General features: G+C 35.1%; 2 protein-coding genes and 4 non-coding genes across 6 annotated transcripts; 3 read left to right on the forward strand and 3 right to left on the reverse strand.

The window, feature by feature from the left end:
• The first annotated feature begins 510 nt into the window (after nucleotides 1-510).
• On the forward strand, nucleotides 511-618 carry LOC130959055 (small nucleolar RNA R71). Its single transcript, XR_009078151.1, has one exon. It is a non-coding gene; the product is annotated as a small nucleolar RNA R71 (small nucleolar RNA).
• Nucleotides 619-4809: 4191 nt separating this feature from the next.
• On the reverse strand, nucleotides 4810-4913 carry LOC130958788 (small nucleolar RNA R71). The gene has a single exon (XR_009077893.1). It is a non-coding gene; the product is annotated as a small nucleolar RNA R71 (small nucleolar RNA).
• An 11331-nt stretch (nucleotides 4914-16244) lies between these two features.
• Nucleotides 16245-16328, forward strand: TRNAM-CAU (transfer RNA methionine (anticodon CAU)). The gene is given in 2 exon segments: nucleotides 16245-16282; nucleotides 16293-16328. It is a non-coding gene; the product is annotated as a tRNA-Met (tRNA).
• Nucleotides 16329-17092: 764 nt separating this feature from the next.
• On the reverse strand, nucleotides 17093-21751 carry LOC130956539 (chaperone protein dnaJ A6, chloroplastic-like). The gene is made up of 8 exons (XM_057883585.1): nucleotides 21484-21751; nucleotides 20850-21077; nucleotides 19885-20023; nucleotides 19704-19761; nucleotides 18908-18950; nucleotides 18511-18559; nucleotides 18347-18427; nucleotides 17093-18261 (listed from the first exon to the last, which is right to left on the reverse strand). The coding sequence occupies exons 2-8, from the start codon at nucleotides 20954-20956 to the stop codon at nucleotides 17404-17406; spliced, it is 1335 nt and encodes a 444-aa protein (XP_057739568.1). The 5' UTR covers nucleotides 20957-21077; nucleotides 21484-21751; the 3' UTR covers nucleotides 17093-17403.
• Nucleotides 21752-35940: 14189 nt separating this feature from the next.
• On the forward strand, nucleotides 35941-36031 carry TRNAY-GUA (transfer RNA tyrosine (anticodon GUA)). The gene is given in 2 exon segments: nucleotides 35941-35977; nucleotides 35996-36031. It is a non-coding gene; the product is annotated as a tRNA-Tyr (tRNA).
• A 6780-nt stretch (nucleotides 36032-42811) lies between these two features.
• LOC130955920 (uncharacterized) lies at nucleotides 42812-46160 on the reverse strand. The gene is made up of 5 exons (XM_057882920.1): nucleotides 45603-46160; nucleotides 44656-44971; nucleotides 43687-43779; nucleotides 43501-43568; nucleotides 42812-43240 (listed from the first exon to the last, which is right to left on the reverse strand). The coding sequence occupies exons 1-5, from the start codon at nucleotides 45920-45922 to the stop codon at nucleotides 43075-43077; spliced, it is 963 nt and encodes a 320-aa protein (XP_057738903.1). The 5' UTR covers nucleotides 45923-46160; the 3' UTR covers nucleotides 42812-43074.
• Between the last annotated feature and the right edge of the window lie 25929 nt (nucleotides 46161-72089).

Below are 72089 nucleotides of genomic sequence, written 5' to 3' on the forward strand. Positions count from 1 at the left end.
GCTAAACCTGTTTCTTCCACCATTATTGTTGTTGAAACCTTGTTGAGGTCTCTGTTGATCCTTCCATGAGAAATTTGGATGATTTCTCCATGAAGGATTATAGGTGTTTCCATAGGGTTCTCCCATGTAATTCACCTCTTCCATTGAAGGGTTCTCAGGATCATAAGCTTCTTCTTTAGATGAAGCATCCTTAGTACTGCCTGGTGCAGCTTGCATTCCAGACAGACTTTGAGAGATCATATTGACTTGCTGAGTCAATATTTTGTTCTGAGCCAATATGGCATTCAGAGTATCAATCTCAAGAACTCCTTTCTTCTGATTCATCCCATTGTTCACAAGATTCCTTTCAGAAGTGTACATGAATTGGTTATTTGCAACCATTTCAATGAGTTCTTGAGCTTCTGCAGGCGTCTTCTTCAGATGAAGAGATCCTCTAGCAGAGCTATCCAATGACATCTTGGACAGTTCAGACAGACCATCATAGAAGATACCTATGACGCTCCATTCAGAAAGCATGTCTGAAGGACACTTTCTGATTAATTGTTTGTATCTTTCCCAAGCTTCATAGAGGGATTCACCTTCCTTCTGTCTGAAAGTTTGGACTTTCACTCTAAGCTTACTCAATTTTTGAGGTGGAAAGAACTTTGCCAAGAAGGCATTGACTAGCTTTTTCCAAGAGTTCAGGCTTTCTTTAGGTTGTGAGTCCAACCATATCCTAGCTCTGTCTCTTACAGCAAAAGGGAATAGCATAAGTCTGTAGACCTCAGGGTCAACCCCATTAGTCTTGATAGTGTCACAGATTTTCAAGAATTCAGCTAAAAACTGATGAGGATCTTCCAATGGACGTCCATGGAACTTACAATTCTGTTGCATTAGAGAAACTAATTGAGGCTTAAGCTCAAAGTTGTTTGCTCCAATGGCAGGGATAGAGATGCTTCTCCCATAGAAGTCGGGAGTAGGTGCAGTAAAGTCACCCAGCACCTTCCTTGCATTGTTGGCATTGTTGTTGTTTTTGGCTATCATGGTTTCTTCTTCTTTGAAGAGCTCTGTTAGGCCTTCTAGAGAGAGTTGTGCTTTAGCTTCTCTTAGCTTTCGCTTCAAGGTCCTTTCAGGTTCAGGGTCAGCCTCAACAAGAATGCTTTTGTCTTTGCTCCTGCTCATATGAAAGAGAAGAGAACAAGAAAATATGGAATCCTCTATGTCACAGTATAGAGATTCCTTGAGGTGTCAGAGGAATAGAAGGAAGAGGTAGAAGAATTCGAACTTATCAAGAGGGATAGAGTTCAAATTGTGCATTGAGTAGGAGTGTTAGTCCATAAATAGAAGGATGTGAGAAGAGGGGAAGAAATTTTCGAAAATAAATTAAAAACATTTTAAAAACATTTTGAAAAATACTAATTGATTTTCGAAAACTAAGAGTGGAAAAGAAATCAAGTGATTTTTGAAAAAGATTTTGAAATTAGAAATCAAAAAGATATGATTGAAAACTATTTTGAAAAAGATGTGATTAAAAGATATGATTGAGAATATATGATTTGAAAAACAATTTAAAAAGATTTGATTTTAAAAATTAATGACTTGGCTAACAAGAAAAGATATGATTCAAACATTAAACCTTTCTCAACAGAAAAGGCAACATACTTGAAATGTTGAATCAAATCATTAATTGTTAGCAAGTATCTTTGAAAAAAAAAGAAAGAAATTGATTTTGAAAATATATGATTGAAAAGATATGATTTGAAAAAGATTTGATTTTGAAAATTTTTGAAAACTTAAAAAAAATTGAATTAAAAACAAAATCTTCCCTCTTATGCCATCCTGGCGTTAAACTCCCAGAATGGTATACATTCTGGCGTTTAACGCCCAAAATGCTACCCTTTTGGGCGTTAAACGCCCAGCCAGGTACCCTGGCTGGCGTTTAAACGCCAGTTTTCCTTCTTCACTGGGTGTTTTGAACGCCCAGCTTTTTCTGTGTAATTCCTCTTCTGTATGTTCTGAATCTTCAATTCTCTGTATTATTGACTTGAAAAGACACAAATTAAAGTTTTTTTGGATTTTAAATAATGAGGAATAATCAAAATGCAACTAAAATCAAATAAACAATGCATGCAAGACACCAAACTTAGAAGTTTGTATACTATTGACACTAACAAAATGAGAATGCATATGAGAAATAACAAAACACTCAAGACAAGAGAGTTTAAAGATCAGAACAAGGAAATCATCAAGAACAACTTGAAGATCAATTAAGACACATGAATGAATTCGAAAAAAAATGCAAGAAGAACAGAAACATGCAATTAACACCAAACTTAAAATGAGACACTAGACTCAACAAGAAACATAAAATATTTTTGGTTTTTATGATTTTGTAATTTTTTTGGATTTTTTTTCAAAAATTGAATGAAAATAAGGATATCAAAATTCTTAATGAGAATTCCAAGAATCATGCAATGTTAGTCTAAAGCTTTAGTCTAAAGGAATTAGACATGGCTAGCCAAGCTTCAGCAGGACATTGCATTCAAGAGCTAAATTGATGAGAATCAATCAGCTTTGGTGATGATAAGAACATCACCTTGAAACACTAGAATTCATTCTTTAAGAACTCTGAAGAAAAATACCTAATCTAAGCAACAAGATGAACCATCAGTTGTCCAAACTTAAACAATCCTCGGCAACGGCGCCAAAAACGTGGTGTTGTTGCCGGATCAAAACTTGGCACTGTTATTGTAGGGAACAAATGTGAAACTATAGTTAGGACATTTAATTCCCCGGCAACGGCGCCAAAAACTTGGTGCACGAAATTGTGATCATCAATGGCGCCATCAACATGGTACGCTCAATTGCAATCTCAACTCTTTATCACAACTTCGCACAACTAACCAGCAAGTGCACTGGGTCGTCCAAGTAATAAACCTTACGCGAGTAAGGGTCGATCCCACGGAGATTGTTGGTATGAAGCAAGCTATGGTCATCTTGTAAATCTCAGTCAGGCATATTCAAATGGTTATGGATGATTTATGAATAAAGCATAAAATAAAGATAGAGATACTTATGTAATTCATTGGTGAGAATTTCAGATAAGCGTATGAAGATGCTTTGTCCCTTCCATCTCTTTGCTTTCCTACTGTCTTTATCCAATCCTTCTTACTCCTTTCTATGGAAAGCTGTATGTTGGGCATCACCGTTGTCAGTGGCTATAGTCCCGTCCTCTCAGTGAAAATGTTCAACGCGCTCTGTCACAGCACGGCTAATCATCTGTCGGTTCTCAATCAGGTTGGAATAGAATCCAGTGATTCTTTTGCGTCTGTCACTAACGCCCAGCCTTCAGGAGTTTGAAGCTCGTCACAGTCATTCAATCATTGAATCCTACTCAGAATACCACAGACAAGGTTTAGACCTTCCGGATTCTCTTGAATGCTGCCATCAATTCTAGCTTATACCACGAAGATTCTGATTAAGGAATCAAAGAGATAAACATTCAAGCCTTGTTTGCTTGTAGAACGGAAGTGGTTGTCAGGAACGCGTTCATAAGTGAGAATGATGATGAGTGTCACATAATCATCACATTCATCATGTTCTTTGCATGCAAATGAATATCTTGGAACAAGAATAAGCTGAATTGAATAGAAGAACAGTAGTAATTGCATTAATACTCGAGATATAGTAGAGCTCCACACCTTAATCTATGGTGTGTAGAAACTCCACCGTTGAAAATACATAAGAACAAGGTCTAGGCATGGCCGTGAGGCCAGCCCCCAAAACGTGATCTAAGATAGCATAAAACTCTCCAAGATAGCTACCAAGATGAAAATACAATAGCAAAAGGTCCTATTTGTAGAGAACTAGTAGCCTAGGGTTTACAGAAATGAGTAAATGACATAAAAATCCACTTCCGGGCCCACTTGGTGTGTGCTTGGGCTGAGCATTGAAGCTTTCATGTGTAGAGACTTTTCTTGGAGTTAAACGCCAGCTTTTGTGCCAGTTTGGGCGTTTAACTCCCATTCTTGTGCCAGTTCTGGCGTTTAACGCCGGGCAGTTTTGAGCTGATTTGGAACGCCGGTTTGGGCCATCAAATCTCGGGCAAAGTATGGACTATTATGCATTGCTGGAAAGCCCAAGATGTCTACTTTCCAACGCAATTAAAAGCGCGCCAATTGGACTTTTGTAGCTCCAGAAAATCCACTTCGAGTGCAGGGAGGTCAGAATCCAACATCATCTGCAGTCCTTTTCAGCCTCTGAATCAGATTTTTGCTCAGGTCCCTCAATTTCAGCCAGAAAATACCTGAAATCACAGAAAAACACACAAACTTATAGTAAAGTCCAGAAAAGTGAATTTTAACTAAAAACTAATAAAAACATAATAAAAACTAACTAAAACATACTAAAAACATACTAAAAACAATGCCAAAAAGCGTATAAATTATCCGCTAATCAGCAAGGAAGATGCTTGGTAACTATGCTGCACCAACTTCCAACTTCTATGGAAGAAGCATCTCAATTCCTGCCATTGGAGAAAACAACTTTGAGCTTAAGCCTCAATTAGTTTCTCTAATGCAGCAGAACTGCAACTTTCATGGACTTCCATTAGAAGATCCTCATCAGTTCTTATCTGAATTCTTGCAGATCTGTGATACTGTTAAGACCAATGGGGTTGATCCCGAGGTCTACAGACTTATGCTTTTCTCCTTTGCTATGAGAGACAGAGTTAGAACATGGTTGGACTCACAACCTAGAGAAAGTCTGAACTCTTGGGACAAGCTGGTCAATGCTTTCTTGACTAAATTCTTTCCACCTCAAAAGATGAGTAAGCTCAGAGTGAATGTCCAAACCTTCAGACAAAAGAAAGGTGAATCCCTCTATGAAGCTTGGGAAAGATACAAGCAATTAACTAAAAGGTGTCCTTCTGACATGTTTCCAGAATGGAGCATCATATGTATATTCTATGATGGTCTGTCTGAGTTATTCAAAATGCCATTGAACCACTCTGCTGGTGGATCTCTTCTTATGAAAATGCCTGCAGAAGCCTAGGAACTCATTGAAATAGTTGCAAATAACCAGTTTATATATACTTCTGAGAGAAATCCTGTGAATAATGGGGTGACTCAGAGGAAAAGAGTTCTTGAGATTGACACTCTGAATGCCATATTGGCTCAGAACAAAATATTGACTCAGCAAGTCAATATGATTTCTCAGAGTCTGACTGGATTGCAAGCTAAAGATGCCTCCTCTAAAGGAGAAGCTTATGACTCTGAGAATCCTACAATGGAAGAGGTGAATTATATGGGAGAATCCTATGAAAACACCTATAATTCTTCATGGAGGAATTACCCGAATTTCTCATAGAATGATCAACAGAAGCCTCAACAAGGCTTCAATAAAAATAATGATGGGAGAAACAGGTTTGGCAATAGCAAACCTTTTCCATCATCTTCTCAGCAACAGACAGAGAATTCTGAGCAGAGCCTCTCTAGCTTAGTAAACATAGTCTCTGATCTATCTAAGACTACCCTCAATTTCATGATTGAGGCACGGTCCTCCATAAGAAATTTGGAGGCACAAGTGGGTCAACTGAGTAAAAGATTACTGAAACTCCTCCTAGTACTCTCCTAAGCAATACAAAGAGAATCTAAAAAGAGAGTGCAAGGCCATTAATACAACCAAAATGGCCGAACCTATAGAAGAGTAGGAGGACGTGATTCACAGTAAGGAAGACCTCATGGGACATCCACTAGACTACAAGGAGTCCCCTATTGATGAATCACAGGAATCTGAGACTCATCTAGAGACCATAGAGATTTCATTGAACCTACTATTACCATTCATGAGCTCTGACGAATATTCTTCCTCTGAAGAGGACGAAAATGTTACTAAAGAGCAAGTTGCTCAATATCTAGGAGCAATCATGAAGCTGATGCCAAATTATTTGGTAATGAGACTAGGGAGGATGAACCTCCATTGCTCATCAATGAACTAAGTGCATTAGTTCAGCTAAAGTTACCTCAAAAGAAAGAGGATCCCGGAAGGTTCTTGATACCTTGCACCATAAGCACCATGACCTTTGAAAAGGCTCTGTGTGACCTAGGATCAAGTATCAACCTCATGCCACTCTTTGTAATGGAGAAACTAGAGATCTTTAAGGTACAAGCTGTAAGAATCTCACTAGAGATGGCAGACAAATCAAAGAAACAGGCTTATGGACTTGTAGAGGATGTATTGGTAAAAATTGAAGACCTTTACATCTCTGCTGATTTTATAATCCTAGACACTGGGAAGGATGAGGATGAATCCATCATCCTTGGAAGACCCTTCCTAGCCACAGCAAAAGCTGTGATTGATGTAGATAGAGGAGAGCTAGTCCTTCAGTTGAATGAGGACTACCTTGTGTTTAAAGCACAAGGATCTTCTTCTGTAAACATGGGTAAGAAGCATGAAAAGATTCATTCAATTCTCTCCATGCAAAGTCAAGCAAGGCCCCCACATTCAAACTCTAAGTTTGGTGTTGGGAGGCCACAATCATGCTCTAAACACCTGTGAAGCTCTGTAAGAGCTTCCTGTCAAGCTATTGACATTATAGAAACACTTATTGGGAGGCAACCCAATTTTATCTATCTATATTATTACTCTTTCATTTTATTTTCCATTGTTATTTTATGTTTTCTTTAGGATGATGATCATGTGGAGTCACAAAAACAACTGCAAAAATTAAAGCAAAATAAAAAACAGCATAAAAAATAGCACACCCTGGAGGAAGAGCTTACTGGCGTTTAAACGCCAGTAAGGATACCAAAATGGGCGTTTAACGCCCAGTCTGGGCATTAAACGCCAGAACTGGCAGGCAAACTAGCGTTTAAACGCCAGTAAAGGTAGAAAAATGGGCGTTTAAACGCCCATCCTAGCACCATTCTGGGCGTTTAAACGCCAGAACTGGCAGGCAGACTGGCGTTTAAACGCCAAAAAAAGGCATCAGTCTGGCGTTTAAATGCCAGGATTAGCACTCAGAGGGCGTTTACATGCCAGAATGGTGCAAGGATGAGAAATTCTTGACACCTCAGGATCTGTAGACCCCACAGGATCCCCACATACCTCAACTCACTCTCTCTCTTCTCCACACATTCCAATAACACACTTCTCCAAATACCCTTCACCAATCACCTCCATCTCTCTTCACCATCACCTCTTCACTACTCATATCCAAAAACCCCACCTACCTCAACATTCAAATTCACATCATTTCCCTCCCAAACCCAACCCCTAATACACGAACCCTACCCCTCTCTCCACTCCGATATAAACCATCATCCCTCATTCATTTTCACACATCATAAACACTTATTTTCCCCCTTGGCCGAACCACTCACACCTTTCCATCTCCTCCATTTTCTTCTTTTTCTCCTCCCTTCTTTCTTCTCTTGCTCGAGGATGAGCAAACATTTTAAGTTTGGTGTTGGAAAAAGCGTTGCTTTTTTATTTCAATAACTATTAATGGCACCTAAGGCCGGAGAAACCTCTAGAAAGAGGAAAGGAAAGACAATTGCTTCCACCTTTGAGTCATGAGAGATGGAAATGTTCATCTTAAAGGTCCATCAAGACCACTTCTATGAAGTTGTGGCTAAGAAGAAGGTGATCCCCGAGGTCCCCTTCAAGCTCAAAAGGAGCGAATATCTGGAAAATGTGAGATTGGCATTCAACTTGCCAATTATGCAAGGAGATCTTCATCCTTTCACAAGAAGGGTCAACTTTGATCAAAGGTTAGACCAAGTTCTCATGGACATCTGTATGGAAGGAGCCCAATAGAAGAGAGACTCCAAAGTCAAGCCAGTTCAACTAAGAAGGCTTGACCTTAAGCCTGTGGCTAGAGGATGGTTGGAGTTCATCCAACGCTCTATCATTCCTACTAGCAATCGATCTGAAGTAACTGTGGATCGGGCTATCATGATCCATAGCATCATGATTGGAGAGGAAGTAGAAGTTCATGAGATCATACCTCTAGAACTGTACAAAGTGGCTGACAAGCCCTCCACTTTGGCAAGGTTAGCCTTTCCTTATCTCATTTGTCACCTATACAGTTTAGCTGAAATTGTCATAGAGGAAGACATCCTCATTGAAGAGGACAAGCCCATCACTAAAAAGAGGATGGAGCAAACAAGAGAGCCCACTCATGGACCTCAACAAACGCATAAGGAAGTCCCTCATCAAGAAATCCCTGAGATACCTCAAGAGATGTATTTTCCTCCACACAACTATTGGGAACAACTCAACACTTCTCTAGGAGATTTAAGTTCCAATATGGAGCAACTAAGGATGGAGCACCAAGAGCATTCCATCATCATCCATGAAATTAGAGAAGACCAAAGAGCCATGAGGGAGGAGCAACAAAGGCAAGGAAGAGACATTGAGGAGCTCAAGCACTCCATAAGATCTTCAAGAGGAAGAACTAGCCGCCATCACTAAGGTGGACCCGTTCTTATTTTTCTGTTTTTTGATTCCTTATGCTTTATGTTTGTCTATGTTTGTGTCTTTATTACATAATCATTAGTGTCTAGTGTCTATATCTTAAAGCTATGAATAGTTCTATGAATCCTTCACCTTTCTTAAATGAAAAATGTTCCTAATTACAAAAGAACAAGAAGTACATGAATTTTGACTTTTATCTTGAAATTAGTTTAATTATTTTGATATGGTGGCAATACTTTTTGTTTTCTGAATGAATGCTTGAACAATGCATATTTTTTATAGTGAAGTTTATGAATGTTAAATTTGTTGGCTCTTGAAAGAATGATGAAAAAAGAGAAATGTTATTGATAATCTGAAAAATCATAAAATTGATTCTTGAAGCAAGAAAAAGCAGTGAATAACAGAGCTTGCGAAAAAAAAGTGGCAAAAATTAAAAGAAAAAAAAGAAGAGAAAAAGCAAGCAGAAAAAGCCAATAGCCCTTAAAACCAAAAGGCAAAGGTAAAAAGGATCCAAGGCTTTGAGCATTAATGGATAGGAGGGCCCAAAGGAACAAAATATTGGCTTAAGCAGCTAAATCAAGTTGTCCCTAACCATGTGCTTGTGTCATGAAGGTCCAAGTGAAAAGCTTGAGACTGAGTGGTTAAAGTTATGATCCAAAGCAAAAGAGTGTGCTTAAGAACTCTGGACACCTTTAACTGGAGACTCTAGCAAAGCTGAGTCACAATCTAAAAAGATTCACCCAGTTATGTGTCTGTAGCATTTATGTATCCGGTGGTAATACTGGAAAACAAGATGCTTAGGGTCACGACCAAGACTCATAAAGTAGCTGTGTTCAAGAATCAACATACTGAACTAGGAGAATCAATAACACTATCTAAATCTGAGTTCCTAATGGATGCCAATCATTCTGAACTTCAAAGAATAAAGTGGGATGCCAAAACTGTTCAGAGGCAAAAAGCTACTAGCCCCGCTCATCTAATTGGGACTAAGTTTCATTGATATTTTGAGATTTATTATATATTCTCTTCTTTTTATCCTATTTTGTTTTTAGTTGCTTGGGGACAAGCAACAATTTAAGTTTGGTGTTGTGATAAGCGGATAATTTATACGCTTTTTGGCATTGTTTTTACATAGTTTTTAATATGTTTTAGTTACTTTTTTGTATATTTTTATTAGTTTTTATGCAAAAATCATATTTCTGGACTTTACTATGAGTTTATGTGTTTTTCCGTGATTTCAGGTATTTTTTGGCTGAAATTGAGGGACTTGAGCAAAAATTTGATTCAGAGACTGAGAAAGGATTGAAGATGCTGTTGGATTCTGACTTCCCTGCACTTGAAGTTGATTTTCTGGAGCTACAGAACCTCAATTGGCGCTCTCTCAATTGCGTTGGAAATTAGACATCTTGGGCTTTCCAGCAATGTATAATAGTCCATACTTTGCCCGAGATTTGATGGCCCAAACTAGCGTTCAAACGCCCACCGGAGACCCTTTTTCTGGCGTAAAACGCCAGAACTGGCACCAAAGCTGGAGTTAAACGCCCAAACTGGCACCAAAACTGGCGTTTAAACTCCAAGAAGAGCCTATGCACGTGAAAGCTTCAATGCTCAGCCCAAACACACACCAAGTGGGCCCCGGAAGTGATTTCTGCACTATCTACACTTAGTTACTCATTTTCTGTAAACCTAGTTTACTAATTTAGTATAAATAGTACTTTTTACTATTGTATTCATATCTTTATATCATTTTTGAGACTATCTTTGGATCACTTTTGATCTATTGATCACGTTTTGGGGGCTAGCCATTCGGCCATGCCTGGACCTTCATCACTTATGTATTTTCAATGGTGGAGTTTCTACACCTCATAGATTAAGGTGTGGAGCTCTGCTGTTCCTCATGAATCAATGCAAAGTACTATTATTTTTCTATTCAATTCACGCTTATTCTTATTCTAAGATATTCACTTGTACTTCAACCTGATGGATGTGATGATCCGTGACACTCATCATTATCCTCCCTTATGAACGCGTGCCTGACAACCACCTCTGTTCTATCTACAAGAGCTTGAGTGTGTATCTCTTGGCCTCTTGGTTCACGACGCATGGTTGCCTCTCCTAACAACAGCGCCTTCCATTCCGTGAGATCAAAGTCTTCGTGGCATAAGCTAGAATCAATTGGCAGCATTCTTGAGATTCGGAAAGTCTAAACCTTGTCTATGGTATTCTAAGTAGGATCTGGGATGGGATGACTATGACGAGCTTCAAACTCGTGACTGTTGGGCGTAGTGACAGTGTGCAAAAGGATCAATGGATCTTATTCCGACATGATCGAGAACCGACAGCTGATTAGCCATGCGAAAAATCGTAGCGGATATGTTTTCACTGAGAGGACAGATGGTAGCCATTGACAACGGTGATTCACCAACATACAGCTTGCCATGGAAGGGAGTACGCATGATTGGATGAGGACAATAGGAAAGTAGAGGCTCAGAGAGAACAAAGCATCTCCATACGCTTATCTGAAATTCACACCAATGAATTGCATAAGTATCTATATCCTATTTTATGTTTTATTTCTTTTTTAATCATCAAAACCTCATAACCATTTGAATCCGCCTGACTGAGATTTACAAGATGACCATAGCTTGCTTCAAGCCGACAATCTCCGTGGGATCGACCCTTACTCACGTAAGATATTACTTGGACGACCCAGTGCACTTGTTGGTTAGCTGCGCAGAGTTGTGAGAAAAGTGTGAACTCACGATTTCGTCTACCAGTGATCTCCTTTGCTACTAAGATATTGTCTTGGATATTTTGACCTGGTATGAAGCTAGCTTAGTTGCGTGCAATTCGGTCAATAAGTGTGGGCTTGAGTTTGGCTGCGATGATCTTGATTATGCACTTATAACTCACATTTCATAGTTCATTGGATCTAAATTGGTTGATGAATTCTGGAGCTTACACTTTTGGCATGAGAGATATAAGGGTATAGTTATGGTCCTTAACTCGACCCGGGTTGTTCCAGATATCCGTCACATGCATATAGATGTCATCCTATATTGTATCCCAATGCTCTTTATAGAACAGGGCTAGGTAGCTGTCGGGCCCCGAAGCTTTCAACAACCCAATGTTAAAGATTGTTTTCTTTATTTCATCCCTATTGAGTTTGCTGGTCATTTTTTGAATCTGGTTGTGTTGGAGAGGAGCGTAGTGTCCGTCAGTGTTCAGAGTGTATGCCCCTTGATCATCATCTTTATACAGATTCATGAAGAAGTTAAGGGCATGGTTGGCCTGATCTTTCGAATCTTCCATCCATTCCCCTTAGTTGTCCCTAAGTTTGATCACTTTATTTCTTCGTTTTCTTGTCATTGTCTTTGTATGATAATATTAGGTATTTCTATCACCATTGACCAACCAAAGATCTCTAGATTTTTGCATCCAAAGAATTTTTTTCTTTGTTGAGAAGGTCTCAAGCTCTTTATTGAGGGATCTTTCTAATTCATCCAAAGATGAATTTTTTTCATAACTTCGAGCTCTTTGAATGCCCCCAGTGTGGTTTATCAATCTTCTTTTGAATTTCCCAACATGGCCAATGACATTTTTGTTCCAAAAGCATAGATCATGGGTCAAGGAATTGAGAGCAGAGGCTAAGGAGGTGTACTTTCTCCATTTGGCTTTTATAAAATTCCTATACTTAGGGTTGAGGTTCCACATAGCTTCTTAATGAAACGATCTTTCTCTTTTATCGGGCTTCTAAGGATCATAGCAAATTAGGAGAGGGTGATGATCCAAGTTGCTTCTAGTAAGGGCTTCCACCCCTTGCTTCCAGAAAACTAACTCACCAATTAGCATTTGAGAGTGCTCTATCTAAGCGCTTGAACACCCTGTCAAGACCCTTCCATTGGGGTCCCTTCCATGTGAATTTGGAACCCACATAGCAAATGTCTACCAAAGAGCAGGAATTTATCCAGTGTTTAAATTTTCTGCAGGTTGTTTGGTCTATCCTCACTCCTCCTTTTTTCTCTAGAAGGTCTGCTATCTCATTGTAATCTTCCACCATGAGTCACTGCTCTTTTATATTTTAAGCTATAGCTTTTAATTCAGTCTAGAGCACCCTTTTATTAGCCTTTTGAGGGCTAGTATAAATAGCAGTTAGTAGCCAGCTATCTTTGTTGCTTTGTTTCACCTCCATGTGAATATACTGTTTGTGAGATTTTGACATTGATTGAAAGATCTGGGTCCCTCCAGAGAACCCAAATTCCTCCGCTAAAACCCTTCGTCTCTTCAACATGGCTAAAGTGAAATCCCAATCTCCTAATCACAGATTGTGCTTGCATTCTGCTGCATCTTGTTTCCATCAAGATGGTTATATCTGGTTTATGATTTCTACCAATTTTCTAAAAGAGTGCAGCCAAAAGCCTTACTAACTGCACCCCTACAATTTCAGGCAAAAATAATCATTAAAACCAATTTAAGTGCAAGACCCCAATCGAGTGAACACTCTCAGTTTGCGCTGAGTAGCCCCCTGCTGCCAAAGTGGTCTCAGCCTAATTCGTATCTGATAGCCCTTTATTCTTAGGTATTTTGTCCACGTTTTTCATAGGGTCCTGATCATCGCCTTTTTCTTGAAGCCTCCCTTCTTCATATCTTCGGGCAACTTCTATCATTAGCTCCGTCTGTATTAAGTGAAGGTCTGGTGGCTCCTTTTCTTGTTGGTCCTCCATCTCCTCATCAACAAAAGAAGGTTTTGGTACCATATAATCCTCCATAGACACTTCTGGATTATGATAGAGGTTGGCAGGGTTGTGTTCCGATCTAGTTAGAGAAAGTTGGGGATTTGGGAATAGGTCAAGGTGTTGTTGTTGGTTCAAAGGGAGTTCTATGTCTTTCTTTTCTAAAACGGGTTATGGGTCGACTTCAGTCTTGGGTCGTGTGTCGGGTTTGTTCGAGTTTTTAGGGTCCGGGTCGTTGGTCTTTGTATTTTGGTATATGGAGTTGTGAGCTTGTGTGTCTTTGTTTGGTCTATTGTTGGTGTTTCTTGTTATTTGACTGTTTTGGGAGTTACCAGAGGTTTGCTTGATTTTTTGGGCTTTTGAGGTGTTAGTCTCCTTGTTGGGCTTTGCTAACAGGTTCTATCCAGCGAATTTTGTCTCTGATGGGTCCTCTCTCTCTGATTTTCTCTAACCACCACCTGATTAGGACCATCATTTGTTTCAAATTCCGTTACCTCTTCCTCCATTACCTACAAGGAGGCGAACCTCATACCTGTCACAGTGTCCCATTTCTTTCCCCTTTTTTGCTCCCCTCTCTACTATTTGTCCCCTTCATACCAATTTTTTCTATTCTTTTTCCACGAGCTGGCCTTTGCACCACCATCCAAGGGTCATATTGGTCATCTTTCTCCTAAAGAACTTTTTTGTCCTTGTCTTTTTCAGAAATTTTCATACTACCTTCTTGTGTTTTGTCTCCTGTCTGTTCATTTGCCTTCGTACCTCCATTCTCCTTCTGGTTTGTCTTTGTCCCTATTAGTACCGGTTGTCTGCTGCCATTATTTTTTGCACAATTTATTTTCTCGTTTCCTACCATTCCGCAAGAAAAACAAATGTTGTAAATCCCTTCATATTCCACCAGGTATCGAACCCCGTTGATGGCGTATTATGATACTAGTGGCTCATTAAGATCTATCTCAACACATAACCTTGCAAACTTCCCTCGACACTTGTCAGCAGTATTAGTGTCCACCTTGATTGTTCTTCTAATTATGTTGTCTATCCTTTTCAACATATTATCTCCGTAGTATTCAATTGCTAAATTTGGGAGTTTCACCCAAGCTGCAATGGAGTCAATGGTTACTTCTTCCGGGTTAAAATTCGGTTTCCATGGGCAGACTATAAGGTAATGATCTAGTATTTTTCATGATCCTCCGGTGAAGGCAAAATCTAAGTCTTATAGGGAATAAAATTTTACGATAAAAGAATCATTCCCAAGGTCAATCACTTCAATACTACCTTTCCTTTTCCACATAGTTTCTAGCCTCCTTGTAATTTCTAGAAAGGATATCTTCCTTCCTAGGAGTTTCACTATGAGGGTGTCCCACCAGATGTGTCTGAGTGTCTTTATTGCTGCCTCGTTTAGGACGAAGTTGAAGATCCCATCCATTCTTTACACTCTAATCTCAGGGGTTTTGTTGCTCATTTTTGTTGTCTCTTTAGTGCCTCTGTTTTCCTCCTCCTTATCCCTGACCTCCATGTTGGTGTCAGATTCTTTAGACTCTTCCCCCTCGGACAATGAAAAAATGTCATCCTCCATCTCCATGGGGATCATCCCTCCTCTCATTGTGTCACTGAATGACTTTTTTTTTTGGGCCTCCACCACTAGTAGTTGCACTATCTCCATATTTGAATGTTGTTGCTCTCCTAGCATCTATTTCTCTTCTTTGGGGACTAGAGAGGTATCTCCTGTAAAGACTTGATCTTCTCCCATCTTATGTACCTTTCTTCCACTCTTTAGAGTAGTGTTTTTCTCTTCTCCTGGTGGTTGTTTTGGATCATGAGTCCTGAATTATCTTCTACGGACATAACCTCCTCTCATGGGCAGTGTTTGGCAGCGGTCACCGAAAGTATGATGGAGGTCTCACTAGTGAAGTATGTGCTTAAGAGTAAAGCTCAAAAACACAAACTTTATTCAACATTATGAACATGTTTTTCTTTTTCGGTTATTTTTTTTTATTAAAAGCAGGTGAATTTTATTAGATGGATTAAAAATGTTTGAGTCCACGAGATGGACTTCACACAATGGTAAAGAGGGAGAAAATCTATTACAACATTCAAGAATGTAATAAAAAAACATTGCTAATGAGCTATAACTCAAATGACATAGTCTTTTCTTCCTCACCTAGAGGTCTTGAGTTTGAGTCCCACCGATTGCAACCGATCAAAAAATCTCCTAGTTGTTGCTTCAACCTGCAACGTGTGGTAAACATGTGAAGAGTGTGTAAGTGTGATGCCTAAGATTGAAGGTTGTCCAATCTATCTAACAAAAAACATATTAAAAAAAGAAGTAATTTTATCCTCTTTTTTCATTTAACATTCACAAACTCTCCTAAAATAAGAGCTTTCAAAGACTGCCACATCAACTATTGCTTGTGGTACTATGGAGATTCCTTCAAAGATTATTTTATTTCGGGCTTTTCATATTTTTCAGAAAAGGTAAGCTGCCGAAATTGTTACTTTTCTTCCATCCCTATTAGTCTTCATCTTCCCTAGAAACAATAATCACAATTGTGAAACCTTTATGTTCTTTCGCAATTCTGGAACTTCTATGCCGAGTTCTACCATGATACCAACTTGTAATGATCAAATTCCTAATATATCATTATCACACCAAAAAACATATATTATGATAAAGAATAAATTACTATTTGTACCCATAAAAGATACAGATGCTGACAAATGTACCCATATAAGAATAAAACGATAATTATAACCATGAAAGATGGCTTCCGTGTGCCAAGAGTACCCGGACGTTGGTTACACAATTAGTCCATTAAGGTATTCTTGGCACACGGAAGCTATCTTCCGCGGATACAATTGTCGTTTTATTCTTATATGGATACATTTGTATTTTTCATGGATACAAATGGTAATTTATTCTATGATAAATATCAAAAATAAAAAAGCGTTGTTCTTATGGTAATAAGTAATTGAAGATTTAACTTGTCATGGTCGTTTGCAAGAGAAAACATATATTATAATAAATATAATTGTATTTTAAATTCTATTAACAATGGGGTGGTGGCGCAGTTGGCTAGCGCGTAGGTCTCATAGTTTAGAGGAATCCTGAGGTCGAGAGTTCGAGCCTCTCTCACCCTATATTTTTCATTTTTCCATTTTTATTTCCTCTGTGCTTCACTGCTTCTTGTAAAGGTCGTTACCTATCATTCCTTCTTGCTCCTTGAAATTTTATTGCACTCCTTTTGCCAAAAACCTTAATTTTTCTTTTTAAATAATTTTAGTTGAACTCACTCTTACCTCACAGCACTTTGTACGCATAATCCGAAGTCCGAACTAGTAAACCTATAGCCATTCTTATAAGATTATGTATCTATATTTTATGTACTTTTTATCCCGATAGAATTACTAATATCTAAATTGTTTTCAAATTTGAATGCTTTAATCAAAGGACCAAGGCGTTTACTACTCTAATCAATCCAACATATTTTATTAAAGATATTCTTAAACATTCTCATAAATACAAAAACAGACAACACTTTGGAAAAAAAAAGAGAATTTTATTGTCTGGACCTTCAAAAAGTAATTAATTCTTACTTCATTTACTAATCGGCAGTATGTTTATAACTTTCTCTTTTATGTTATTTTCCAGATTTTCTTGAATATATTCTAATATTCTATCTTACCAGAAGAAACATAACTTCCAAACTGGTTTAATGCCTTTAGGCATGAGCCCATTAAAACAAAGTATCACCGCTATCATTTAAATTTCAATTTTTTTAGTAGCTTTCAATCATGATATATGCTTACAGATATTGCGACAAGTAACATGTTTAAACTTTGGCAAAACATACAAACTTCTGGTGATAAAATAAGTTAACTACTATCATAATATCAACCGGAGCATGGCTTGAACAATTTTCCCTTAAACGTAATAAGTGTATATACCTCAGTGTTTATCTAAATGGTTTTCCCAAAAGAATAACTAAATATGAAAGACACAACAGTTCCAATGAAGAACAAGACTTCTAGTTTTTTCAATCCTCATATAAGCCTGTATCTATAAGGAGCAACAACCTATTCCTACCATGTTCTGTTCTCCTCAAGTGTCATGGTAAAAAATAGAAGCAATCCATGAAAAGGAGAATTAATATTTAGTGAGTAAAACGTTACATAGAAAAGGAAAAACAAAAAACATGTTTTGACCCAAAAAAATTTATCTCCTAGTACCACTAGCAGCAGCTTTACTCTTTCCTTTGCTCAAATCAGCAAGTTCCTCAATAAGTTTTCTCTCATCACTGCTCAGTCTCTTGGGGATTTCGACTTGCACGCGAACCAATTGATCACCTCTCATGTTACTCTTATTCAGCAGCGGAACACCTTTCCGAGCCATAACGAGCGTCGTGCCGGGTTGAGTCCCAGCCGGGACTTTTAAATCCACCATGCCATCTACAGTAGGAACCTTGATTGTAGTTCCCAAGATAGCATCAATATAAGACACCTTGGAGGTGTACAGAATGTTGGTGTCATCTCGTTTGAGGACAGGATCTGGGATAACTTCGATAACTACAAAGAGGTCACCAGGTGCACCGCCACGTCTTCCAGCATTGCCTTCATTCCGGACTCTTAAACGGCTACCAGAATCCACACCAGGGGGAACCTTCAGACTTATCCGTTTTGTTTTCCTCACACGACCATCCCCAGAACATGTGCTGCATGGTGTTGATGTTTCTCCAGTTCCATTGCAGGAAGAGCAGGTCATAGACTGCTGAAAGATGCCTAGAGGGGTCCTGGTTGATGAGACAACGCGACCTTGACCGCCACAAGTGCTACATCTGGATGACTTGGTCCCAGGTTTAGCCCCTGAACCATTGCAAGTTCCACAGCTATCTAACCGCCTAATCTCTATCTCCTTTTCTACCCCAAAAACTGCTTCTTTGAAGTTCAAAACGAGACTGTAATATTCATCTTCACCGTCAATTGCTCCATTCCAAGCACCTCTTGAACCCATGCCACCCATGCCACCCATGCCCTCAAAAAGCGTTTCAAATATATCAAAAGGACTGCTGAAATCCTGAAATCACAGATAAATTTCTTTCTGAGAATTGAGAAACATGCATGTGATGATAAATACTTCATCATTGTCAAAGGTTACCTACCCCCATGCCCATTCCTGAACCTTTAAGCCCGGCCTCTCCATATTGATCATATATCGATCGTTTCTCATCATCTGATAAGACCTGTAAAATAGTTAAAATTTAGACCACTATTTACTACTAAACATGAATAAATGCCACTAACGCTAGAAAATCTATAGCTTTACCTCATATGCATTGCTAATGTCCTTAAATTTCTGTTCTGCACCAGGATCTCTGCAGCATAAAGTGAATACAGAAGTGTTCAGCTATAAGCAAAATTTATCGCATGACTCTGATCGACATAAGAAACCAACACAACTAGCAAAACTGGCATGTGATGGGGTTCTTGATCAAAAGATTTATCCAATAAGCAGTTGAGGTATTATACAAAATACCTTTTCTTTCTTTAACTAAGGACAATTTACAAGCATTATAGCATAGGACATTCAAATTTCATTGTCCAGAGCAACATTAAAATAAGAATATAAATTTAAAAAAAAAATAGGAGATGGAACAAAGCAATTAAGCAGAGGGAGAATGTAAGAAAGTAGATGGTGATTAAAACAGATGGCAAAAACTCACTTGTTCACATCTGGATGATAATTCCGGGCAAGCTTCCGATAAGCTGAAACATAAAAAGTATAGCAATTTGATATTGCAATCACACAAGAAGCAATAAACAAACAAAATGTGCACAATGAAACATAACATACACACTTGATAATTTATCAATCACAATCATCTCGCACTAGCCCTTATAACTGAACTGACGGTTTGCAATCTTGCCAAATAAAATTAAACTTTCTTGGAGAAGACAAAATCCTACATTAATGAAAACCTTTCAACAAAGTAGCTCTCAAGTCTTAGCAACAAGCTTATGTAATACATCACTAACAAATCCTTCACAGTTGACCGATATGACTACTCTTTTTCCGTTCCGGGGTATTGGCAGACTCCTTTGATAGTTTTAAGTTCTAATGTACATTTGGCTGAGGGTAAAAATGGGGCAGTAAGTTCTACAGGTGAGCTCCATGTGTAATTTTAGTCATGGAACTCATCCATGAAAATTTTCACCTCATTTTAACCCCAACCAAGCATACCTTTAGATTTCCTGTTCATTTCTAGTACTTGTATACTTCACGTGTATTTTAGGTGCACCTTTTTGAGTTATACAATAGGGAATAAGAATTTACTATTTAATAGATTCAGTGTTGTAATTGCTTTCGCTTTATATCGACACCATTGCCCACCTTAAGAAAGTGGCTATCGATAAAAATAAGTCAAAAGATACAATTAGGTTAAAACAAGAAATTTGAGCATATCAGTTAAAAATGGTGGAAGTTCAATCGTATTAGACAGCGGAAGCATGGAATAATACCACTCTTAATTTCAGATTTACTAGCATTTCTTGACACGCCAAGGACGGAATAGTAATCCTGCATATTGTAATGTTAAAAGGGAACAAATTAGCGTGAAGGACTAATTTAGTAAGGCACAATTGTATTAGAAAAACCCAAAAGGCAGTGTTGCTTAGAAATGCACAAGTAATTCAAACTTACTGTTTCTGCTCTAACTATCAACCTTGAACCCCTTCGGTGATATGTCTGAGATGAACTCATGTTAAATAGTGCACGTGAGGAATCCCGGGAGAAAAAGCTTGAAGCTGGGGCCGCTATAAAGCTCACCCTGCTTGTAACACTGTAGGAAGTAATACACAAATACACAAGTTAATTGGAGTACACTCTACAACACAATGAACTATGCTCAAAGAAAGTGTATCTATTAAACAAGGACGAAGCCAGTCCATTGGGAGCCATTTAATATTAAGAGTTAGTAGTAATTATAAAAGAAATGAGTAATTATTTCATCTCTAACGGAAAAAATACAAAGGACAACATCGTCTCTCAAGATTCGGAAGTTGACAAATTAGTCAATCATCATTCAGAAAAGGGTGACAGATAAGTCATTCCATACGTATACATGAGAGGACTAATATGTCCCCGCTTTTTTGAAATGGTTAGAGACAAACTTGTTTGGTAAAAGGATTGAGTGGAATGAATTTGTCACTTTTAAATCTTAAATGACTATTTTGTCTCTCGTATTTTAATCAAAGACAATATTGGGGGTTTACTCTAAAAAAGTTTACAAGTTATGTCAAAATTTGGCGACCGCCACTGTCACTCCTTCCACAAAGATCCACCACTGCTATTAAGTAAGACATTGCATTATATTAAGATTTAATATCAGGTAGGATAAAAACAGCACCTAGCTCTGAGAATCTGTGACAATACACAAATAATAAAACTACTATGCACGACAATTACAGTAACAAAATTACATCTTCTCCAAAGCTTATTGTTATATCACATGGATACTATGATAAGGAAAACATGTTAGAAGTTATTTAGCACTTTTTCAATTCAAGAGCATCATCATGATTAACAAGGAATAGTGGCAGAACACCTCAAACCAATTGTTAATTGTATTCCATATAACAGATATATCTAACCAAAGGAGAACTCACTTGTGGCTGGATGACGTAGTCTTGCTCACTATGCTGGATCTTGCGAAAACCTGAGGACGAATTCCCCATTGAGTTGCAAATGTACTACCAAAATGTGTAATTGCCATCCGATATAATTTTCACTATTTCAGCAAGCCAATACACTGATAATAATCAGTATAGGAATACTTAACCAAGCTCTTCAACAACAACAACCACCACCACCAATCCTTAGCGAAATTCTTCAATCTGCAAAAAGTAAAAAATGAAAATTTCATTGACAATTATCAATTATGCCATAAATGATATGAGAAAGTCTGAAAAACCTACAAGCAATTGCAGTAGCAAAACAAATTTCACCCACAAAAATCCAAAAAATAAATAAATAAGAATCCAAGGTTTTACAAACAAGAACCAAAGTGACGAGATATATAACAACATATACCGTAAACAAAACTTCAAATTTCGCATGAGCAAATAATACTAATAATAATAAAAGGAATACGAAAGTTGCAATTAGTGAACTAAATAGATAAGCAACGTAATTTCTAACAGAAAAGAGGGTACTTCAATTTATTTAACAACAAAAAACGAAGAAATGAACAAATAAGAAGAACAAAACTAACTACGTAGTTCCCAATACACAAGGACGAACCAGGTGGCTGAGTCTTGGTTTAAGCGTAGCTCGCTACTACGGTGTGGCGCGTGATGTTATCACTAGAGAGAAGATAGTGTTGTGGCGCGTGGAAGGTTGAAGGATGAGGAGGGTATAGCGTAGTAATGCTGCGTGTGTGTATTTGTGATGGGAGTTGGAAACGGAACTCTCCAATTACTACACACCAAAGCAAGCAAGGAATGAAGGAACCGGGTGGTGGAGTTTTGTTTCGGTTTTTATTACTTGAACTGCTTAACTTATTATTGTTTAGTTAATTCTAGAACCCTAACGCCTTCTCTTCTTGCTGCAAATCAACTACACATTTTCGGCCACTTGAATTTTCGGAATTTTCCATAAATAAAATATGGATTTAACTAAATAGTTAAACAGTAGCTTTAGTGCGGTTGTTAAAATAATAATAATTTTTTAAGATTTTTTATTAGTGTTCGAAGAACAATTTATTAGAAGATTTAGAAAATATTTAAATTATTTAATAAATAAAGCTTACATTAATACTCAAAATTTAGGAGTCACCAAAAACATCTTAACTTGAGGAATCAGGAGTGGTGGCATGCTATCTGAATATTATTATACTTTTTTTTCCTTTCTAAAATACTAATAATTGTTTAGGAATTCAAATGCATTTAATATTAAGGTAAATCACCTATATAAACCAAATTCAAACAGATGTTACATAATTCTACTAAAAGAAAAATGTTATAAGGTTCTATCAAAAAGAAATTTTCATGTAGTTTGAATGAGACTAATTTGAATTATAAAACCCACAGTAATTCGAATCACATAAATTTGAATTAGTCAAAATCAACTAATTCGAATTGAGTCAATTCGAATTATGTATTTGTTGTATCTATGGAGTAATTCGAATCACATTGACCGAAACTATAAAGAAACGTAACTCGCACCAGTTCCAATCAATCTAATTCGAACTAGCACTGTTTTAACACACATAGTAATTCGAATGGGTCTATTACAAATTTTTATAGTACTCTTACCATTTTTTAAATTATTTTTTAAAATTATTTTGCATAGAATAAAATATTTTTTGATAAAATATTTTTTTTAAATTACTACACATGGAATAAATTTTTTTTAAGAGTACTATAAAAATTTGTAATGTCCTAGTGACTTAAGTAAGTAAACGATAAAAATATATATTTTTAATTTTTAAATTATTATGGAATATGTAGAGTATTTTAATTAAAATTTAAGTACATGCATATATTTACCTAAGTTATTAGGATATTACAAATTTTTATAGTACTTCTAACATTTTTTAAGTCATTTTTTAAAATTGTTTTACATGGGATAAAATATTTTTTGTGATATAATTTAAATAAATTTATAAAAAATTAATAATTTAAAAATTAAAAAATATATATATTTTATTCCATACAAAACAATTTTAAAAAATTTGTTAATGCCATTGTTAAGATAATAATATTTTTTTTAGATTTTTTATTAGTGTTCGAAGAATAATTTATTAGAATAAATTACCATTTGTACCCATAAAAATTTAAAACGCTGACAAATGTACCCACAAAAAAACAAAAGTGACTTTGTATCTATAAAAAATAGATTTTTACAGACAAATATATCCAAACCTTAAAAAATTATTTAAAATTCCAAATTTGCCCTTTAAATATAATCTAATTTTAATTTATAATTTTATTTCCCATCTTCTCTTCCCCAATTCCAAACCCTACGTCCCTACCACCGTTCTCATTCCTTGCTACCACCATAGCCATCAACATCATCGACCCACCGTTCTCCCTTCTCGATGTTTCTGCCTCTTCCTCAACAGCTTCTTTCTCCTCTCATTGTCAACATCAACAACCCCATCCTTATTAAGGTTTTTTAAATCTTCCGAATTTTCAAAATTTTTCATCATTTCTCACTTTTCACTGACGCCACTCATGAAGGGCGTAACCTTTCTCCAATCTCATCTCTGTAGGCGCTGGAAGCATTGGTTCGTCTGAGACAAAAACGCTGTCGTCGTGGTAGCCGTTGTCATTACCATTTTCTGCTACATGCACCAGTTCGAAGGGAGACTGGGAGTAGCTTGGATCCAGATCGCTAAATCTGAAGATGTCTGGTGAAGAAGACGGAGAAGTGTGGTCAACGACGGAGACATTTCTGCGGGAGAAGCTGAAGTAGCCGCTGTATCCGAAAAAGTTGTCTTCGTCGGCATGGTTTTGGTGGTGATCAGAGTCGACGCTGAAGGTATCAAAAGCAGACATGTCTTCTGTCTCTATGTTGTTTTTGTTCTCTCTCTTCTGTACAAAGATGGGTGCTTCGTTTGCTTAGCTTAATTGAATAATTGTATTTAGAGAAACAGAGAGATGCTGTTAAAAATTAGAACGTTTATTTGACAAATAAATATTACCAACAGCGTTCATATCTACGTTCCTCAATCGCGGGTCCTTTTCTCCTTCACTTTGAATTTTTTGTGTTACTGATTTGCGGGGTGCCTCATTTTTTTCAAAATTTGAATTTTTTTTTTTTCATAATTGATGAAGAGGAGAATGAGTCTGAAGAGGAGATAGATGAAGACGAGGGGGACGATGATGATGCTGTTGGGGTGCATGAGATTGAAGACAACGATGATGAAGATGGGGTTGAGTATAATGGCGGCGGAAGTGGTGATGATGTTGTTGGCTATGGTGGTAGCAAGCCAACGGGTTCAGGGTTGAGCCTATTGTGGGGGGATGATGTGGAGGAATAGAGGGCAGTTTGGGCATTTTAAATAATTTTTTAGGGTTTGGATAGATTTGTCTATAAAAATCTGTCTTTTGTGGGTACAAAGTTATTTTTGTTTTTTTATGGGTACATTTGTCAGTGTATTAAACTTTCATGGGTACAAATAGTAATTTATTCAATTTATTAAAAGATGAGGAGTGCTACACATACAAGTCATTTGGTTTACAAGTCATACAAGTTGAGAGAAACTTAACAAAAAGTACACTGGCCCATATACGATTTCTATGGCGTGCTTCGCGTTCCTCCTTCTCCTCCTCCTCTTCCTTCTTCTTCTCCTTCTTCTTCTCCTACTCTTCTTCTTCTTCCTCCATAAAAATAAGTTTCTTGTCAAATTTGTTCGATCTCCTTCGTGCGTTCTCTCTTTACCTTTTCATTCGTTGTTTTATCTGCGTTTATCATTAGTATTCTTGCTTCGTTTTTTTTTCGATTTTCATGGTTTCTGAAATCAAGTTTTGAAATCGTTTTGAAGATAATGGAACTTCATAAATACACCCAAACGATTATAGAAATACACCCAAACGGTTACAGAAATACACCCAAACGGTTACAGGAATTCACCCAAACGATTATAGAAATACACCCAAAGGATTACAGAAATACACCCAAAGAATTACAAAAAATACACCCAAAGGATTTAAAAAATATACCCAAAATTCGTTGAAGTACACCTTATGCATAATTCAGAACTTTTCATCTTTCTCCTCCTCATTTCCTACTGCTTCTTCTTCTTCATTTTCTTATTTCATATTTTCATAATTCTTTTTGGGAGGAAAAAATCAAACAAAGAAGAAAAAAATACATAATGTTACAAAATCAAAAGAAGAACGAGGAGAAACATGACGATGAAGATGAAACACTTCAAAAACGAAAAAGAAGAAGAAGAGGCACGAAAAAAAAGAAGAAGGAGAAGAAAAAGAGGAGACATGAAAAAAAAAATAAATAACTTGTATAACTTGTATGGAAAAACGCTTGTATGTAAAGAATTTTTTTTAAAGAGATTTAGAAAATATTTAAATTATTTAATTCTTAAAATAAATAAAACTTACATTAATACTCTAAATTTAGGAGTCACCACAAAGATCTTAGCTTCAGGAATCAGGAGTGGTGGCATGCTATCTAAATATTATTATACTTTTTTTCCTTTCTAAAATATTAATAATTGTTTCGGAATTCAAATGCATTTAATATTAATTTAGTAGAATAAAAATTATTTTGACTCTAAAAAATTAAAATTTTCACAAATAAAAAGATAAAAATAATAAAATAATCCTTTAAAGATGTTTCATTTGATAAACATAATCAAACGTGTAATAAATTTACTTATATATTTATATACATTTGATTTATTTTGTCAAATAAAATATATTTTTTATATAGTTGTCAGAATCAAATTAATAATTGAATGGATCAAATTATTGGATCATTAAGTTTAGAGATGGCAACGGAAAAGGGTTAGGTCGGAAAATACCTTCTCGCTTCTTGTTTTCGCTCATAGATTTGTTTTCCGTCCCTACCTCAATCTTTGCCGTGGGAGAATATTGTCCCCATTCCCATTTTTCGTGATCACATTCTCCATCTTTCTATATTGATTATTTATATGAAAGTTCTAATGAAAAATTAAAAAAAAATCAAAAATCAAAAAACATTATCACAACATACAAGGATACAGTCACACAGCAGTAAAAAGGAAAAAAGACGTCGCAGTAATAGACAACGAGACGGCGAGGAGGTAATGACACGATGAACACTGAACAAGAATGGCGAGAAGTATAATTGTGACGTTGTGAGAGATTGGAATTTGTGAGTTCTAGCCTTCTGAGATGACTGGGGAGTGGGATGGCGCAGTGTTAGTGTTATGGAGAGAAGAGAAGACACTTTTAAAATTAGGGTATATATATATGGTATGTAAAATTACTAAAAAATTTATATTAAGAATAAATTATTAAGGGTATTTAAATAAATTTAATAATTCGGAGATTAGCGGAGACGGGGCGGGGATCCCTACTCGGGTCCCAATGTCTGTCTCGGGAGAATTTTCGCCCCCATTCCCATCTACGCGGAGAAAATTCTCTATCTTCGAGTCCCCATTTAGGGCGGTCCCCGCGGCAATCCCCGTGCTTCGAGAAATTTTACCATCCCTAATTAGGTTATTGTTTCAACCAGTGAATCACAGATTGAACCGATTGATTTGGTCTAACATAAATAAAAAATATAAAATAGTAAAAAACTTTAAATTAAAATTTAAAATATATATCTTTAATAATATTCTAAGAATAATCAAGTCATTCTAAAATAATACAGAACAAAAATAATAAGTATTTTATTATTTTTACTCTATCATAAGTATTTTTATTTTGTTTTTATATTAAAATAACTATTATTTTCAAATTTTAATCATTCTTTAATTAGTGTATATCTATTAACGATTATACACTATAAGTATTTATTGAAAAATTAATACTAATATATATCATATAATTATGAAAAAAAATAAATGAGTTTATAATTATTATTAAATAAAATAAAAATAATTTAAGAATGAGTGAATTTATATTAATTATTATTTTTTAATTCTAATAATTTATTAACTATATCTATTATATACTTTAAATATTAAATATATTATGATTAATAAAAAATATTTTATTCATGGTATCAATCGTATATTATTAAAAAATATGATTAATTTGAAAAAAATTAGCACAAACTAAAATTAAATTAAATAAATATAAACCAAATTAATTGAAACGGTTATAAATATAAACTAAAGTCCTGTATCTCGCTTATTGTACAATACACATCATTTTAAAAATTCTTTTTTTGTTGTTAGTCTCACATCAGGCATATAAGCAAAAAGAGAATCCTTTATAAAGTTTATATATTTAACCGGATTTGGTGTGCGTCTTAGGTACATCTTCTCTCGCTGGCCTACCTTTGTCAAATGCATTTTTTGTGCGCTGACTCATGAACCAACGATTTTTAACGTGAATCGTCGGTTTTCAACGAGTTTGATTGATTTAATTCTTTATATGATTTAAATAATGAACCAAACTGACCAGACTTCTACGATTCGATCCAGTTTTAACAACTATGATTTTTGTAATTATTTTGGTTATTTATATTTTTTTGTCTATTTTGTCGAAGCCATAATCACAAAATGGCTATTTACTCAATTTAGTAATTGTTAATATAAAATATTAAGTATCATGAACATAAATCAATTTGACAAGAACAAATTGTATAATAAAAGAATTGTAAACCCTAAATCAAGTTCTCGACAAAATTATTTTCTCAATCTCACTCCAAAAAGCATACATAGACTAAGTTATACAATGTTAAACACAGTCCAAATTTTTCACTATATTATTTTGTAATTCAAACTCAATCCTAAATTATTAATCTTTTCGTCCTACCTAGGGATTTCCTAGGTTTTAAAGGAGAGTAGTGTCTCATCCGTCCTACATCGTGTATAAAATTGTCTTATGCTGCACAACATCGATATTGTCCTATTCCATTAAACCACAATACAATATCAGACCCAAACAATAGCCAAATAACCTCAAACAATGATAAAGGACAAGAAGAAAAAGAAGAACCCTTGATAGTGTATGATGATGAGAATGTTGAGGAAGGGATATAAGGATGCACAAACAACCTAGTAGAAAACTACACTTAGATAAAACATCAACACAGCATAGGTACAATCAACAATGTACAACATATAGAAAAAAACTCTAACGTTTTAGAGTAGTCGAGCTAAAACTGAAGATCTACCAGTTCTTCTTCTAAGAGGAGAGAAGGACATGAAGAAGATAATCAAAGAAAATCCTTGGTCCTTTAGGAACTCATGACTACTAGTGAAAAGATGGGATAAAAGTGAAGATCTAATAGATAAAAGGTTGGACGAAGTAGAAATCAAGATTCAACTTTGGAACCTCCAAGAGAACCACAAGACCGCAAAGTTTAGAAGAAAAATCGCACCTGTTATTGATGAAGTGAAGAAGTGCAAAATCTTCGAGAGTAGTAAAGATCAGACCAAATTCATAAAGGTCATGGTAACACTAGAAACCAATAAGAAGCCTCTTCTTAAGGGTGCTAATATAGGAAGTTAGGAAGATGACCTAGTATGGGTAGAGTTCAAATATGAAAAGTTATCAAACTTCTGTTATTACTATGGGGAGATTGGACATGAAGACGGTATCTACGCGAAGGCGGTGAGAGATGAGAAGGCAAGGAAGAACAGTTCCAAGAAGCTGGGACCATGGATGATGGCAGAAAGCCCAGGAACGAAGGTGAGCATAAGAAAAAAAAGGGAAAAGGTAAAAGGAAACAATGTAGAAGGAGAAGATCTAAAGAGGCAAAGAGTCATGGCTGAGAAATTTTTGGAAAAACTAACAAAATTCAAACTCGAAATAGACAGAAGAAGAAAACCTAAACACTTAGACCTAAACTGACCCAAAATCAGGGAAGGAAGATAGCACAAGATGTACAGGTAAAATCACCATTTCAAAAGAGAGAAAGTTTGTGATTAGAGGCAAAGGAGAAGAAGGAGGAGTAATGGTGAAAGTCAAATAAAAAGGAAAAATGAAGATAATGCAGCAACGAAAAGCGTGCTAGTCAATACCACCAATACAAGAAAAGCAAATGCCAAAACAGAAACTAAAACATAGAAGAGGCTGTCCTATAAAGCAGCAGCAACAACAGGAATATGAAAGGAGAATATGGAGGCACCAAATGAAAAAAGGAAGATACAAGAAAAAGAAGTAATGGAGATAGATACCCCAAAATCAAAGATAAGAAAGTTGACTGAGAAAGGAGAGAACACAATGGCAGAGGCTATTGAGTAGCCCTGCCGAATACATGAAGATTATCAGTTGGAACTGCCGTGGTCTTGAAAATCTATGGACAGTTTGAGCTCTAAACAAGCTCATTAAACAAGAAGGACCCAATCTTATTTTTCTCATGGAAACAAGAAGAAAGGAGATAAAGATTATGAGGTTAAGACACAAAGGTGACTTATCAAATATAGTAAGAGTGAACTGTGTGGAGGAGGAAAGACAACGATCGGAAAATTTAGCTTTGCTTTGGGACAATTCGGTCAATGCCAGCATCAAATCCTTCTCAATTAACCATATAGTCATTTAGGTTGAAGAAACAGATGTAGATATAGGATGGAGGGCAACTGAATTCTATGGATGGCCAGAGAACACAAACAAGCACTTAAGTTGGGAGTTACTACATGTTTTGTGCAGAGACAACGGGAGAGCATAGCTAGTGTAAGGAGACTTTAATCAAGTTATGGGACAAGAAGAAAAATATGGGGGGAGCATGGTCAACTACACATAAGCTCAAGAATTTAAGGACGTAGTGCAAACAAGTAAACTCCTTGATTTAGGATTCGTGGGTCATTCTTTCACTTGGACTAACAGACAAAGAGATGATGACAACATACAAGAGAGATTTGGCTGCACTTTGACAACAATTGAATGGAAAAATATTTTTCCAAAACAATTGTACAACACCTTAACAGATATAAGTCTGATCACTACTTAATACTAGTAGACCTATTCGGAGAAAGGAGAAGAAGAAGGAAACCTCAGCACTATTTTCAAGTTCGAAGAATGCTAGTTATCAAGTAAAAATTACAAGAAGACAGTAAAAGAAGCCTAGGAGGGTAATTGAAAACTGATCCATATGAAAGTAAAGCACTATGGCATAGAACTAGATAAATAGAAAGAAAGGAAATTCGATAACATTCCAATGAGAATCAGAATTCTTCAGAACAAGCTCCAACATTTGAACTCAATCAAACAAGAAGAAGAAGTAATCAGAAGAATCAAAGAATTGAAGGTGAACTGGATGATATGCTGAAAGAAGAGAAACCTGGTGGGCGCAAAGGTCAATTATAAATTGGTAGAAGTATAGAGATAGAAACTCCAAATTCTTTCATTAGAAGGTCTTGCAAAGAAAAAGCAGGAATTGGGTGAAGTCTATCCGAGATGATGTTGGATGAATTTTTGAATATGAAAAGAAGATAGAGAAAGTGGTGATTAGTTTTTTTTTTAGAAGCTTTTTAGCTCTAAAGAGGTCACTGATGACCAAAGAATCACTGAAGTAGTCAAGGACATAATCAACATGGGAATGAGTGAGACTCTGGATAGAACATTCATTGTAGAAGAAGTTTTGGCAATTCTAAAATATATGCATCTAACTAAGGTGCCAGGACCTGATGGCATGTCGACACTCTTTTACCAAAAGATGTGAAAAATAGTCAGTGATAATGTTATAAATTGTGTGCTACATATTCTTAATGATAATGTTAACCCTAATCTCCTTAATTCTACTTATATTTGTATGATTTTCAAATATCAAAAACTCCCAAACATACAAAAGATTTAGACCTATATCCCTATGTAATGTCATATTTAAACTTGTAACTAAGAAAATTGCTAATAGATCGAAACAGATCCTACCCTATATAGTAGGAGAATTTCAAAGCATTTTGTGAAGAACGGGTTAATAACTGATAACCCGATTATGGCCTTTGAAATCTTCTATTATGTGAAGAAAAAGATTGGGGAGGGGGGATCAAAAAGGTTACATTGGACTAAAGCTTGATATGATAAAAGCGTATAACGAAATTGAATAGGAGTTCTTAAAGGATGTTTTAACAGCCATGAGGTTCTTAGACAAGTGGGTTAGACTCATATGAAATTGTGTCAACAGTATCATTCTTCGTTATTTTGAATGGGACTCCTACCAAGAGCTTCAGACCCTCTAGAGATCTTCGAAAAGGTGATCTATCTCTCCATACCTTTTGTTATTGTGTATTGAAGTGCTATCTTGATTACTAATCAGAGTCCAAAAAAGGCAAGTTATCCGATGGATTAGTGTAGTCAGACAGGCATCATAGATCAACCATTTCTTTTTTGCAGACGATAGCATATTATTCTCAAGAGCGACAGACTAGGACATTATATGGATAAATAATATACTATCTCTTTACCAAAAAGAGTTAGGCTAAAGAATCAACCTAGAGTAAAAAATATCATTTAGCTGAAATGTGCCAACTACCAGATAGAATTTTATCCAAGATTGGTTAGGGATAAAGGCAATTAATAACCACTCAAAGTACTTGGACGTGTGGTTGGGCCTCTATACCTTCGTGGGAAGATTTAAGAATGAGGTTTTTTACTTCATCCAGGAGAGGATATGAAAGAAGCCTAAAGGATGGAAGAAAAAGCATTTATTTAGAGCCAGGAAGGAGACACTTATCAAGGCTGTAGGACAATCCATTTACATATATATATAATGGGTTGTTTCCAACTACCCAAAAGATTGTGCCAACACCTAGATGCAATGATATATAGATTCTACAAGGAGAGTAAAAACAGAGAGAAAAAAATTTATTAGGTAAAATAGGACAAAATGTCTTCCAACAAGACAAATCAAGGGCTCGACTTCAGAGATTTTGAGGCTTTTAATCATGCCATACTTGCAAAACAGGGTTGGAGGCTCATCAAGAAACCAGATTCACTGGCGACCAGAGTAATTAAAGCAAGATACTATTCCAAAAAGTCTTTCCTAGAAGTATTCTAAATGGCAGGGAGGTAATTGAGATGTGGAGCTTTGGAAAATAGAGGATAGAAGGTGCATAAAATCTAAAAAATATGCCAGTTGTCCAAACAAAACAAGCATAGAATATGGAATTCCATAACAACTTTAGAAGAGAATGCAATAGTGCGAGACTTGATAATTGATTATGGCACATATTGGGATGCGAAAAAAATTAGAAAAATTTGTATATTATTTGAGGCACAACAGATCCTAGAATTACCCCTACTATCACACAAACAACAAGACAAATTCTTTTAAAAATTTAATAAGGATGGAGAATATAGGGCTAGAGACGCATACCACAAAGTAATCAAGCAGAATAATCTCTAACACCAAATCTCCATATCCTCTGATCCAACAGAGCCAAATTGAGATAGGCTGTGGAGAGAAAAGACCCATCCAAGAATAACACACTATGTTTGAAGAAAAATGAAGAGATCCCTCTCAACGTGGCTCAATTTGCAAAAAAGGAGGTATGAATTGCATCTCACTTTGTTTGATGTGTTGGAGGAAATAAGTGTCTGAAAATCACCTTTTCAAAAAATGTGAGTATGCAAGAATATTCTGATTTGATAGTCCCTTAGCAATTCGATCACATGCACAACCTGAGAAGACCATCACAGAATGGATTGAAGAAATGCTGAGAGAGCTAGACCCAGATAGACAAGGGTTGTTCTTCACGAACCTACAATTAATTTGGTCTGCGAGAAATGACATGGTCTTCAATGACATTTTGAAAAGTCCCCTCGAAGCAACAGAAAATACAGTAAGAAAGCATGAGAAATTTTTGAAAGTTCAATTGAGAGTGAAAAAAGGGATCCAAAACATATCATCAGAGATAAATAGCCTCAATTTTTTAGAAATACCACCTACCCACCTTATCAAAATTAATATCGACGCATCTTACATTGAAGATGGCACAGTTGGAATTGAAATGGTAAAACAAGATTGGCATGGAGAGATTCTCATGGCAGTCACGTGGATGAGCTTCTTATCTCTCCATACCAATGAAGTAGAAGTCTTAGCTTGTCTAATGAGCTTGGAGAAGGCCCAAAAATGATGCATGTTTGATTTATTCATTGAAGGTGATAGTATTGAGGCAATTGAATGTCTAAATTAAAATAGTTTATCTCTGGTATAATTTTTGTAATGTAACCAAGCTCAACCAAATTGGCACAAGTCCAACAAAAAAAGTACGCGTGCATCACTGCTTTCTTCTTCTCCAACAAAAAATTTTTTGTTTGAGAGCATAAAAATTTATTGGTACAACACAAATTTTACACATAACACAAAATTTTTTGCATATAGCATAAATTTATTGATATAGTATAAAAAATTTTGCATATTTGTACATAACATAGAAAGTTTTGCACATAATATATAAATTTTTTCGCTAAATGTATTTTGTTGGTTGGATGAATCAATATTTTGAGCATGTGGTCTTTCAAAAATTTATGTGTCGTGCACCAAAATTTATGTGTCATGCATCAAAATTTATGTGCTGTACATCAAAATTTTTGTGTTATGCATCAAATTTTTCTACTGTGTACCAAAATTTTTATATGGTGTATTTTTTGTTAGTTAGGTGTTAATATTCTGAGCATATGGTCCTTTAAAAATTTTTGTATTGTGCACCAAAATTGCTGTATTGTGCATCAAAATTTATGTGCTTAATAGTTTTATTGAACATATATAGAAGAAAAAGAAAAAGATGATAAAGAAGATGATGACGAAGACGACGATAATGATAATGAGGGAGGATGAAGAAGACAAAAAAAAAGCGAAGAAGAAAAAGAAAAAAGTACACGTATAATAAAAGAAACTTAGTTCGAAAAAAACTTGATCGCCTAACTTTTAGGTCGTCTAGCTTTATTGTATATAATGTATAAAGAAAGTATGAAGAGCCAATGTAATTAGTGTACAATGTGTACAATAGGGGTATTTTTGAAATTAATATTAAATGATAATTAAATTAATTAATTATAAAATTATTTCCTATTTTAAATACAAAGCAAATAAAGATTCTAAACCGTTACGAACACCTCCAATCGGTCTTCCTCTCCCTCCCTCTCTCTCTCTCTCCCTCTCCATCCTCTCTCATTGGTGCCGCTGAAACCGACGGAATCGCCGGCGCGAAAAGCGTTTTGCTGAAGACCAAGCTGTACCCTAACCCCAGCGAGGAGCATCCAAAGAGTGAGACGAACTGGTACGCGATGCGGTTCTCGAGACCGGGCTTGATGAATCCCTTAGCGAAGAAGAAGGCGAAGCAGACAAGCCACAGGATTGGGTCTCCAAAGCTTGAAAACACCACAGCGAATGGAAGGATTTTAGTGAGGATAGAGACGCCGAGTCCGAGGATGACAACGGCACCGAGATGCTAACTCTCTCTAGTGCCGGCGATGGAGGACCAACTTCGACGTGGCTGAACAACGTCTGGCATCAGAATTTTCTGCACCTTCAGCCGGACGCATCATCGGCACGAAACGATGGCAGGCATGATGGCGGTGACGAGAATGCATGTGGTAATATTGCTGCTACACCTTCCGCCATTATCATTGGCCTGTTGTTGCTGGTAAAAGCCAAATGCAAAGAGGTCAGAAGGGGAAAGCCATGTAGTAGGTTGAGTAGCTGGGTAAAGAGCTAAGCCAAGTGGTATTTGATTATGACGTGGATCTTGCGATGATGAGAAAATGGTGGTGATGAGAAGAAGGAGCGCCATTGTTGTCGCTGCAACATTGTTGGCGCCAAGATGCATGTAGATGTTTATTTTTCATATAAATGAGATGTCTATTCTGATTGTAAATGGGATATTTTAATGTATTTAATGGTCATTTTAGTAGGTATGTGGATGGTTATTTTAATTTTTATGTAGATGTTTATTTTGACTGTATTGGGTTTAGTTATATAATATTAAAATATGTTGAATGTTCAATTCATTAGGTATATGAATGATTATTTTTATTCTTAAGTAGATGATTATTTTTGCTAAGGGTGAGTAGCGTCTGACAGGCCAAGCAGCGAAGGTAAAGTGGGATGATTATTGATGAAGGTGGGGTGGCTACCGGTTAAAAAAGAAAAGAGTATTGGAGTGAAATGTTTTGGTAAATTAGAATTTTGGATGGTTATTTTTTTTGAAATAATTAATTAGATTTTTAAAAATTTGAAATTTAAAATTGTGATATTTGAAATTTGAAATTTGATGTGAAATAACTGAATGAGAGTTTTTGAATTTAGAGTAATCTATAGAGAGATTTTTATTATTTATCTCTATTGGGTTAAATAACTAGCCTATTGTACACATTGTCAAGATTTCTCATTGTATTTCTAGCGGGATTCGTATGTATAATATAATGTAAACAAAAGAACTAAGAAAAATTGGCCGCACATTATTTTTTATACTTAGGTGAAAATGATGTTTTTCGGGATCATAGATTATAAAGATGTTATTTTTAAACGTGGAACTTTTTTATTTAAAATATAAAAATCGAACCTTCCGATTTTTTTGGAACAAAAATCAGATTATTTAATTTGTTAAAAATAAAAATTAGATCCTCCGATTTATAAATTTAAAAAAAAATCACAATAAACAAATCGAATCCTCTAATTTAATATTAAAATTTTTAAAAAATTAACTTGCGAAATAATTTTAATTACTGATTCTCGTACCAAAATAAAAATACATGCACGATCAATAAAGTTAAATACTTGAATTATTGCACACATGTCTTTTCTATAATTAAAAATTTTAGCCAAAAAACTAGATCAGCCAATAAAACCTAATAATAAATAGATAACTAGACACCAAAATAAAGTGGGATAAGTTTAATACATTTATTGAATATATATTGAAAAAAAAATGCGCGTACAATAAAAGAGATTGGCTGGATTTAATTTAAAAAAAAAAAAGACTTGATTCTATAGTTTTATTGAACAATATAATGTAAACAAAAGAACTAAGAAAACTGAAACAATCAATAAAGCCCAGTAATAAATGGACAATTAGACACCAAATAAAATGGAATATATATATAAATAAAAATTTATGAATTAGATTTACATCAACCGACTTTAGCTCAGTTGGTAGAGCGGAGGACTGTAGTGGGGTTTCCTAGCTGGTATCCTTAGGTCGCTGGTTCGAATCCGGCAGGTCGGAATATTTTTCATTATTTTCCTCCTTGCTTTATACGCTAACTTCGCTGGTTCAGAGAGGCTAAAATAGTCCAATTAGTATTATTATTAATGTATTAGGTTAGGTTAAAATAGTCCAATTAGTATTATTATTAATGTATTAGGTTAGGTTACGTATTGTGGTCTGTGGAAAAACTAGGCAAATTGTATTCTAATATAATACACCATTATAAAATAAATGTTGGAATACAAATACACATTTTGGTGTACAAATAGTATTTTCTATTATATTATCATTATGGAACATTTACCTTGATTTCTTCTCGCCTCAGTTATTCTATCTGAATTATTTCCCTCTCAAATCTCAATTATACTATTTTCCCATGAGGTAGGCATTAGAGTGGTCCCTGAAGTTCTCCTCGAGGATCAAAGTAATCCCTAAAGTTAAAAATTTGTCTAGATCGTCCCTGAAGTTGATCTCCGGTACTCATAGTGGTCCTTCCGGTGAATTTCGTCCACCTGGCGCAACCGGAAAGTTGAGGTGGCGTCGTTGGTGACATGTTAGCACGCCAAAACGACGTCGTTTGATGGATGGCGCCAAAAAGACATAAAACGTCGTCGTTTTATGCGAAAAAAAATCCCACCCTCAACGTTTCACTAACGTCTCGTCTCCCATACTCAAACACACAAACACAACACAAAGCAGAGCTCTCTTCTTCTCCGTTATCCTCTTCACTGGCGCCAGTGCTGTTGCCTTCACCAGAGAGTATTTGGGTGGAGAACGTAAGCTCCAGAGGATCGCCTTCATCATCTGCATCAGGCAGGGAGTTGTGAAGACGGGTTTCTCTGATAAAGGTACGCAAAAAAAATTTAAATGTGTGGTGAAGCTCTATTTTTTTAATTTTGTTGTTAATCTATTGTTCAGAAGGGGAAAAAACGTTTTCTTGGAGTGTTTTGTCTAGGAATGCATGCTTGTGTTTTGAGGTATTGGCTAGGGTTTGATCAGGAGGAGGTTTCTTAGTGGCTAGGCTAAGTAAGGGAGTTTTTGTTAAGACGGAAACTTGTTTTTTTGTCCAAGGGTTTACTGCTGTTGTAGTTTTAGTTATGGAGGTAGTAAGTTGGTAATGTGGTTGAAGTTTAGGGAGGCTGATATAAGATAAAAAAAAATTTCCTTGCAGATGGGTGATGATTTGCTTACCATCCTATTTCACCATGGAGGATCATTCATCACTGATGATGGAGGTGTGACTTACAATGGTGGAGAAGTCTTTGAGTTGCCAGGACTTGATACAGACAAACTGGACGTCTTCTTTATCCGAGACTACCACAAGGATCTTGGATATGACAAGGTCACTCAAACATGGTGGCTGGTTCCTAATAGGCCGTTGCAAAATGGTCTAAGGGCTCTAACAAATGACAAGGAGCTGATGGAGATGTGCTACCTTGGTCAGCAGAACAAGGGGGTTGTTCATGTTTACTATGAGCATGGAGTCTCAGAACCTCTTTACATTGAGGAAGCAAAGGCAGTTTCATCTAAAGGGAAGGAGGTCTTGGTGATACAGGATTTGAATCCCACCCCAAACCCCACCACCAATGATAATGCAGAGCCAATTCCCACCACAGCAGCATCTACTACAACCTCTGCACCAATTCACAGCACTATTCCCACCGAAAAATCAGACTCAACTACAAAGCTTTCACCTATTTCAATTACTGTTAGTAAACCAGCCAAAAAAATACACCACCACCACCACCAACAACTCCTATGCCAAACCCCAATCTACCCCCAAAAACAGTGACTCAACCCAGTAAAACCAAGCCGAGAAACCCACCCAAAAAAATGTCGCTACCAACTGAAATGCCTAAACTATGGTCGAAATCAAAAGAGAGTAAGAAGTCTGCTGTACCAAGGAGAGGGACTAGGAATGTAAAATCTGCAGCACCAAAATCATGTGGAAGGAGGCCATTAACAAGAGCAACTGCTAGTGGAGCTAGTGTAAGAGGTAATGGTAAAGGAAAACATCCCCAAACAGAACATGTTGCATTGTCTAGTTCAGAGGATTTCTCAGATAATAAAGCGAGTGATGGTTGTGAGGAGGATGAACCACATCGGCCTGATGGTGATTTACTGTCTAGTGAGGAAGATGTGGGTGTGGAGAGATTAGTAGGAAAGAAAAAGACAGATGTGAAGGAGAGAACCAGGAAAGCTAAGAAAACTTCTAAACAAAAGAGGGATGTAATGGTTGAGGATGATGGTCCCGTGTGTGCTGACTCAGGCTCTGAGGATGATGCACATTTTTTTGGACCAGTTCCTAGGTTCGGGTCCATGGGAGCATATGATGATGCCCAAGATGAAGGTTATGAGGAATCTGATGGTGGAGACTCATGGCACTCAGAAGAACTGAAGACTCCTCCAAATTCTGAGGATGAATTGGAGGAGGTTGATTCGGATGAGGTTTTTCATGTGTTCAGAGATGGAGGTAGGTTTGGGGAGCTTAGGCTTGCTGTTGGAATGACATTTACTACAAAGATGGAGTTCAAAGAGGCTGTGCATGAATATTGTATACAGGAGGGTCGGAGGATTTGGTTTAAAAAGAATGATAATGTAAGGATGAGAGCAGTGTGTAAGGATGAGAACTGTGGATGGCTTGTCTATGCTGCTAACAACACTGAGAAAAATTACTGGCAGATCAAGACGTTCAATGATGATCACACTTGTGCAAGGGAAACCAAAAATAGGTTGGCTAATAGGAAGTGGCTGGCGGGGAAATTGGTAAAGAAGCTACGAAAATATCCTAACTTAAGACACTGTGAGGCTGCTCAGTACTTTAAGACAAAATGTGACTTGGAACTAAGCAAGTGTTCACTGACTAGGGCCTTAGGAGATGTTAGGGCTGTTGTGTATGGTGATGCTGCTGCCCAGTATGGGATGGTAAGGGATTATGGGCTGACACTACTTAGGAGTAACCCAGGCTCTACTGTCACAGTTGGAGTTATCCCTCAGCCCAACCCTGATGATGAACCAATATTTGAAAAGATGTACATCTGCTTGGATGCCTGTAAGAAGGGATTTTTGGCTGACTGCAGACCGCTCATAGGCTTGGATGGAGCTTTTCTGAAGACCCAGCATGGTAGCCAAATCTTGTCTGCAATTGGACAAGATGCAAACAATCACATATATGTGATTGCATATGCAATTGTCCCTATTGAAAATACTGAAAACTGGAGGTGGTTCTTGGAATTACTTCATCAAGACTTGGGAGATTATAAGCAAAACAAGCTCTGTTTCATTTTAGATATGCAGAAGGTACGTTTTATCCATTTTTTATTTAAATTTTGTTGTTGTATAATTTGTATAGGCTGCTCTGATATTAACATGACTAATTGCATACAGTACACAACTTGTATAGGCTGGTCCATGTTTTTGTTGTTTTGTTGTTGTATAATTTTGTTTTACATATGCTGAACTGCTGAACTGCTGTGTTGTTGTATAAATTTGCTTTAATGTACAAATGCTTTGCCTAAATAGATGGACTACTACTGCTCTGCTGCTATGATATAATTTGTATAGGCTGGTTTTTGTTGTTTTGTTGTTGTATAATTTTGTTTTACATATGCTGAACTGCTGAACTGCTGTGTTGTAATGAACTGCTGTGTTGTTGTATAAATTTGCTTTAATGTACAAATGCTTTGCCTAAATAGATGGACTACTGCTGGGTGAACTGGTATATATATATTGAACTGATATGTACTGCAACGAACAGAGACTAAATTGATGTCACTTATAAAACTTAAGGGACTAAGTTGATGTCACTTATAAAACTTAAGGAACCAAATTGATGTCACTTATAAAACTAAAGGGATCAATTTGATGCTCGATAACTTGTATGTAACTGTTTTCTTTTTTGAAATTAGGGCCTAATCCATGCTGTTAAGGAAGTTTTTCCTAGTGTCCATCACAGATTCTGTGTTTGGCACTTATGGAAGAACTTTAACAAGCAGTGGAAAGATCTCCAGTTGAGAGGGTTGCTATGGGAGTGTGCAAGGTGCACCAGCCAAGATGGGTTCCTAGAGAGTATAAAAAAGATTGAGAGGGTTAACAAGGAAGCTTGGGAGTATTTGAACAAGTGGCCTAGACACTCTTGGAGCCGGGCTTTCTTCAGCAACGCACCTAAAATAGACAATATCTGCAACAATTCTTGTGAAGTCTTCAACTCAAGGATCAAAGAAGCTAGAGCCAAACCTATTATTACACTGTTAGAGGAAGTCAGACTGTATGCAATGAGGTCAATCGCTAGGAACAAAGTGAAGCTTAATTCCAACACTGGTATTCTACCACCTATACAGCGCAGCAGATTGGAAAAAATAAGGAAGGAGTCAAAGAGTTGGGTCCCGATGTGGTCTGGTGACTCTGAGTACGAGAAATTCGAGGTTCACGGGTGGCCGACTAACATGGTTGTTGATCTGGGAAAGAGGCTCTGCACATGTGGTTTTTGGCAATTGAGTGGTGAGATACTTTTACTAGTTTCTTCCTTTGTTATTTTTTTTCTTGACTGTTGGCTTAATATTGGTAATCTTTGGACTTATGATAATGTTATTTAGGGATGCCGTGTGTGCATGCTTGTGCTGCATTGGCAAGGGTTGGTAGAAGACCAGAGGAGTTTTGTCACCAGTGGTTGACAATGGAGGCATATAATAACACATATGCCTTCCATATCAACCCAATTCCAGGTCAAGCCCTATGGGAAAAGTCACCACATAACAGACCACAAGCACCTAAATTCAAAAAGAAACCAGGTCCACTTACGAAAAAAAGAAGAAAGGATGCAGATGAGGAGCCAAGTGGAGGTAAAAAGGAGAGAAAGAAGATGAAAAGAATCTATCAAAAAGGTCACTGTCGTTATTGTGGTGACTCGGGACACACCAAGAGAAACTGCGGAAAGAGAGCTGCTGATGAGGTGGCTGCTGCTGCTGCAGAGGCTGCTACTGTCCAACCTCCAGCTGCTAATGGTGGTGAAGCCAGCGTTGTCCCAGAAGCCCCCACCGAAATTCAACTTGAAGCCAGTCAACCACCATTATCATAAACCGATGACTCTCAAGAGGTTACAAAATTATATCACATTCAATCTTATTATGTGCATGTTCTTCTCCACTTTTAGTAACTATTATACATGTCTTGACTAATAGGTCTTGCCTCCTCCTGTGAGGCCACCAAAACTGCCTCCCAAGAGAAAGTCATGCAAACAAGAAAAGGCAACTCCAGGAAGCAGCTTTCAAGCAGCAACCTCTCCACCTGCTCCCATCGCACCGCAACCACTCAACCCACAACTCTTCCTCCGGCTCATCCTATGCAAGGTGCATCACAGGGGACCGTAACAAGACTTTTTAACTTCATGAAGTTTGTCCGAATCCTGGATTCAGACCACCAAGAAACAAAAAATGAAGACTAGGTTTATTATGTTTAGGAGAACATTATTTTGCGTAACTTTTTTGATGAAGCAGTGTACTTTCTGCATTTAGAACCCAAGTGTTGGGGATCTTTTTAATATGTTGAGAACTACTGACAGACTTGCACAATATTGCCCTGGCTCTTCCTTGCCTATTTTGTATATGTTTAATGCATTAATATATGATTATGGATTATTATGGTCTCATTGATTAGAGGATTCCATTAGTCCTGCAGGAACAGTTATTTATACATATAACCTCTACTTTATTCAGATTCCAAATTACTCTTAGACAGTCATGTAAAACAGTTTAATCTGCATTCCTTTCAACCAAAATGACAAGTGAAATTACATGAACAAAACAACATATGCATATCACATTTCACTTAGTTTTTGCCTAAATACAATTGACTCTGCTGCCTATCCAATTTTAAGACAAGCACAACAACTGTAACCAGCAGCAGCAGCATACATGTAAATAAGAAAATCCCCCCATTTTCAAAACTCTAACTTCAGACTCTAGTCTTCCAAGTTTCCAAGCAATCTTCATCTTCCATTCTTCGTTGTCGTTTGAGGAGCTTGTTCTACCATCACATGTCACCGCATCTTCTTCCAGAATTTTGTCCACCCAAAGAAACAACCCACACCACCTCTTTCCTGCAGTCTAAACCCAGGAAAGTGAATCAACCAACCTCTAGATTTACCACAAGGAACAGCATCAAGCACTTACATTGTAGTTTGGGCAACCCACGAACAGTCTCCCTGGATTTGAATCCGTTGCTGACCATCGCAGCACTGGTCTCGCCCCGCATGCACACCATTCTGGCAGACGTGCATCTCTGTTTCTATTCATCCTCCTCATGATGCTTCCAAATGATCTTGGGTTGTTGGAGCTCCCAGTTGCGTTGCTTGCGCTAGCCATCAACACTGGTATTCGATGATGAAGACAACACTGAAGACTCACCTCTGGTGCAATGGAGAGGATCGGAGAGAAGACGAGAAAAGCGTGTGCGACGGAGAAGAAAGGAGAACAGAGTCAATTTGGGGGTTAGGGTTTTTAAACTTAAATTAGGGACCAAATTGACTCCAAAACGTTCAGCAGGCCACGTCAGCTAGCCGTTGGGCTGCTAACGTGTCACCAACGACGCCACCTCAGCTTTCCGGTTGCGCCAGGTGGACGAAATTCACCGGAAGGACCACTATGAGTACCGGAGATCAACTTCAGGGACGATTCAGACAAATTTTTAACTTCAGGGATTACTTTGATCCTCGAAGACAACTTAAGGGACCACTCTGATGCCTACCTCATTTTCCCATAGTCACGGTTTCAACATTGTTTCAAACAGCCAACCAAAAAATGAAAGGGAAAACATTTCAATAAATATTGTGTTGTAGGTGAAGCATGATGGGCAGATACATAATTGACCCATGATATCATATGGCCATAAGTCATTCATATATATCCATGGAATCTGATTGTCCATATATATAATCCTGAACCTACATATTCATAGTGAATGATCCGCACAGATTAGATTGGCGCAGAAATAGTAAGACAAAAATATCTACAACGTTGAAAGGTCTCTTTCTTAGGCCAGGGGTCAAACTCTCCTTCTAGTTTCTAGTCCACTTTATGACCATTGCTGTGGTTTTCTTGATTAGATGGTGGAGTCAGGGGATCAATGAGGAAGGACTTTATGTTTTTGTACATTTCCTTGGGCTTCTCCACATTGATTGCATGCCCTGCATTCTTAAGTACCACCAGATTCGCTTTCTCTCCGATATGCCTACAGAGAAGTAACAATAATTTATAACCCGAAATTCAGATCAATGGGGAACACACTGAAAACAACAAAGCTAGTTACAAGAATGAATTAGCTTCATCTTAATGGTTTGATTCTACATAGGGTCCAATTGTAGAGTCGAGTCTAAACTATACAGGACAAAAGGGTTTTGCTAAGGGCATGGGTTAAAACTTGACCAGTTCCTTTTGGTTGACAAAACCCAAGATAAAATTAACAGAAGACTTGGTTTCTTAAAACTTTACCGTTTGAGTCTGTGAGCTAATTCCAATGGGAATATCTGGTCTTGCTCCCCCCAGATAATTTGTGTGGGCTGCATCATTATTGAAAAGTCATGATTTCTAACAAGTATTGGAATGCAAAATTGCTATGTGGTAAAAATAAAACTGAGTATACAAAATCAGTTTCAGAAGCAAACAAATTAACCAAACCTTGGAGATTTTAGGAAGATTAGACATATTTCTATCCTTATGCAATGCTTGGATTAGTTCTTTCCTCTCTTGGCGGCATTCAGTACACATCACCTGCAAGTACATAAGGCCATTTTCAGATGAGTTTTGGGATGCAACAAAATTTTACTTTAGTTGCCACAAGCCTAACACAACCCTAAATGGATCCAAATAGTCATTGCAGCCATGCAAAGGGATATGGCTAAGTTTTACATGGCTGTTGCAAGCCTAACATGACCCTACATAGATCCAAAGACGTCACGTAGTGGCCATGTATTAGGATGCGAAAAAGTATTACATATCTGTCGCAAGCCTAACACAATCTTCCTTGTTTTTCTGGGATTAGGACAGATTATGTAAACATAGCCTGAGTTAATTTATCAGTTATTGTTTATTACACAAGAGCTAGCTGATTGATGTTGCAAATAATCAATGCAACATTAATGAGGCAAGTATAAATATGTATACGCAGTTATGCACATGCCTATGAAAGTATGAATCATGATTGTCCTGCTATTATTCAGTCCAATACTCTAACCAAAATTGTGAACTTTACAAAGTCAGTGAGATTTCTTACAAACAATTCCAAGTAAACCATTCCGGAAATTATTTAAAATCAGAGCCACCTGTAACTATAAACCAAAGGATAAGATTACAAAAATTAAAAATAGGAAAAGTATAAGTAGACAATGAGAATACTAAACAATGTGAACAATGAATATGTTGAATGTTTTAAAAATGGAGAATGTTAGGTAAACAATGACTATTTTGAACAACATGAACAACCACCATTCAAATAAAAATACACTACACCCTAATTTAATGCTACTAATTAAATTTAAGATTAATTTACTCTTTTAACCCTATTAATTCACTTTATTCACACATTGTTCAAAAATGTTGTTGGTTACCTATACTTTCCCTTAAAAAACAGGAAACTAAGCCACTTACATCAATGAAATCATTGAGGAAGCAACTAGGCAAAACCTTGATAGGCTTCACAAAAGTAAGCTTCACCAGCTCCCTAATCTTCTCCGGCGTCTGCGGCAGCAAGAGGTTCACGGCTTCATCCACAGTCCTCACCTTGAACATCCCTTCATCCATGTCCTTTTCCTCCAAGCACACACCAGCACAGCATAACACCAGCCTGTCTACACTCTCCGGAAACTGCGCTGCCATGCTATACGCCACAAATCCGCCATAGCTCAACCCAACAATGTTCACTCTGCTGTGAACACCATGAGCCTCCAGCATTGCCATCACGCACCTGGTATTACAACTCAAACAATTGGGGAATAAATGAGTTTCTTGATCTCCATTTATAGCGATTCATCGTTTCAACTAAATATATACAATAGATCATCACATATATCAGCTGTTACCAAGAGAAAATCTGATACATTTTCAGAGAAATTCTTATACGCGCTCAGAAACAAGAAAGTAGAAAATAAATATACGATCCTGCCTTACATCATTTATACTATTCATGACAAAACACATCTATGATATCTCCCACTTCTTGTGTTAATCTTTTCAATATATACACCACAATTTTAGCTATTATTTTTTCATTTCCAATATGCAACATAGCTGTTGCAAACAATTTTTTTCAAATAGATGTGCTATTGACGCTGGCCAATAAAAATTCGAACCCACACACTTCCTTAAGCGACTTACGAGCGAGCTAACCACGAGTTGGTCGTATAAATCTCTTACTTGCTCTTGGAAAACATAACTTCTAGTGTCATCAATTCTTTTGTAATCTGCACAACTGAATAACTAACTCTTTGGAGGGAAGTAACTAACTTACAACTAACTGAGTTAAGCGTAACTGTCATACGAGCTGTTTTAGTCTTTACCGTTATCAAAACAAAAAGAAAAAAGGAAAAAGTAGGAACCTGGCTTGGAAGGACTCGGATCTCTCGGGTTTGGTGGTGTAGGAGTCACCAAAGAAGACGAGGTCAGGGACGAAGACATTGAATCGAGACGTCAGAGACGAAACGAAGTCGTTCCACTGCCACATTGCATTGGCGCCGATGCCGTGGATCAACACCAGGAAAGGCTTCGAAGCTGCCATGCTCTTCGGCACCCAGCAGTGCATCACTGTGCCGCCGTCGCCGAGGTCGGTGGTCGCCGATTTCAGCCCTGCCGCAGAGAATGATCGCCGGAAGCAGCGGTCCTGGAAAGCCGTGAAGCTGAAGCATCTAGCGCCAGTCATTGAGCCTTTCTTTTTCTGTTTTTTTTTTTAATTATTATTATTATTTGAACTTTGTGTGTGTCAGAGTGGAGAAATTAAAAGTGCGTTGAGGAAGAGGAATAGGAAGTAGTATTGGAGTTTCAAGTTTCAACAATGTGTGCGCGTTGCAGAGTGTGGAAGTGGAGATTGATATTGCAGAGATATAGTTCACTTGTTCTCTTCTTCATTGGCTAAAAGAAAACGCTGAAGAAAGAGAAACTAACCAGTGATGGAAATGGAAGCAATAATTTAGCATCATCTTTTTTTTCTTATTATTTTTTTTTTCCGTTATGCAATGACAACGAAGTTTGAGTTTAGAATTGAAATTGATGCATATATGTATATATAAAAAAAAATTAATCAATATTGTCTAAATCAACTGTTATTTATTTCTATAAACAAAATTTGCCATTAGATTAATTATACAAAATATATGTTAAAATATAAAATATTTAATATTAAACTTTAATATGCACTTAACTATTTTTTTTTAATCACTACAATATTTTGGGTCTATGATTATGGTTTGTTTGGTCACAGTTTTTTATTGTGACAAAAAAAAAAGTTATGGTCACGGTTTTTATAAAAAGGGTGACGGTCACTGTTTTTTAAAAAAGGTGGTCTAAAAGGGTCTATGATCACGGTTTTAGGAGGTGACCTAAAAGGGTTTATGGTCACGATTTTTTACAGTGACAAAAAAGGAGTCTATGGTCACGGTTTTGGGGGTGACCTAAAGTTGTCTATGGTCACGGTTTTGGGAGTGGCCTAAAAGGGTCTATGATCACGATTTTAGGGATAACCTAAAGGGTCTATGGCCACGATTTTTTACGGTGACCAAAAAAGGTCTATAATCACGGTTTTTTAAAAAATGGTGACCTCAAAAGGTCTACAGTCAGAATTTTGGGGGGTGACCTAAAGTGGTCTATGATCACGGTCTTGGTGGGTGGCCTAAAAGGGTCTATGGATGAACTAAATGTCTCGATCATGTTGTTAACGAGTTATAACTCAAACTTCAAATAGTATAATCTTTCTATACTCACTTAGAGATTGCGGGTTTGAATCTTCCTAATTTTAGTAAAAAAAAAAACGTGAATGCTTAGACTCCCTAGTAAATCAAATGAGTACAATAAATAACACATTCAATAATAAATTAAAAAAATAATAATTATAACTATTTCCTATAAATTATTAAAAAATATCTTTATAAATTATAAGTAATTATTTATTAACTAATTTAATCAAAATATATTTTTGTCTTTTTTGTAAAAAAAATATAAGTAATTAATTATTAACTAATTTTAACAATGTATTTTTCATAAATAACACACATATAATTTATATATTTTTTTGTATATATTATGTAATTATTTTTATAATGTATCTTTTATTTTATAATAATAATATTTAAAAGACAAAGAAAATCAGTTAAAATAGTTTAAATTTATTTTATTTAATATTTATTAATTATCGTTATAATTAATAAATATTAAATAAAGTAAATTTGATAAAGTTAAAATTTTTAATTAGAAAATTTTTTGAGTAAAGTTATAAAGTTGAATTTTTAATGATTTATTGAGTATTTATTAAAATAAAGAATTTAAAATTTTTATTAATAACAATTTTAGTATGTATTCTTAAAAATTAGAACACATAATAATTAAATTTAAAATTACTTGATGTTTTACTAAAATTAAATACTAAATAGAATAAGAATATTTTTATATGAAATCAATCAATGACTTGGATATTATGGTGGTAAATGAATTTAATGCTAATTAACCAACAAAATATAATATTTTTGGCAAATATTTTACTAAGTTTAAATATTCAAGACTAAATTCTAAATATTAAATTTCAAAATATAAATTTTAGGACTTGTTTATTGGGTGAGCTTCTAATAAAATATCTTTTTTGGAGTTATTTTTTTTAAATCTTATGAAAAAGTAAAAATAATTTTAAGTTTGGGTATTTCATGCAAAAAGATCTTTTTATCTATCAATTATGGTTGGGTATAATAATATAAAAGTACTTTTGTGTATTTAATATATGAAAAATATCTTTTTTTAAAAAAAAAGATCTTTTAAAAAAATGTAAATTACAGCTTCTCAAAAAAGATATTTTTTATTTTTATAATACTTTTACTTTTACTAGCTACTAGACATTTGTCAAACATACTAAAAAATAAAAAAATTATTTTTCATTGAAAAAAGACTTTTTTTATCAAGTTAATAGCATCCAAACAAGCACTTAATAATATAAAAATCAGGGTTGCACATGGATCGGATAATATCCACATCCAATCCGAATTTTGCGGATATTATCCGATCCGCACTATGGTAGGACCGGATTGCGGATTTGACAGTGATATTCGCAAATCCGATCCGCATATCCGCACATCTCATATAAATAGCATAGTTTAGAAAAAGCAAACCTTAATGTGATATCAATTTTAGTGCATTGTTTTATGAATTTTATGATATTTTGTTTTAAATTTTTTATGTTGTACTTCAACTTAGAAGAATTAAACTTAGATCTTGTGTTATTATTTTTTTTTTTGTTATTCAAAAAAAATTTTGTTGATAATATTCTAAGAGTGAATAAGTTTAAACAGGTAAAAAATGTTTTTTTTTTTTACATTTTTTGTAAAATCAACCAAACAGGATCTTAAACACAGTTTTTTTGAATTAAGCGGATATACACAATATCTAATTCGATCTGACCTTAAAAAAGTGTGAATATCGTATCTGATCCAATGAATGTAGTGCAGATCGGATAGAATTATAGGCTAATCTGATCCGTGTGCAATCCTAATAAAAATAAGTTATTAACTCCAAATATTAACTAATATTGGTAAAAAGGGTTAATTCTTAGTAGTTTTTTTGAGGATGCTAACATACATCCATTTATATTACATAGTAAATCCAATGTTTTTAGTTTTTGGGTGACAATGGACTATTTGTACAATATGTACAATGGGCTATTGATTAAACTGATTTTGAGGTTCACCAAGGATCGAACTCTTGACCTTTCAGATCTAGCACTCTAATACCATGTCATAATACCATTCATCTCAAAAGCTTCAGCTGATGAAAAAAGGTAACACTAATAGTTATATCTCTAATACTCCATAAACCTCCATTATACACATTGTACAAGTATTTCATTAACTCCTCATACTTTCCCATATAATATTTATCATGCTTTAGTTAATTTATTGGAGTGATTTACCCTTAAAATTTGTTGGAAATTTAACAAAATATTTTTTGAAAAATAATATTCTGAATTACTCTTTTATTTTTCACACAAAATTTCTTATTTCTAACAAAAATTAAATAACAATTCAAACCTTCATAAAAAAAATAATTACAAACTAGTTACATTAATTTTTATAAAACAAGATATAAAGTATTTTAATTTTTTTCTTTTTCTCTTTATATAACTCGAAACCAAATTATATAAAATAAATTTCTAAATTTAAAGATTTACGTTTCAAATTGAAAATTTACATGTTGATGCTAATTTATGTTTTTATTTTATCCCATCAATATTTTAGTTTAGAATTTAGTTAATATAACAAAATTTTTAAATTAATATTTTAATAAATATATAATAAATATATTAAAAAATTAAAATTTATATTTTTATTAAAACATCTAAATTAATGACTTGAATATATGTTCTAAAAACATATATTCATTAAATACTTTTAATTTATTATATTGACAATTAAGTTGTTTCATTATCTTTTTTTTTTTGGTGATGAACTGTTTCATTATCATTTAACATAAAACTAATAGCAATTATTAAAATAAATAACTTTTAGGTTTTACGTATAGAATCAAAATCTAAAAATAAATAAGTTATAAAAACAAAAAATGTATGTAAATCAGACATTTTATTTTTGAATGAATTATTAATAATAAAGTATGTATAAGATGCAGATTCCGATAAGATAAATAAAATATTTTCTTTCCTCAATAAAATAAGAACGTAAAAATTATTATAAATTGAAAAGCGGGGCACGGCACGAGTCAAGGTGGCAATTATTTTATGTTCCTACCTTTATTGGTTGACACCTTTAGACTTTCGGACAGACAAATCTTGATTAATTAAATAAAGTTATCGTTAAAATCTTCTAACTAATGACAAATTACTCAAGGACCAAAGTCCAAACGAACCCGAAGAGTCGAAGACAATGTGACGAATGACAAATGTTCTCACTTTTCTGTGACATATTTTCTTAATCAATGTATCATTTTGTTATTGTTACAAGACGGGATGCGTATTTATTTTGGGTAAAAATAGTTTAATTAAGTTTTTTTTTAAAAATAATTTAAATAATAAATAATTATATTAAAAATAGTTTATAAATAAGTTATTTTGTGTTTGAATTTTTAGTTTTAAAAATGTTTATTTTATAGAAATATGATAAAAAATAGTAGTATTATGAAAGAAATCATTTTTTTAATTTCCCTATAAATTCTTAAATAACTGTTTAGAAAGCTATAATTTAATTTTAAAAATTACACCAGACATTAATACTACTATTTTTTATAAATCAAAAACTCAAAAAAATTATTTTTAAAACTTCCCAAACAAACCTTAAACCACGTACAACTTTCACATTGGAGTTATTAGAATACTCACACAAAAAAATATGTTTATTAACAATAAAAATATTTTAAAATAAAATAAAAATATTTAATATCAAATATATTTTTAAAAATTAGAGGTGTACATAGCCAAGTGAAACTGAGTTCGTGTTGATCCGAATCTGATCCTAAATAATGATTGAGTTTATTTTTGAAACCTTTATTTGAGTTTAAATTCGATGAAAAATCTTACTACTTTTGGTTCACACTAAAACTGAATTTAAACCGGTGAAGTCCAGATTTTGATAAAGTTTATGTCAAAAAATTATGATGCATTTATTTATAAAGAAGAAAAAACTTGTTATTGAGAAGTTGATATCCATATTTGAACTTAAATTTGTTCATAAATTCTAATTTCATTTTTTTTGATCTATTTTCGAATCAACAAGTGTGATTAAAAATAAAATAATAAGCTTATAATTAATATAATATAATATTAAAATGTATTTAAAATATATATATATATATATATATATATATATATATATATATATATATATTAGTCCCTTAGGATGCACATGGGTCGAGTGAAGCCGGGTTTGCCTTGATCCAGACCCAATCCTAAATAATGGCCAAGTCTATTTTTGAGACATTTATCCGATCCTAGACCCGGTAAAATTACACCAAATTAGCTCTTAAAATGTTCAAGTCCGTGTAGGGTCTTCGAGTCGGATCGGACCATATACACCCCTATTAAAAGCATAAGACAATTTTATTTTTAAAATTTAATAATTTTATGCTAAGTAATTTTTTTTTATATTACGATTTTTTTTATTAATGATCAAGAATTTTTTTAAAAATAAAAAATTTATAAACATCAATTTTTTATCCGATTTTTTATATGTATTTTTAAATAGTTATTCAAATACTTTTACAAAATTTTGAATCAAATGCATAAGCAATTTGTAAAATACAAAAGTTGTTTGTCAGTTATAAAAAAATATTATTTTAATTTTTTTATCGTATTTTATAATATTTTAAAGATATTTTATTGTTATTAAAAGTGTGAGTTATTTTTGTCAATATCTCTATAAAAGTAAAAATCGAGTGTGATTTTAAAAATTTATCCTATTTTAAATTAGGGGTAAAACATTTATATAAACCAAAGGAAACTTAATATTATATGAATCACCCAAAACAGAAAACGTTATGTTGATGTCTCCATCCATATTACTATATAAATCGAATTCACTAAATTCAAATTACAAATTATAGTAGTAAATCGAATTAAAGTGTATCGAATTAGTAGGGTTTCATGTAAATCGAAGTAAGTATCTACGATTTACTAATGAATGCACATGGTATTAGACATCGTCCATAGTAAATCGATACAGCCTATCTCGATTTAGCCCATGGTATTTGTACATAGTAAATCGAATTGGTTGAATTCGAATTACACCAATAGTAAATCGACACACCTTGATTCGATTTATGCATATTCGCGTTCCAATGTAAATCGACACATCCTGATTCGATTTACATACATACCTCTATATATAGAATTTGAATTGACTTGTTTCGAATTACATTTTACCATGTCATACCCAACCAAAACGAAAAATCCAGAGCAACTAAGGAAATCTATAGTAGAAGATTGAAATTGTGGAGATGAAAGACGACCCAAATCGAATCTATCAGTTGGATAGAGTCACCCATATTGCTGGTAACGTGCATAAAGAGATTAGTAAAAAAATTATCTTTTTTTATTTTCTTTAAGAAATAAAGATCTGTTAGTGATATTAAATTGCTTAAAACTTGATTATTAGAATTATTAGAATCTTTAAATTTTAAATAGTAGCTAGAGCATTGATTTACAGATTTAGGGTGTTAGAAGATTGAAATCACAAATGCATGTTGGATGAGGGGTAACTAAGTATGTTGACAAGTAGATTTAACAGGTTTGGTTAGAGTTTGTACATTTTTATTGTTAGAAGTTTAACGAGGTTAGAAATTTTGTTGGAGTTTAAATTAATTTAATTTAATTTGGATTTCGAGTGTTGGATTAACTAGACAATAGAAGATTAGCAAGAATTTAGAAATATTTAATTTATTTAAAAAATTAAATTATTAAATGTTAGATTAATGAGGAACTACAATTTTAGTTATATACTAAGGATTTGGATAATCTAAAGTTGTAAATTTTACTTTAGAGAGTAAAGTGTAATCTTCTATTCTTGAATAGTTTCTCTTTCATATTTATTCTTGGTCCCACCTATGAAATCAATGGTGAGAGATCACACTTTAGTCTCTAAAGTGAAATTCAAACATTAGAGGTTCCAAATCCATATACTAAAGGGTTTATCTTTCTGTCGTGAATTATCAAATGTTAGATTAACGAGGCACTACCCGACATCGTCATCTGCACACCTTGTACCCATCGTTGCAACTCATTATATGACTCTTTTCAATCTCTGTAAATCTGAGCCACGACCTTCTACTTAGCCAACCAAACCCTCCTGTAAGTCGGTCTAAAATCAAAATGTGCTCACCGAATAGTCGATTATCACCTATTTCTCTGTCATGATTTTAGTTTAGATCAGCTGCAAAGGACGAGGAGGCAACTAAAACTACTTCAGGTGCAATCACGGGCACAAATGAAGAGGCACGAAAAGGCATTGAACTAGAGCAGGCTGTCATTGCTGTAGGTTGAGTATTTCAGTTCGAACCTTCTGAACTACAGACCACATCTACAAGCTTGGCCAACAGTTCAAGGGTCCTCACCTCGAAAAACTGCCAACGCAAATTTTCGTCACTGCTTATGACAAAGGAATCGTACTTCACATCATTCTGCAACACTAAAATCGAAATTCTAAAGAATAACTTCTCCACCCATTTCACTCCTTGCATCCGTAGTTTATAGATTATAGTATTCTGAATCTCGTTGAAACTCGTTAAAAGTTTGAGAGAAATACTAAACGAATCATTATCAGTTACTTTAATTCCAGAACGCATTTTGTTTTAATCGACTCTCTATAGTGCACCAGAACTAAAAAACTATCATCACTAGCCATTGTGACTTTTACTATCATGAAGAATTCACGTTCAGCTCTTATTTTATATATATTGATTTCATACTAAATCGAATTATTTAAATTCGATATATACATATAGCTCATTGCATACTAATTCGAAAATAGTGAATTCGATTTATCCCTAACCACTATTGAGCATAAATCGAATTTGTTACATTCGATTTAATAAGGGAATGCAAATTGAATTGGCTTAATTTGATTTATTGTTGCACCATGTAATTCGAATCAGATTGATTTGATTTAGTGCCACGTAAAGTAATTCGAGTTAGGTCAATTTGATTTATACTTAAAATAATGTTTTCATGTAATTCAAATCCGTATGTCTCGATTTACTACTATATTATGTAATTCGAATTAGTTTAATTTGATTTATATAAAAATATGATTAGAGATATCCACGTAATATTTTTTATTTTGGATTATTCATGTAATATTGAATTGTCTTTAGTTTATATAAGTATTTTACCCTTACTTGAGTCCATATTCAATTCTATAATAATTTAGTGAAAACTCATTAACATATCTAACACTTTTTAATTAGAATAGGATAACCGTATCATTTTAAATAATTTTTTATTTATTATTATATATATTTTATTTAATTTTCTATTTATTAATTATTGTCGAATTGCTTGCATGAATGACACATGTCACTGTACTACAAATTTATGATAGCAGTTTCTTCTCTTCTCCTCTTCGTGTAATCTCGTGATCATAATTATTTTTCAATTTATAAATATTTAAAAAAAATTTAAAATTTATTTTAATAAAGGTACATAATTAAAAAAATACGATTAATTTGAAGAAGAATAGATATTAAATTAAATTAAATTAATATAAAATAATTTATTTAAAGATTATATATATTAATTGACGTATAAAATAATAAAAAATAACTTAGCCTAATTGTCACAGTAAATTTTTTAGAAGGTTAAATTTTACGATATTTGTATAGTTTTTTGGAGTTTTGAAAATGCTTTAGATGTTTTCGAAACGTTTTAGAATATTTTGAAAGGTTATGGAATATCCTAAAAGGTTCTAGAAGGATTTGGAAGGTCATAGAGTATTCTAGAAGAATGTGGATTTATATAGAAGAGTAATATGGAATAATCTATAAGTATTTAGAAAGTTGTGGTACGATAGATAGTTGTAGAGAAGGTTCCGGATTATCAATCTGGAACGTCAATTAGATTTAATCTTAACCATCCATTAAGGAGGTGGATGACTATAAATAGGGGGTGAGAGTTAGAGCTTGGGTGTGTAAATCATTTGTAACAAACTCTTGAGTAATAAAGTGTTCTTTCCACCAAAGCTTCCATTCTCTTGTGTTCTTATCTTTCTTTCTAAGTATTGAAGATTAGGCTGACTTGGTCTTAGCTCAAGAGGTTGAGTAAGTCCGAGTGCTGGCACGGTAGCATTAGAGTGTATCCAAGGCCGTGACAATTTAGTATCAGAGCAAGGTTCGAGAGGGAGCACAAGTGATTTGTAGGTATGCCTTCTAGTGTAGCCGTGGAGCATGTTGAGTCTCAACAGAAAAGGGATACTATTCCTTCTCAATGGGGAAGCAAGAAGGTGTGCTCTTCAAGTGAGCCTAGAGGTAAGAACTCTAACTTCTTAGAAGAGAGAGTTTTAATATTGGAGAATGTTCTATCCTCTATGGATGAGCGCTTCTAAAGGATAGAACACGATAAGGAGACCCTCGAGGCTCACGTATTGAAAGAACTAGATGCTTTCAAAGAATGAATGCTCCAAATTGAAAAGAAGCTTTTGAATCATTTGAAGCTATTTGAGAAAGTTCGAGAAGGCAAAATCTCGACCAGCCATTATAAGGGAGAAGACAAAGATTGATCTCCCAAATTCGAAGGAGTTTAAGGGCGTGACGGACGCTCGAGAGATGGAGAACTTTCCATGGCAAATGGAGAGGTACTTCGAAGGCCAAGGGGTGGTCAAAGAAGCAATAAAGATACGCACTACAGCTTTCTACCTTTCTGATAAGGATCTCGCTATGGTGTAGAAGTTCATATTGTTATACACATGTAGAAAACACATGTTGCTTAATCCTTTATTATCGACAATTCCAACATGTTTGTTCCGTATATTATTTGACAAATGATATTAGACTTTGAAAGGCAAAAGCTGAAGGCTACTAGGAGGTGGTCAGATGCTGCAGGAAATTAATTAAAAAGATTGCAGTGGATTAGTAATTAACTAATTAATTTATTAAATGGTATAAACGGCCTTAATTGTTTTTAATTTATTGCAGGTTGTGGGTCATAATTATTTTTTTTACGGTGGGTGTATATTATTTTTTTTGGATTAATTTTATTGTGGTTCATATTTGTTATTGTTGCACTACTTTGGACAGAAAATTTGTGAGCATATCCTAAGATGAAATATATTTTTTTAGTAATATCCCAAATAGATCCCCAAGAAATTTACTATTCGACAGTTTTGTCCCCCACAAAATTTAACTAAGATTTTAATTCTGAAGTTCTCAGATATCCCCCAGATACGTCCCTAAAACCGTTTGATCCGGTTAAAGTGGTGACGTATCAGGTTAACTGTGACATGTCACCTTTAGGACATTTCGGTCCTCATTCACACTGGACAAATCGACGTCGTATTGGAACTAGGGGCAAAACAAAGTTGTTTTTGGGAGGACAAATTCGTCCCCACTTAGACAGAGAATGCAAACGGCGCCGTTTTCATGTGGGGGACCTATTTGCCTTATAATAGTATCTTAAGGGACCTATTTGACCTATAATTTGTAATGTTAAAAGAAGCTATATTTACTTCAATGCAAACCTTAAAAATACATTGACATTAGTCTGTTCATTTATCAAAATGGTAACATAAACCTGAGAACCCAAACATGTTAACCACACAAATATTTGGCTTCAATAGCAACACAAACCAAATCAAGTCAAAAGAAGGTTTATTTTCTTCAACACAAACTAAATGAAACCATTCCAAATAACATAACGTCTTCTTCTTCCAATATAACAAAAGGTGGTAACACAACTAACACAACAACTTTCACACTAATTCTTAGAAGTATCATTTCTTGAAAGACTGGTTCAACCCTCATGTTGGAATGAATTTGAACAACTTAGATACTGTGCCACTGGTTGCAGCTGATATTGTCTCAGCACTAACACTCCCCGAATTCTTGGCCCTAATTACTGTCTCCTTTGGACGTCTAAAAGAAAGCTGAGTTTGGAATAAACAGTATTGTTATCACCTTGTTTCAGCAATACTGAAATTTTGTGTGAAACATGGTGATAACAATACTGTTTATTCCAAGCTCAGCTTTCTTTTAGACGTCCAAAGGAGACAGTAATTAGGGCAAAGAATTCGGGGAGTGTTAGTGTTGAAACAATATCAGTTGCAACCAGTGGCACAATATCTAAGTTGTTCAAATTCATTCCAACACGAGGGTTGAACCAGTCTTTCAAGAAATGATGCTTCTAAGAATTAGTGTGAAAGTTGTTGTCTTAGTTATGTTACCACCTTTTGTTATGTTGGAGGAAGAAGACGTTATGTTGTTTAGAATGGTTTCGTTTAGTTTCTGTTGAAGAAAATAAACCTTCTTTTGACTTGATTTGGTTTGTGTTGCTATTGAAACCAAATATTTGTGTGGTTAACATGTTTGGGTTCTCAGGTTTATGTTACCATTTTGATAAATGAACAGACCAATGTCAATGTGTTTTTAAGGTTTGCATTGAAGTAAATATAGCTTCTTTTAACATCACGAATTATAGGTCAAATAGGTTCCTTAAGATACTATTATAAGACAAATAGGTCCCCAACTTGAAAACGACGCCGTTTGCATTCTCTATCTAAGTGGGGACGAATTTGTCCTCCCCGAAACGACGTTGTTTTACCCTTGGTTTCAATACAACATCGTTTTGTCCATCGTGGATGGGGACCAAAATGTCCTAAAGGTGACATGTCACAGTTAACTTGACACGTCACTACTTTAACTGGATCAAACGGTTTTGGGGATGTATCTGGGGGGTATCTGAGAACCTCAGGATTGAAATCTTACTTAAATTTTGTGGGAGACAAAACTGTCGGATGATAAATTTCTTGGGGACCTATTTGGGGTATTACTCTAAAATTAATTCATGAAAAAAATAAGATGTCACTGATAAACGTAGTAGTGAAACTATATATACACAATACACTACTATGCCTTTGAATATAATTTTTTCTTTGATTTTGTGGTAAAATTAATCACGCAAATAAGAGAAAAAGAAATGTACAATCAGACAAAATATAATTTTCTCCACATATAGATATATAAAATAACTCATTTCATTAGCGTTTAGTGATTAAGGGGCAGAGGGATATTGATAAGTGTGTAGGATTTAGATTAAGAATGTAGAGTGAGGGAGGGTTAAAAATTTCTATATGTGGTGAATATAGTGTAGGGTTTAGAATTTGGGTTTTAGAATTAAGATTTATGATTTAAGATTTATGGTTTAAAATTTAGAGTTTGTAATTTTATAATTTATGATTTAAAATTTGTAGTTCAGAGTATAAAATTTAGTGTTTAAAATTTAGAGTTTATTTTTTTATTTAGAATTTATGGTTTTAAGGCGTAGAATTTGAAATTTAAGGTATAAAGTTTTATGGCGTATGATTTTAGTGTTTAGGATTTAGATATTTATAAAATTATTTTAATTGAGAATTTAATTATGATGAAAAATAAGTACAATTGTGTTGATAGAGATTAATTATTGACAAGCGTTACATTATGATTATTAATTTTAGAGTAATTACCCAAATCAGTTCTCAAGAATTTTAGAATCAGACATTTTAGTCCCTAAGGAAAATTAATACACATATCAATCTCTAAGGATTTACTCCGGCAGACAAATCAGTCCCCAGTTCATTTTTTGGCAGAGTAATTACCCAGATCAGTCCACAAAGATTTTAAAAACAGACGTTTTAGTCCCTAAAAAAAACTAATGTACAAATCAATCCCAACATTTTTCTCTATTAGACATAATAGTCCTCCGTTTAAAAATAAAATAAAATAAAATAATTATTATTATTAATTACACAATAATATTGTACTATATTTTTTGTATTTTTTGGACAAAAATAATGATAAATTTATTCATTAAATTCTTATATATAGTCACTCAATAATAATAATAATAATAATCATAAAAATATTAGAGATTATTTTACAAGAAATTTAACGTTAAAACTATTTGATATTTTTGTATTTAATATAATCAAAAGATGTCTTATGTAAAAAAAAAAATATATATGTTTATATTAAAAAAATATATATTAAAAGAAAAGATTTTAATTTAGATTTATATTAAATACATATTTTTTTAATATAAACATATTTTTTAAAATAGTACATCTTTTAATTATATTAAATACAAAAATATCAAATAGTTTTAACTTTGAATTTCTTGTAAAATAATCTCTAATAATTTTATTTATTATTATTATTATTATTATTATTATTATTATTATTATTATTATTATTATTATTATTATTATTAATTACATAATAATATTGTACCATAATTTTTATATTTTTTAGATAAAAATAATAATAAATTTATTTATTAGATTCTTATATATATATATATATATTATATATATATCACTCATAATAATATAATAATAATAATAATATAATAATTATTATTATTATTATATTATTATTATTATTTATTATTATATTATTATTATTATAATCAATAAAATTATTAGAGATTATTTTACAAAAAATTTAAGATTAAAACCATTTGATATTTTTGTATTTAATATAATCAAAAGATGTACTATTTTAAAAATATGTTTGTATTAAAAAAATATGTATTTAATATAAATTCAAATTAAATCTTTCTTTAATATATATTTTTTAATACAACATATATATTTTTTTATATAGGGCATCTTTTGATATAAATACAAAATCAAATAGTTTTAACCTTGAACTTTTGTAAATAATCTCTACTAATTTATTATTATTATTATTATTATTATTATTATTATTATTATTATTATTATTATTATTGATGCTATATATATATATATATTATATATATATATATAACGAACTTATGAATAAATTTATTATATTTTTGTCCAAAATACAAAAATAGCACACATATTATTGTGTTAATACTAATAATATTTTATTTATTTTATTTTTGGACGGAGGACTATTATGTCTAATAGAGAGAAACGTTGGGGATTGATTTGTACATTAGTTTTTCTTGGGGACTAAAATATCCGTTTTTTAAATCTTTGGGGACTGATCTGATAATTATTCTGCCAAAAAATGAACTGGAGACTGATTTGTCTGCCGGAGTAAATCTTTGGGGATTGATCTGTGTATTAATTTTTCTTGGGGACTAAAATGTCTAATTCTAAAATTCTTGAGGACTGATTCGGGTAATTACTCTTAATTTTATTATTTGAATTCAATTTTGGTCTTTTATTTTTAATTAATTAAATAATTATTATATAATCTATAAAATACATAATATGGAGGTGAAAGGTTTGGTATATTATTAATATAATAATTTAGTTCTATATATTATATATTTAAAAAAAATTTTTTTTATGATATATTCTATGTTTGCAAATAACTTAAAATTTTTAGATTTGTGTACTACGTGTGAAAATAAATTTTCATTAACATGCGATTATAAAATACTTTTATGATTCACTATGTTAAATTTATTAAATAATTTTGCATAAAAAATTATTTCTTAATTTTAGTCATTAGCACTCTTTACAAGCTTCATTATAGATTGATTAAAAAAATATATCGACCTACCATTCTTGTAATCACAGTTTTCTAGAATTTTCGTAAAGTTGCTAATCTAACGCACATTTTTATATTGAACAACTGTCAAATTCTTAAACAAGACACGTAGCTTTTATACATGTAGAAGGAATCTTTCTTCTACACAGTAGCAAAACCCTTCTGATAATGTTACTTTATGGTGGAGGAGAAAATGTGTAGATATGGAGAAGGGTACTTGTAACATACCCACATGGAAATAATTCAAAAGAGAGTTGAAAAGATAATTCTTTCCTGAGAATGTAGTCTATGAAGCAAGAAAGAAGTTAAAGCACAAGAGTACGATTAGCGACTACGTAAAGGAGTTCACTACTCTCACGCTTCAAATTCCTAACTTAGCATCAGAGGATGTGTTGTTCTTCTTCATTAATAGACTCCAACCTTGGACAAAGCAAGAATTACAAAGGAGAAATGTTAAGAATGTCGAGAGGCCATCGTAGTGGCCAAATCGCTTACCGAGTATTATCGGGGAGACTCTAAACCCAAGTCTTCCTCCAAACCTAGTTTCACTAAGGGTGGGGGAGACAAGGAAAAAAGTTTTTCAACCAAGAAAGAAGGAAAGTAGTCTTCAAAGAAAAAATACGAGGAAAAGAAGAAAGTTTTCGTGCCCAAAGAAAGATGCTTCGTGTGTAAGAGACCACACCAAAAGAAGGACTGTCTTAAGCTAGGGACTCTGGCGTCTATTGCTGAAGAACGAGAGGCTCAATCGTAAGTGACTAAGTGTGTTGGATCTGTCCAACTCATGAATGGTGTGAATGGCAAAGAGGTAAGTCCTGTAGAAAAGAAAGACTTGATATATGTCAAAGTCTTTATCAATGAAAAATCCGTCATGACTATGATCGACACCGGTGTTATATACAATTTCATCACGCCTGATGAAGCAAAGAGACTTGGATTGAATATCACCGAAAAGACTGGCTGGTTCAAACTCATGAATACCAAGGGTGAACCATTTAAGGGAGTAACAAAAGAGGAAGAGATGACTCTTGGTTCTTGGAAGGGTCTTGTGGATTTTTTAGTAGCACCCATGGATGATTTCAAGATGATCATCAGACTCGACTTGCAAAGAAAGGCAAATATAATATCGATGTCATACTACGACATAGTATGCATCATAGAGAAAGGGTCTCCATGCATGATCCCTACAGTCTCTACAGATAGATGACCACCTATGCTCTCTGCTATGCAACTCAAGAAAGGATTTAAGAAGGGAGAGATTACATATTTAGCTCTATTACAAAAAGAGTCAACATCTAAAAGAGAAGATGTTTCTTCCGAAATCAAAGAAGTCCTTGAAGAATTAAGAATGTGATGCCTTTCGAGTTTCCAAAACAACTACCACCAAGGAGGAAGGTGGACCACAAGATTAAATTGGAGTCAGGAGCAAAGTTGTTTGCCTCAGCACCTTATAGGATGGCACCACCAGAAATTGAAGAGTTAAAAAAATAACTCAAGAATTTGATAGATGCTGGATTCATCAAGAAACCCTATAGCACACCAGTCCTATTCCAAAGGAAGCATGATGGTTCGTTGAGACTATGCATCGACTATCGTGCACTTAACAAAGTCTTGCGAGAGAATAACCTAAATGTGAAGAAAGAAAAGTATTCATTTGCAAGGGATGAAGTCCGCTTCTTAGGACACATCATAAAAGTGAAACTCTCTCCATGGATCAAGAGAAGGTGAAGGCTATTAAAGAATGGGAGCTACCAAATAAAGTATCTAAATTGAGATCATTTCTTGGGTTGGCTAACTACTATCAGAGGTTTATAAAGGGATACTCCGCCAAGGCTTCACCATTAACCAATCTTCTCAAGAAGAATCAATCTTGGGAATGGTCCAAGGAATGTTAAAAGGCCTTTGATGAATTGAAGGCTGCTATCACAGAAGGACCAGTACTAGCATTATTCGGCTACTCAAAGGTGTTTGAAGTCTACACTGATACTTTTGACTACGCTATTGGAAGAGTTCTTATGCAAAAAGGACATCCCATTGCCTTTAAGAGTCGCAATTTGAATGATACAGAGAGGCGATACACCGTCCAAGAGAAGGAGATGACTGTAGTGGTGCATTGTTTGAGAACTTGGTACCACTACTTGTTTGGTTTACCCTTCATCGTCAAGACAGATAGTGTGCTTACAAGCTACTTCTAAACTCAGAAGAAGTTAAGCCCCAAACAAGCTAGGTGGCAAGATTTCTTAGTTGAGTTTGATTTTAAATTTGAATACAAGTCAGATAAGACTAATGTGGTAGTAGATGTGCTGAGCTGTAAGGCTGAGTTGGCAGCCATTTTTATGGGCGAAGGAGATATTGTGTATACCATCAAATAGGGTTGCAACATGATTTATTGGCCAAGAAGTTATTGGAGTTGTCTAAAGAAGGTAAAACCAAAATATTTTGGCTAGAAGACGACATTCTCTACACCAGGGAGAGAAGACTATACATTCCTAAGTGGAAAAATATAAGGAGAAAGTTAGTGAAGGAATGTCACGACACTAAGTGGGTTGGTCATCAAGGACAACGAAGGACCTTGGCGCTCATTGAATCTTTCTATTATTGACCTCAAATGAGAAATGAAGTGGAGAGATATGTGAAGACTTGTCTCATATGCCAATAAGATAAGATTGAAAACAAGACACCAAGTGGTTTGTTAAAACCTCTGCCTCTGCCAGAGCAACCGTGAAAAAGTGTCTCTCTAGATTTCATCTTTGCCTTACCAAAGTCTGAGGAATTTGGATCTATCATTGTAATAGTGGATCTATTCTCGAAATATGTTACATTTATACCTGCCCCTACTGACTGCTCTGCAGAGGAAGCAGCACAACTATTCTTTAAGAATGTGGTAAGTACTGGGGATTTCCTAAGAGAATCATTAGTGATCGAGATCCACGCTTCACAGGACAACTATGGACAGTGCTATTCAAACTCCATGGGTCGGAGTTTCATTTCTCAACAAGCTTCCATCCTCAAACTGATGGGCATATGGAAAGAGTGAATGATTTACTCGAGTGTTACTTGAAGCATTTTGTAAGTGCTAATCAGAAGGACTGGACAAAACTCTTAGACGTTGCCCAGTTCTGATACAATCTTCAAAGGAGTGAGTCCACAGGGAAGAGTCCATTCGAGATTGTGACTGGACAACAGGCACTTACATCACACTCTCTTTCTTCCTCTTACTCAGAGAAGAGTGATGTGAAGATTTAGTGTTGATCTAGGTTTTCACAAAATAGAATCACTTCGTTGCAAGTATAGCCAAATCAACAACTAACTCTGAACATCAAAGTTTAGTTTTCAAATTCAAACATTAAACCGAGAGTAATTAAATCTCGGGCCGTTCTCCCTCGGAATGAAATTGAAGTGTCACACTTTTAGTTGTGAGGATAAAGGGGTTTTCAATCAAAGAACAAAAGATTAAAAGAACTAAGAAATGATCAAAAAGGAAATTAATGCAAGTAAAAAAGGAAACAAGGTCAAAACTAGTGAAAATGCTATAAATGCATAAAGAGCCTTGACTTGGGAGTGAGGATCCAAGAAATTCTATCATCGTCATAACCACAACTATGGCAACTATGATGAGTCAATCTCACTTTGTCTACACCTAACATCGAGGAGTAAGTCAAGCAAGCATAATTGACCTTAATCCATAAGTCCTAGCTAATTTACCAAATTAATTGGTAAAAAACTAGCGTCAATGGAAACAAGAGTCAACTAGCTACCCAAGAGTTGTCACTAAATGTCAGACATCATGACTCTAGTATCCTAGGAACTCATTTTCCTAGCCAAGGTGTGAAAATCTACTCAAAACTCATAATTGGCATTTTTACAAACACCTTGTGGGCATAAAAACAAAACATGAGAAATTACAAAGGAAAATAGAAAACTATAACCAACTATTCACAATATCAACAATAAACATCCAAACAAGCAATATAAATCATAAAACATTAAATACATCAATCAAAACTTCAAGAACTTAAAATTGTAAATATTAAAAAAGTACTTGAACCAAAAGAAAATAAGAGTAAAGATGATGTAATTGAAGAGAAATTAAAGAGTACTTACAAAAGATGAGTGAAAATCCAAGATCAAAGCTTGCTATAAAATGCTACAATGAAAACTACATAAATTCTAAGAGAGAAATTCTACACTACTCCTACTTCTATGGAAGCTTCCTACTACTAATGAAAACTAACTAAAACCGAATGTAAAGCTTATGTCTAAGTTCTAATGAAAGCTTTTTTTTTTTCATATGTGAATGATGTCCCTTGATATAGCACTTCAAAACTAGCTTAAGCCTTCCAAAATTTGGCCAAAAGAGCACCAAAATCGTGAGCCACGTGCTTTATTAATGAATCAACGTGCAGGGACCTGTGCATACGCACAGATGTATCCGTACGCACACTTGCTGAATTTTCACTTGTGCGTACGCACAGAGGGTTGTGCGCATGCACACATACTGATTTCCTTCTTATGTGTATGCACATTTGACTGTGTGCTTCTCCTTTGTTTTCTTCATGTGTTCTCCCTTTGTACATACTTCTTTCTACTTTTGCCTATCCATTCTTGTCTCTAGGACCTGAAATCACTCACAAACATATCACGGCATCGAATGGAATAAAAGTGAGATTAAATTGCTCAATTTAAGCACAAAAATGTATGTTTTCACATTTAGGTTCAACTTAGGGATAAAACACAAAAGTATGCTATTTAAGTGAATAAGTGTGAGTTTATGTGATGAAATTTATTCAAATTAAGCCAAAATATATCGTCAAATATGGACTCATTAATTCTCACACACTTAAACAATAGCATGTCCTCATGCTAAACCAAACAAAGGAGAATGATCAAAGGGGTAACAACTTATTGAATGCAACTATCTATATGCATGCAAGTATACTATATACTATCTATACCTATCTATCTATCTATAGTTCCTATTGATTTGGTGAAAACAAACAATCAAATTTCCAAAGAAGAGTATAGACATATAGGGCTAAGTAAAGAATTAATTCAATGCAATCAAAATCTAAAGAATTTATTCAACTCATCAAAATGAAGCAACTTGCAAGAATACATGACAACAGAGGTGGAGACATAGAATTGAGTTATCGAACGCTCACTAGGTGTGTATATACTCTAATCGCTCGGTGTTTATAGTCAATTCACTCAAGTCTCCTCTAATCATGCTTTCAACGATTTGCCTTTCATCTAACAATCAACAAGTATTTGATGCATGTATGCAAGTATCATGAGGTCTTTAGAAGGTTGTAATTGGGTTGGGGTAAAGGTAAGATGAATATATGGCTAAGTGGACTAAGGAATTGAATTTTTGATTAGTTTAAGTACCCAACTCAACCTATATCAATCAACCTACAAAAATGCATTCTAACCACCCATTACTTCTTTTCACACACATTCATGCCTTAGTTTCCATTCACAACACATGCATTTCTTATTCATTTCAATCCAAATCCAACAACAAAAAACATAAGATCACTAAAAATTATCAATCAAAATAAAAAAATCGAAGAAGAAAAAATAGATGACCCAATAAAGACGACAACAAGGAAGAAAGACAAAGAAAAATGATTGACATGGAAAAGAAATAGAGACAAAAAAAGACAATGACATGGAAAAAAGATGTAGTCAATTTGACAGAGGAAGAAAGAGAAATGTGAATTTAAAAGATCATGGTGCCAAAGACAAAGACAAACGTGACATGAAGTAGAGGTTGCAATAGATATAGAGTAAAAACAAAGATAAAAGCGGTGGCGAAGCAGAGGTGTCAATAATAAATCTTGTCGAGGCAGACATGAAAGTAGGGATAAGAAAGTCAAAGACAAAGATGGAGTAAAGAAAAGTGAAGAAAAAGATGACAATGTGCAAAACGTAGATAGGAAAGAGAGACAGCGGACACAAAGGTACAATTGTAACAAATGAAAACAACAATAATGATGGTGGAGATGGTAGAGGCACCGAGGTAGTGAAGATTAGGATGAAAGAAGAAGGAGAGACAACAATGATCTGGGTTGTAAAGATGGAGGAAGAGAGATGATGATAGTTAGGGTGGAAGGAAGGAAAGAGAAGAAAATGGTAATAAATGAGAGATATAGAAAAAGAAGAAGAACATATTTAGAATTATGACAAAAGTAATTTCAAGTTTAAGAATTTAGTATGGAAAATAGTTAAAAAAATTATTGCTAAAAAAAATTGTAATCCATATCTTTGAATTAGTGTTCTATCTTTCAGTGCAAGACACAAATTTTGTATCTTTGTGTGCTATTATGCAGCATTTATTTTGTGATACATGTTCATCAAGACATAGATACTGTGGCACATGTCTGTCGTTTAGTTCATAAGACACAAATTTTTTATAGACACGGTGGTGCACGAAATTGTGATCATCAATGGCGCCATCAACATGGTACGCTCATTGCAATCTCAACTCTTTATCACAACTCCGCACAACTAACCAGCAAGTGCACTGGGTCGTCCAAGTAATAAACCTTACGCGAGTAAGGGTCGATCCCACGGAGATTGTTGGTATGAAGCAAGCTATGGTCACCTTGTAAATCTTAGTCAGGCAACTCAAATGGATATGGTGATATACGAATAAAACATAAAGATAAAGATAGAGATACTTATGTAATTCATTGGTGGGAATTTCAGTAAGCGCATGAAGCTGTCCCTTCCGTCTCTCTGCTTTCCTACTGTCTTCATCCAATCCTTCTTACTCCTTTCCATGGCAAGCTTATGCAAGGGTTTCACCGTTGTCAGTGGCTACTCCCATCCTCTCAGTGGAAATGTTCAACGCACCCTGTCACGGCACGGCTATCCATCTGTCGGTTCTCGATCAGGCCGGAATAGAATCCAGTGATTCTTTGCGTCTGTCACTAACGCCCCGCCTTCAGGAGTTTGAAGCACGTCACAGTCATTCAATCATTGAATCCTACTCAGAATACCACAGACAAGGTTAGACCTTCCGGATTCTCTTGAATGCCGCCATCAGTTCTAGCCTATACCACGAAGACTCTAAGGTAGAACGGAGGTGGTTTGTCAGGCACACGTTCATAGGTGAGAATGATGAGTGTCACGGATCATCACATTCATCAAGTTAAGAACAAGTGATATCTTAGAACAAGAACAAGCGGAATTGAATAGAAGAACAATAGTAATTGCATTAATACTTCGAGGTACAGCAGAGCTCCACACCTTAATCTATGGTGTGTAGAACTCCACCGTTGAAAATACATAAGACAAAAGTGATCATTGGCTTCGGTCCCAGAGAGGGAACCAGAAAAACCAAGATCCGATCTAAGAACTAGATGTCCAAAATGAAATACAATAGTAAAAGGTCCTACTTATAGAAAACTAGTGGCCTAAGGTTTACAAAAGAGGAGTAAAGGACATAAAAATCCACTCCGGGGCCCACTTGTGTGTGCTTGGGGCTGAGCAATGAAGCATTTTGTGTAGAGACTCTTCTTGGAGTTAAACGCCAGCTTTTGTGCCAGTTTGGGCGTTTAACTCCCACTTTGGTGCCAGTTCCAGCGTTTAACGCTGGAATTTCTGAAGGTGACTTTGAACACTGGTTTGGGCCATCAAATCTTGGGAAAGTATGGATTATCATATATTGCTGGAAAGCCCAGGATGTCTACTTTCCAATGCCGTTGAGAGCGCGCCAATTGGGCTTCTGTAGCTCCAGAAAATCCACTTCGAGTGCAGGGAGGTCAGAATCCAACAGCATCTGCAGTCCTTTTCAGTCTCTGAATCAGATTTTTGCTCAGGTCCCTCAATTTCAGCCAGAAAATACCTGAAATCACAGAAAAACACACAAACTCATAGTAAAGTCCAGAAAAGTGAATTTTAACTAAAAACTAATAAAAATATACTAAAAACTAAACCAAATATACTAAAAACATACTAAAAACAATGCCAAAAAGCGTACAAATTATCCGCTCATCACAACACCAAACTTAAATTGTTGCTTGTCCTCAAGCAACTGAAAATCAAATAAGATAAAAAGAAGAGAATATGCAATGAATTCCAAAAACATATATAAGATCAGTATTAATTAGATGAGCGGGGCTTTTAGCTTTTTGCCTCTGAACATTTTGGCATCTCACTCTATCCTTTGAAACTCAAATGATTGGCTTCTTTAGGAACTCAGAATCCAGATAGTGTTATTGATTCTCCTAGCTAAGTATAGTGATTCTTGAAAGCTACTTATTGAGTCTTGGCTGTGGCCCAAAGCACTCTGTCTTCCAGTATTACCACCGGATACATACATGCCACAGACACATAATTGGTGAACCTTTTCAATTGTGACTCAGCTTTGCTAAAGTCCCCAATTAGAGGTGTCCAGGGTTCTTAAGCACACTCTTTTGCCTTGGATCACAACTTTATTTCTTTCTTTTTCTTTCTTTTTCTTCTCTTTTTTTTTTTTTTGTCTTTCTCTTTCTCCTTTTTTTTGTATTCACTGCTTTTTCTTGCTTCAAGAATCATTTTTTTTTTATGATTTTCAGATCCTCAGTAACATGTCTCCTTTTTCATCATTCTTTCTTGAGCCAACATTCATGAATCACAAATTCAAAAGACTATGCACTGTTTAAGCATGCATTCAGAAAACAAAAGTGTTGCCAACCACATCAAAAATTAAACTGTTATAAAATTCAAATTCTGCAATTCTTTTTCTTTTTCAATAAGAACAATTTTTTTATTTAAGAAAGGTGATGGATTCATAGGACATTCATAACTTTAAGGCATAGACACTTAAGACACTAATGATCATAAGACACAAACAAGGATAACATAAGCATGAGAATTCGAAAAACAAGAAATAAAGAACAAGGAGATTAAAGAACGGGTCCACCTTAGTGATGGCGCTTGTTCTTCCTCTTGAAGATCTTATGGAGTGCTTGAGCTCCTCAATGTCTCTTCCTTGTCTTTGTTGCTCCTCTCATGATTCTTTGATCTTCTCTAATTTCATGGAGGAGGATGGAATGTTCTTGGTGCTCCACCCTTAGTTGTCCCATGTTGGAACTCAATTCTCCTAGGGAGTTCAGTTGCTCCCAATAGTCTTGTGGAGGAAAGTGCATCCCTTGAGGCATCTCAGGGATCTCATGATGAGAGGGGTCTCTTGTTTGCTCCATCCTTTTCTTAGTGATGGGCTTGTCCTCATCAATGGGGGTGTCTCCTTCTATGTCAACTCCAACTGAATAACAGAGGTGACAAATGAGGTGAGAAAGGCTAACCTGCCAAGGTGGAGGACTTGTCCGCCACCTTATAGAGTTCTTGGGCTATAACCTCATGAACTTCCACTTCTTCTCCAATCATGATGCTATGAATCATGATGGCCCGGTCTAGTATAACTTCGGACCGGTTGCTAGTGGGAATGATTGAGCGTTGGATAAACTCCAACCATCCTCTAGCCACGGACTTGAGGTCATGCCTTCTTAGTTGAACCGGCTTCCCTCTTGAATCTCTCTTCCATTGGGCGCCCTCTTCACAAATGTCAGTGAGGACTTGGTCCAACCTTTGATCAAAGTTGACCCTTCTAGTGTAAGGATGTTCATCTCCTTGCATCATAGGCAAGTTGAATGCCAACCTTACATTTTCCGGACTAAAATCCAAGTATTTTCCCCGAACCATAGTAAGCCAATTCTTTGGATCCGGGTTCACACTTTGATCATGGTTCTTGGTGATCCATGCATTGGCATAGACTCTTGAACCATTAAGATTCCGACTTGTTGAATGGGGTTGGTAAGAACTTCCCAACCTCTTCGGATCTTCGGATATTCACATCTTTTTGAGTGAAAAAGGGACCTCGGGGATCACCTTCTTCAAGGCCACAACTTCATAGAAGTGGTCTTGATGCACCCTTGAGATGAATCTCTCCATCCCCCATGACTCGGAGGTGGAAGCTTTTGCCTTCCCTTTCCTCTTTCTAGAGGTTTCTCCGGCCTTGAATGCCATAAATGGTTATGGAAAAACAAAAAGCACTGCTTTTACCACACCAACTTAAAAGGTTTGCTCGTCCTCGAGCAAAAGAAGAAAGAAGAGAGTAGAAGAAGAAGAAATGAGAAAGAAGGAATGGCTTAGTGTTCGGCCAGAAAGGGGAAGAAGTGGTGTTTAGCTTGTGGGAAAATGAAGGAGTGAAGATGGGTATATATAGGAGTGGGGGAAGGGTTTTCGGCTATGGGAGGGTGAGTTTGGGAGGGAAAGTGGTTTGAATTTGAAGGGTGAGGTAGGTGGGGTTTTATGAAGGTGGATGTGAGTGGTGAAGAGAAAGATGGGATTTGATAGGTGAAGGGGTTTTTGGGGAAGAGGTGTTGAGGTGATTGGTGAAGAAGAGATCCTGTGGGTCCCAGATCCTAAGGTGTCAAGGAAAAGTCATCCCTGCACCAAATGGCATGTAAAATTGCATTTTTAGCCAATTCTGGCGTTAAACGCCGGGCTGGTGCCCATTTCTGGCGTTTAACGCCAGTTCTGCCCTTTTCTCTGGCGTTTAACGCCAGTCTGGTGCCCCTTTCTGGCGTTAAACCCCAGAATGGTGCCAGACTGGCGTTAAACGCCCACCTACTAGCCTTACTGGCGTTTAAACGCCAGTAGTTCTTCCTCCAGGGTGTGCTATTTTTTCTTCCTGTTTTTCATTCTGTTTTTGCTTTTTCAATTGATTTTGTGACTTCTCATGATCATCAACCTACAAAATAAATAAAATAACAAGGAAAATATATAAAATATAACATTGGGTTGCCTCCCAACAAGCGCTTCTTTAATGTCAGTAGCTTGACAGAGGGCTCTCATGGAGCCTCACATTTTCTCAGAGCAATGTTGGAACCTCCCAACACCAAACTTAGAGTTTGAGTGTGGGGGTTCAACACCAAACTTAGAGTTTGGTTGTGTCCTCCCAACACCAAACTTAAAGTTTGACTGTGGGGGCTCTGTTTGACTCTGATTTGAGAGAAGCTCTTCATGCTTCCTCTCCATGGTGACAGAGGGATATCCTTGAGCCTTAAACACAAAGGATTCTTCATTCACTTGAATGATCAGTTCACCTCCATCAACATCAATCACAGCCTTTGCTGTGGCTAGGAAGGGTCTGCCAAGAATGATAGATTCATCCATGCACTTCCCAGTCTCTAGGACTATGAAATCAGCAGGGATGTAATGGTCTTTAATCTTTACCAGAACATCCTCTACAAGTCCATAAGCTCATTTTCTTGAATTGTCTGCCATCTCTAGTGAGATTCTTGCAGCTTGTACCTCAAAGATCCCTAGCTTCTCCATTACAGAGAGAGGCATGAGGTTTACACTTGACCCTAAGTCACACAGAGCCTTCTTGAAGGTCAATGTGCCTATGGTACAAGGTATGGAGAACTTCCCAGGGTCCTGCCTCTTTTGAGGTAATTTCTGCCTAGACAAGTCATCCAATTCTTTGGTGAGCAAAGGAGGTTCGTTCTCCCAAGTCTCATTTCCAAATAACTTGTCATTTAGCTTCATGATTGCTCCAAGGTATTTAGCAACTTGCTCTTCAGTGACATACTCATCCTCTTCAGAGGAGGAATACTCATCAAAGCTCATGAATGGCAGAAGTAAGTCCAATGGAATCTCTATGGTCTCAT

This window comes from Arachis stenosperma, chromosome 10 (genome assembly GCF_014773155.1).
Source record: "Arachis stenosperma cultivar V10309 chromosome 10, arast.V10309.gnm1.PFL2, whole genome shotgun sequence".
NCBI classification, from domain to species: Eukaryota; Viridiplantae; Streptophyta; class Magnoliopsida; order Fabales; family Fabaceae; genus Arachis; species Arachis stenosperma.

Bases quoted from the DNA above. Each gene is read 5' to 3' on its own strand.
- LOC130956539 (XM_057883585.1), bottom strand. From the start codon at position 20,956: ATGGCAATTACACATTTTGGTAGTACATTTGCAACTCAATGGGGAATT. The intron at 18,951-19,703 runs GTATTATTCCAT...TTTATGTTTCAG, and splicing joins TAAATCTGAAATTAAGAGTG to CTTATCGGAAGCTTGCCCGG. The intron at 18,262-18,346 runs GTAGGTAACCTT...CTGTGATTTCAG, and splicing joins GTTCAGGAATGGGCATGGGG to GATTTCAGCAGTCCTTTTGA.
- LOC130955920 (XM_057882920.1), bottom strand. From the start codon at position 45,922: ATGACTGGCGCTAGATGCTTCAGCTTCACGGCTTTCCAGGACCGCTGC. The intron at 44,972-45,602 runs GTTCCTACTTTT...TTGTAATACCAG, and splicing joins TCCGAGTCCTTCCAAGCCAG to GTGCGTGATGGCAATGCTGG. The intron at 43,569-43,686 runs GTTTGGTTAATT...ATAATGATGCAG, and splicing joins ATCTTCCTAAAATCTCCAAG to CCCACACAAATTATCTGGGG.